At 39.7% G+C, this 72,089-nt stretch overlaps 1 protein-coding gene and 1 long non-coding RNA gene across 5 annotated transcripts in view; one reads left to right on the plus strand and one right to left on the minus strand.

The window, feature by feature from the left end:
* The first annotated feature begins 9,521 nt into the window (after window positions 1-9,521).
* LOC138173743 (uncharacterized) lies at window positions 9,522-52,341 on the plus strand. Of its 4 annotated transcripts, none has more exons than XR_011171505.1 (4): window positions 9,522-9,898; window positions 13,398-13,506; window positions 39,681-39,722; window positions 46,986-52,341. It is a non-coding gene; the product is annotated as an uncharacterized lncRNA (long non-coding RNA). The 4 variants fall into 4 exon arrangements; XR_011171507.1 differs by having other exon boundaries at window positions 47,240-52,341; XR_011171506.1 differs by lacking the exon at window positions 39,681-39,722.
* A 15,676-nt stretch (window positions 52,342-68,017) lies between these two features.
* The window catches only part of ATP5MJ (ATP synthase membrane subunit j), an 8,912-nt gene continuing 4,840 nt past the window's right edge, over window positions 68,018-72,089 (minus strand). The window contains exons 2-4 of the mRNA XM_069103812.1: window positions 69,747-69,870; window positions 69,235-69,258; window positions 68,018-68,428 (exon numbers count right to left, since the gene is read on the minus strand). Coding sequence (XP_068959913.1) covers window positions 68,391-68,428; window positions 69,235-69,258; window positions 69,747-69,870 — 186 coding nt within the window. The 3' untranslated portion in view covers window positions 68,018-68,390. The remainder of the gene's footprint in view (window positions 68,429-69,234; window positions 69,259-69,746; window positions 69,871-72,089) is intronic.

The raw sequence follows: 72,089 nt of genomic DNA on the forward strand, positions 1-72,089 counted from the left end.
CGTACACTTATATACACAGTTCCCATATTATGGTACAACATATATGTTTATGCACGCGTATGTGTGTATAATGTATATATATATATACATACATATATATACCATATTATGAACTAGTCAAAAATCAGTCCTTCCTTTGCTGTCATAGAGATAAGAGCATCCAAAGCCCATCAAATGCACATCTTATCAAAGAGTTAATTTTATCAAGGGATTAAAGACCTGTAGAAAGTATTTAAGAGGGTTTCACCAGGCTCCTTCTGGGCATATCCACTACATTCTTCCTGCAGCTAAAAAATAAAACATTACACTAAGTATATTCAGGCATACCAGCTCGCCTTCCCAATTCAAAGAGATAGATGTAAAGCACTTTAATAAACCTGAAAACACTACATAAATGTCAGTTATTATTATTGCTAATAATAATGATGAACGAAAAAGCATAGATGAAATAGCATTTAATAAACACTTCGTATATACCAAGAGCTGATAGTACAAATAGGAAAAGAAGACAGTCCTATCTCTCAAGCTCTAACTATTGATAATAACAATCACAGTCAGAAGACTAGCTTACCTCCTGAGATGGCAGAAGATGAGTTTGTATTTTAACACTTTTATTCAACTACGAAAAAGCAGTTATTTTACTGACCACTGCCAGAGTCCACAGAACGCTAAATGCAAGAGAACTCTAATACTAGGATGACAGCTTGTCTCAGGGCCATTTCTGTCTGAACCCCATTGAAGATGATGAAAAGAATGATTTTCTATAATAATTACAATAATAACTGTGTGGACCTGGGAAAGCGCCACAGTTTTAGGGATCAGACAGCTCACATAATAGAACAAATGAATTGTCCTTTTTTTCTGAACACTTTCCGCAAGCTCTTACATCCCCACAAAGAATCTGCTTCAATCTCTTAAATCCTTTCCTTGGTGCTCTCGGCACAGTGGGTTTGTAGCAGATTAGAACTTCCCATTATTGAGTGATCCTCTTATTTACACTCCAGTTGTGATGAAAAATAGTTTGAAAATGTGAAAATATTGTAGAAATGGAGACCATTAAGTACTCTACTTTAAAAAATTCATTTAACAAATATGTATTTTCTTTTCCTCCCACCTCCCCCCTGCAAAAAAAAAAAGAAAAAGAAAACTTGTAATATATATATGCATAGTCAAGCAAAACAAATTCCCACATTGACCAAGTCACAAAGAGAGCTGCTTTATGTATTTTTGTATATTTGGTTACTTTTCCTTTCTTTGAATTCTGTGGGATATAGGCCTAGTAGCAGTATTGCTGGGACAAAGGGTAGGCACAGTTTAGAAACGCTGGCGTCATAGCTCTAAATTGCTCTTCAAGCTATTTCTTTGTTGGAACCTACAACCTCGAGGCTGCAGTGTGGCCCTTTGTACAAGGGTCTTTGTGCAAACGCTTGAGGACCTAGAGGGCCACATATGGCCTCAAGGCCTCAGGTTCCCCACTCCTACAGGTAACCCATCCTGAATAGGGAGCTGGAACCAGAGCAGAAGAATGAGGTGAGACAAGATCCAAGTTGGAGGTAAGGCATCTTGTTTTAGCAATATTTGAAACACATATTATTACAACTTGGTGGAATGGAAAAAGAACCCAGGTCTTGAAGCTAAGACCTGTTTTCAAATCCTATCTCTGACATAAGCTATGTGATCCGGGGGAAGTCACATGGCCAAGGCAAAAGCAGAAACCAGGTCCTTGTGCTTCTGAGGTCAGGGCTCTCTACTTCAAGTAGTTTTCTAAACAGCAGTTGGTAAAAATTAAACTCGGGTCCCCAATAAGTTCTCTAATTTGTCCTGTCAGGAAGAATTAAGAGACAGAGAAAGCTTTGGACAGGCTGGGGCAGGGCGGGTGTGATAGGTCAGGTTTGAAACAAGCTCAAAGGGAAAGGCAGGAGAGGGGCAGGCGAATCTGTCACCATTCCTATATTTAGGGATTTATCAAATGTATCCTTTCTGTGGACAAAATGTTGTGAGCAAACAGAGCATCACTCAGGAGCCGAGCCTGGGGGGAGGACAGGAGAGGGGAAGCAGGTTTAAAAAACACTTGGAAAAAAAAATAGCTTGGCTTTCCATATGGCCTCTGTGATAAGACTGGACTATTTGCTTTGGGGAAAAAGGTTTTCCCTAGTGAATCTGATGTGGGGCAGGTCTTTCCTGCTTAGGAAAGTTCATTAAAGCTTAAGCTTCTACATGTCAATCAAAACTGCTTTCAAGCCCCTACTGTGTGCCCAGCCCTGTGTCAGCTCTTGCATTGAGGGAAATAGGATGAATAGCAAGCTAAGGCCTCAAGGGTTCACAGTCAGAGAGAAGACAGTTCCCTTTCTGAGGAAGTTCACAATTCTGGGGCAGATAAGAGGAAAAGGATGGCATTCATACACTGGCTAGGAAGTAAAGACTCATACATACATAGAACAAGAAAAAGCCATCTAAGGAGCCCCATTGCCTCTAGGATCAGATTCCTCTGTTGGGCATTTAAAAGTTCTTATGACCATCATTCATCCAATCTTTCCAGGCCTATTTACACATACTCTATTTCACACACTGGTTCAGGAAAGCAGGCCTTCAGGCTGTGCTACATAGGCACTCCATCTTCTATCTTGGTGACTGCTGTGGCTGGGCCCAGTACCTGGAAGGCACTCTTTCTTTTTTTTCTTTTTGGAGGGGGGAAGGCAGGGCAATTGGGGTTAAGTGACTTGTCCAGGGTCACACAGCTAGTAAGTGTTAAGTGTCTGAGGTTGAACGAACTCAGGTCCTCCTGACTCCAGGGCCAGTGCTCTATTCACTGTGCTACCTAGCCACCCCCAGGCACTGCTTCTTTACCTCTGGCTCTTAAAGTTCCAAGCTTCCTTCAAAGTTCACCTTGAACACCATCTCCAACATGAGGCCCTTTGTGATCCCTGCCCCAGTTGCTAGGGTCTGCCACAACCTTTTCCCCAAGTTACCTTGTGCATACTTTGCATATATTTTGTCTATACTTGTATTGTCTTGGAGGCTGAATGGACCTTTGCTATTGAAGCATATGCCCAGAACTCCACTGGAAAAATCTGCAAACTCCAAGGACAAGATGACTCATTGCTTCAGTCTTTGGGAAACGATGAACTTCCTGGCTGCTTCCAGCCAAAGGTGGCTCAGCATTGAAAGGACATGAGGGTTTAGAATGGCACACTAGATCAAGGTTCCTTGGTCCTGCCCCAACTCCCAAGAAGCAGGGGGATGAGAACTTCATGTGTTAGAGGAAGAAACAGCTTCCCTTTGGGCTGCAACTCTGCACATGGTATCCTATGACTCTAGCAAGGAGTGTAGAAGGGGGTGCCTCGTTTGTCCTGATCATGGTGACCTCACTACATGGCCAGAAACTTCATCCTCCCCCAGCTCCAAGGAATGAGTCATCATGTCCTTTAGAGTCCTTAGACATTTCCAGGGGAGCTACAGGCACAGGCTCCATAGAATGGTCCCTCTAATCACATTCAGCTTCCAGTGGTTTTTTTCATCTTTGTATCTCCATAATCTGGCACAGCGCCTGACATATACTGGTGCTTAATAAATACTTGTGGATTGATTGGCCATGATCCACTCTAAGGAACGTGTGTGTGTGTGTGTGTGTGTGTGTGTGTACACAATTTAAAAACCTTCACCTTAGCGAGCCTCTCCCTATGAAAGCTCCCCTGGCATCTATACTTTACTAACCCCTTAATTCCTCACATTTGTAGAATGCCCTACAGTTTCCAAAGCCTTTCACAACCATCATCTCATTTGATCCTCACACCCCACCCTCCAATTTATACATCTTATGCTTACAAAATGCTTGAAGTTCATTCTCTCATTTGATCCTCACAACAGCCCTGTGAGAAAGGTGAGACAGGGATTATTATCCTGGTTTTACAGATGGGGAATACTGAGGCCTAGAGAGGGGATATGACTCACCCAAAGCCACACAAAATTAATAGCAGAGCTCCGGCTGGAAAGCAGGTTTCCCATCTAGTCTAGCCTAGAGCTCTTTCTATATAATCCCTGCTCTTCATATTTTCTTGTTATTGTTTAGTTGTATCAGACTCTTCCTGACCCCATTTGGGGTTTTCTTGGCAGAGATACTGGAGTGGTTTCCTTCTCTAGCTTGTTTTGCAGATGAGGAATCTGAGGCAAACAGGGTTAAGTGACTTGCCCAGGGTCACACAGCTAGTAAGTGTCTGAGGATGAATTTGAACTCAGGTCTTCCTAATTCCAGACCCCAAACTCTATATGCTGCTACCTAGCCGCCATCCAGGAGACACTTAAATGTTTGAATTGGATTCCTTTTTAGGCACCATCACATTTTAGCAAAGACATTGACAAGTTGAACTGAGGCTAGGGAGGGATGGCCAGTATGGGGATGGTACTTACCAGATGAAGATGAATTGGAGGAAGAGGGATACTGTTAGCCTAGAAAAAGGCAGTCTTAGGGAGAGATGATAATAATATATAGTATGAAATTATCTCCAAATGTTTGAAGAGATGTCACAGGGAAAAGGGACCAGGCTTGTTATGGCTGACTCCAGAGGCATTCAATGGATGAAGTTGCCCAGGCAAATTTCAACTCAACATGAGGGTAAGTTTCCTACCAATAAGAGTTATTCAAAAGTAAAATGTGTTGCTTCACAGAGCAGTGAATGACCTATCGTTAGATGTCTTCAAGCAAAGGTTGGATGACCTACTCCTTAAGGATGATCTATAGAAGGGATTACTGCTCAGGAATTTTGTACCAGAACAGGCTGTCACAGGTTCCTTCTAATTGCCCAAATAAATTTGCCTTTCTAGTTTTCCTCTCAACTCTACGGTTGGTATTTCATAGCCCTCCTTCACTTAAATTTTGTACCAGTACAAGGTAGCCTCCCAGTTAAAAGAGAGAGGCCCAGGAAAGCACGAGTAGCCTATGAAGCCCTATTTCCAAAGGTAGCAAGAGCCAGGGTTCCCCTGAGGAAGACTCACAGTGGGAACTTTGGAAACTCTAGGGAGCAGCAGCCAGTAGTGAGCAGTGACAACAGCCCAGGCCTGGGAATTCTGATGTTTCTAATACTCTGTCCTAAGATGCGAGAGAGGAGCTTGTACTTGGAACCTCAAAGATCCAGAAGGATTGGGGTGGCTGGGTGGTGCAGTGAATAGAGCACCAACCCTGGAGTCAGGAGGACCTGAATTCAAATCCAGCCTCAGACGCTTAATACTTACTAGCCATGTGACATTGGTCAAGTCACTTAACCCCAATTGCCCTGCTCTTCCCCCTCCAAAAAGCAAAAAAAAAAAAAAAAAAGATCCAGAAGGATGGAGCCCTGTGCCATGAAGATCAGTAAAAGAACCCAAGACCCAAGGGGAGACCAAGCAGGACTGACTGCAACAGGAAAAAGCAGAATTGAACCTAGCCTTGGCAAAAAGCTCTAAGTCAGACACTAAAGTTGGAGAGATGAATCAACCAAAGAAAATGCCATTTAGTGTAAAAAATTATTGCAAATCAATATCAAACTCCATAAATGCTAGCAGATACTCAAAGGAAAAATTTCCATAAGCACTACATGAATACCTTGAAGAAATAAGGCAAGAGCTTTGGAGGAAAGAAATGAAAGGAGAATAAGTAACTTAGAATACAAAGCAGTAAACCTGACCTAAGTTATGCATAACTAGAATAGATCAAACAGAAATTAATGACCCTGGGAGAAAGCAAAGACTATTAGAATCAAATGAATATTGAAAAATAGAAGAAAATGTAAGACAAATGGTATCAAAAACAAATGACCTAAAAAACAGGTTAGTAATAATTAGGATTCTCTGAAAACCATGATCCAAAAAAAAGAAAAAACCCTAGAAACAATATTTTTGAGAAATCATAAATGAAAACTCCATATCTAATAGACTCAAAGAGGAAAGTAAATATTAAAAGAATACAACAATATCTCCTAAAAAGAACCCTATAATAAACAGTCCCTGAAATACCAAAGCCAAACCCCAGAGCTCCCATAGGTAAAAAGAAATACTACAAACATGGAGAAAGGTCAAGTCCCAAGAAACCAGAATCATAACCACACGAGACCTGACAGCTTGTACTAAAAACAAAGAGATGTGGTAATACAATATTCTAAAAGGTAAAAGATATAGGTTTTCCAATAAGAAATATATTGAATATAATATGTTGAATATATTGAACATAGTATATTGAATATAATTGTATGGGGGGGGGAAGAAATGGATTATTCATGGAATAGGTGACTCAAGCATTCCTAATGAAAAGTTGTTCTTATTGTTTGTCCTTCATTCTCGAAGAGGACCATGATAACAGGAAGGTAATGCCATGACCTGCAAGTGAATTGAATTTAAGTGAGGTGGGGCTATGAAAAATCACCAGCCTCTGGGGCGGCTAGGTGGCACAGCGAGTAAAGCGCCTGTCCCAGAGTCAGGAGGACCCGCGTTCGGTTCCGGCCTCAGACAAAAAAACTAGCCGTGTAACCTTGGGCAAGTTACTTAACCCCAATTGCCCTCCAAAAAGCCAAGAAAGAATGATCACCAGCCTCACTCTCCTCTGATGCCATTTGGGTCCAGTGGCAAGATACAGATCAGGATGATTGGAGATACCACCCCCCGCCTCCCAGTGAAAAGACCAGAGCTATGAAATAACAACATTAGAGTTGAGAGAAAACTAAAAGGGTCAATTTATTTGGGCATTTAGAAGGAACTCTATGATGATGTAATGCTAATGTAAATGAAGGGAGAAAAAAAGCAAGTAACCCTTCAAAGGGCATTAGGGGAGTCAAATAAGAAAAATAGAGGTCCTGGGAATGAATGGGTTCTGTAAGTCAGTCACGAAGTATTTATTGAGTGCTTACTATGTATCAGACACTGAGGGTTTTCAAGAAAAAGGGTAAAAGGAGGAATATTAGAGTGTAGAAAGAAGAGAGAAAGGGGCAGAACTTGCTATTTCATATAACTGGGTTCCATAAGAATAAAAACATACCAACATGGAGGAAAGGGTGGGGGCAAAGTGGCCATCAGCTAAATCTTACTCTTATCTTAAACAAAGGTGGGTGTAGAAAAACATCAAACTCTACAGGGAGACAACTGAGGATGGGGAAAGGGTGGTGTGTTACAAGGAAGATAGTACCAGGGAGAAGGGAAATAAATAGGCACCAGCAAAACAAGCTTCCTGATTGTGAAGGGGGATTAAAAAGGAGGGGAGAAGAGGAAGAGGAACTAAAATCTAAGGGGTCACTTAGATTGCCTCTAACTGGGGAGTGGCTACAGAAATTTTTGGCATATTTTAGGAAACATTACTGAGTTGTAAAAAATGATGACAGATTATTTCAGGGGGTCTCAGGTATAAGGGACTGATACAGAATGAAGTGAGTAGAATCAAGACGACAATATTATAAAGAAAAACAACTTTGAAGGGCTTAAGAAACTCTAATCATGGCAATGACCAATCATGTCTCTGAAGGAACTATGATGACACAAGGAGCAGAGACATACATTTTTAGACATGGTCAAAAGTGGATTCATTTTATTTGACTATATTTATTTGTTATAAGGGTTTGCTTTGGTCTTTTTGCTTTCCCTCAGTTAACTGGGAGGGCTGTTAGGGGAGGTAGGGTGAAGGGTAGTCAGATTGAGAAGGGTTTAATCAATAATAATAATAATAATACCCAAAAAGAGTACCATTTTCCTTTTTTTTGGAGAGGGGAAGGAAAGGCAATAGGGCTTAAGTTACTTGCCTAAGGTCACATAGCTAGTAAGTGTGTCAAGTGTCTGAGGCCAGACTTGAACTCAGATCCTCCTGACTCCAGGGCTGGTGGTCTATTCACTGCAATACCTGGTTGCCCCCATTTTCTTTTTTTAAAAAATGTATGGAACAAAGTACTAACAGGACAATTTTGAAAGATGTAGAATTATCTATATATATACATAATGTATGTACTGTACATATGTGTGTGTGATATACATATATGTGTATATAAAAGCAATCAATGAGAACTGGAGATTCACAGTTTTATATAGAATCCTCTTTTTGTGTTGGGCTGTGTGTATGGAAATGTTCTTTTTCATGTTTAAGTTCAAAATTTAAAAAGAAATATAAAATTAAAAAATGAAAAAAACTCAATTCCATATACATTTGTTAATTGCATAGTATGTGCAAGAATAGGAAGATAAAAAATTAGTGGCTGCACTCAAGGAATGTGCTCTCTATTAGGCAGATAGAGCTTCTACACAGATAAATAAATACCAAGTAATTTAAGAAAGGAAAATGCTAACCACTTTGGGGATAAGGAGCAGTTTCTGTAGGAGATGATATTTGACTTGAGCTTTGAAAAAAAGTTAAGAATTGTAAAAGCAGAGTCAAGAAACATTTATTAGGTGCATTCTAGGTTCCAGGAATTGTACTAAGTGATGAGGGAGACAAAGAAAGGCCAAAAAAAACCCCAAAACCAAATCCAGACTCCACCCAAGGAGCTCAGTCTAATGAGTGAGACATGTAAACTAGTTACAAACAAGGTAAATTAGAGATAATCAACAGAGGGAAAGCACTAAAGTTAAGAGAGATTCAGGAAGGTTTCATGTAGAAAGTGGGATTTTAGCTGGGACTTAAAGAAAACTACAGAAGCCAGGAGGTAGAGGTGAAGAGAAAGCATATTCCAGGCATGAGAGTCAACAGAGAAAGACTCCCTGCAGAAGAAGGGATTTTAGTTGGGATTTTAAAGAAAGCCAGAGAAGCCAGGAGGCAGAGAGGAAGAAGAGCATCCTGGGGATGGAGAACAACCGATGAAAATGCTCAGAGTTGGGGATAGAGTGTTTCATGCAAGGAACAGCGAGGAGGTTAGTGTCACTGGATCGAAGAAGACTAGAGAGGAAGGAAAGGACCAGGTTAGGAAGAGTTAAGTCGTTCAGTGGATGGAGGACTGGTCTTGGAGTTAGGAAGATCTGAGTTAAAACTAGCCTCTGACACTTAATAGCTATGTTATCTTGGTCATTTATCCTCTGTTTGCCTCAGTTTCCTAAACTGTGAAATGGAGATAATAATAGTACCAATCTCCCAGGGTTGTTGTGAGGATAAAATGACGTATTTGTTAAAGCACTTAGCAACACAGTACCTGGCACATAGTAGGCACTATATATATATATATATATATATACCAGCAGCTGCTGCTGTTGTTGTTGAGTGTTCTCAGTTGTGTCTAACTCTTTGTGACCCATCTGGGGTTTTCTTGGCAAAGAAATTGGAGCAGTTTACCATTTCCTTCTCCAGATCATTTTACAGATGAGGAAACTGAGGCAATCAGGCTGAAGTGACTCGTGCAGGGTCACACAGCCAGTGAGTGTCTGAGGCTGGATTTGAACTCAGGAAGATGAGTCTTCCTGACTCCAGACCTGGAACTCTATCCACTGGGTCACTTAGCTTTTATTATTATTATCATTAACATCTTTGTCCTAGGGAAGTAGAAGATGGATTGCCAAGTATGGAGAGTGGCTAATAAGGGTTGGACTGTACAGAGGTGAAGGAAAGCAAGAAAAGATAAGGCAGGAAAGGTGGAAAGGAGGCAGATTGTGGAGAGCTTTAAATGTCAAGCTGAGGAGTTTGTGTTTTATCCTAGAAGCAGGGTGGGGAACCATTGAAGATTTTTGAGTAGGAAGTGTTACTTCACTGAGAAAAGAGAAGAAGATTTTGGCAGCATGGGATGGATTGGAGAGAAGGGAGCCTGGAAACAAGACTCCAATTACAATAGCTGAGGAGAGAGGTGATGAAAGCCTAAACTGGAGAGTGGAGAAAAGGAACTAGATGCCAACTGTTATGGAGACTGAACAACTGATCAGATGGGGCTGGGGTGAGGAAGAGGGAAGAACTAAAAGTGACTGCCAGGTAAAAGCTTGGGTGACTGAGAAGATGGTGATGCTTGTGACAGAAATGGGGAAGTTTTAAGGAGAGGCACATTTTGGGGGAAAGACTGGTTATGCTCTCTAAACATTGAGGTTGAGATGCTAATAGGACGTCTAGGAGTGAATGCCTACTAGGCAGCCAGTGCTATGAGATGGGACATCAAGAGAGACACCCTCTGAAGTTCTCTTTCAGCTCTGAGACTCCATGACACAATGAATGGAATTGTATTGAATTTCACCATAGAGTCTACTCACAGTGGAATTTGATACAGAGAAACCTGGTTCAGGATCTTTTTCAAGCGTGCTCAGGCAGAAAGAAAATCCAGAGAGGGAAAGGTGGGACCAAGAATTCTACTACCAGGGATAGAGAAACTATTTGCGCCTCTTGGTCTTTTTCCTCTTCTATAAAGTAGGGGTAGGAAGATTGAACTTCTCTAAGAGCTCTTCTTACTCTGAGACTAATTAATTCTTCCCATCCTGAACTCTTTTCCTACCTCTTTACCTTCTCTTATCCACCCCTTCCATGACCTCATACTCCCCTCTAAATGCCTGAATCAAATGCAATTCAGCACCTGATCTTACCTATGACCCCCAGTAAGACCCCATGATCCAAAATTAACTTTCATCAGCACCAAGCTTATTAGAATTTTCATTTCCTCAGTGCATCTCTGATAGAATAGCTAAATCTATTAAGATATGAAACTGTGAAATTAAAAGATGTTCCTTGGGAGGAAAGCTCTGGCAAATCTGGACAGCATACTAAAATCGCCTTGCCAACAAAGGTCTGTATAATCAAAATTATGTATGAGAGTCAGACTATAAGGAAAGCTGAGCACTGCAGTAGAATCAATGCTTTTGAATTGTGGTTCTGGAGAAGACCTTTGAGAGTCCTGTGGATCTTGAGGAGATCAAATTAGTCAATACTTAAAGAAATTAATTCAGGCTATTCAATGGAAGGTCAAATATTGAAGCTGAAGCTTAAATATTTTGTCCACATAATGAGAAGACAGAACTCATTGGAAAACACCCTGATGTTGGGAAAGGTTGAAGATAAAAGGAAAAGGGGATGGCAGAGGATAAGAAGGATAGATAGTATCATGGAAACAGTGAACACAAACTTGGACAGACTTTGAGAGGTAGTGGAAGATAGAAGAACCTGGTATACTGTGGTCCATAGGGTCATGAAGAGTCAGACATGATTGAACAACAAAAAACTAATAGATTTCCCTAAGATTGGGGGGCCATAAGCTCTCCTTTTCTCTTCCCACTCCCTGGAGACTCTCATCCCCTTTCCCTACAGAAGGAGGAGTTTCATTGACTCCTATGTCTTTCTCTACTCTCCAAGGACTAGGTTACCCTAATGGAACTTCATCCTCAAAGATAGGGGGCAATGCCCATTGGCTCAAACTAAGTCAATACAATCAGGGTTTCCTCTATCATCTAGTGAGGAGAACTACTTGTTAACCAGTAGCTCCTGGAATATTTGGACCATGGCAGCCGTCTTGACTGAGAACAGAGATGCAAGGCTCTAAGGGACTTCTTCATTTTTCTATTGGATTATAAGCTCCTTGAGGTCAGGGAGTGTTTTTGTCATTCTTTTGTTTTGGGGAGGTTTTGGGGGGTTTTTTGGTGTTATGTTTTGTTTTTTGGGTTGGTTTTTTTTTTTTTTTTGGAGGGGGAATTGCAGGGCAATTGGGATTAAGTGATTTGCCCAAGGTCACACGACTAGTAAGTGTTAAGTGTCTGAGGTCGGATTTGAACTCAGGTCCTCCTGACTCCAGGGCTGGTGCTCTATTTATTGTGCCACCTAGCCACCCCTTTGCCATTCTTTCTAACCCCAGAGCTATAGCACAGTGCCTGGCACATAGGAAGTGTTTAATAAATGTTTGTTGACTTGCCCTTATAAAAATAATACTAATTATGGTCATTTGCATTAACTGCTTACTATTTACCTGTAATTATCCCTGAGCATAATAATAATTATGCATATCATTCAATGTATGTCATATTAAGTTTGATGCAAGTTTTATTTTATTTCTATAATCCTCAAGGAAGTAAGAAAGGGCATCATCGAGTAGAGGAAAGAAAACTGGATAAGAGACCCAGATTTAAGTCTTGACTTTGCAACCTAAAGTAACCTTTGGCAAGTCACTGAGGCCTCAGGCTCCTCTTCTGTAAAATGAGGAGGTTGGATGAGATGGTTTCTAAGGTCTCTTCCAACTCTGATACTTAATGATCAATGAATAAATGCATTCTACGTGAACATTTCCAAACCTTCTGCCCACTGCCAAAACAGTCTTCTGAATGTATTTGTCTAACTATCACACTCCACTTCTCAACAACCTTAAATGACTCTCCATTACATCCAATATAAAGTCTAAATTCTTTAGCCTGGTACTCAAGACCTCCCACAATCTCACTCCCATTTATCTCTCCATCCTGATGTCCCACTATTGCCCTATATATCCTATTCTCCAGACAAGGTGGGGCCTGCCCCAAACTTTCCTCTCTTTGCTCATATGGCTCCTCATGCCTAGAATAGCTCTCTCTTTGCCCCCAACCCCATCTCTGCCTGGCTAATTCCTACCTTCCCTTTAGGACCCAGCTCAGATGCCATCATGACTTGCAAAATGTCATTCCTTATCTTTCTGCTCAGAAGGGTTCTCACTCCCCTGACTCGGATAGCCCTGTCTCTGCATCTCTGTTAAGTCTCTTACTATATTCTGCCTAAAATTATAGTTCTCTTTATCCATGTTTTATCAAGATTGCTAGATCCTGGAAAGCAGGAAACATATCTCTCTCTGCATCTCCCATCACAGTAGGATAAGATTTTTTTGTTGGTCTTTTTTTTTTGGAGGGGGAAAGGCAAGGCAATTGGGGTTAGTGACTTGCCCAAGGTCACACAGCTAGTAAGTGTCTGAGGTCAGATTTGAACTCAGGTCCTCCTGACTTCAGTGTTGATGCTCTATTCACTGTGCCACCTCACTGCCCCAGCGTAAGATTTAAAGAAAGTATTCATAACATTCTGTAATCTATAAAATATTATATAAATAATTGCCAGTCACTGTTGCTATTGTTATTGGTTCTTAGTATATGTTATATTGATGAAGAGGAGACAATGGGAAAGTCACTAGACTGGGAGCTAAAAAATTGCCCTTCTGGCTGCAGGTCTTCCAGTGCATGCTGTGTGATCCTCGACAGATCTCTCCTCACTAGGACTCAGTTTCCCTAATTGTAAAATGAGGGGGTTAGGCTAAATGCTGATTCCTTTCAACTCTAGTACTCTATTTTATGGAATGAGACCTCTGAGACTCTGGTTTAATAGCTAGTACTTAGTGAAAAGTCTCAGAGGAAGGGGCAGGGGTCTGTGACCAGCATGATAAAGTGACAAGAAAGGGAAACCATTTTCCTAGTCTCTATGTTAGTTCTTTAAAAATAAAAGTACAGAAGACTGTAACTCTCTGTCTGTCTTCTCTCTTAAGATTCTCTGGTCTGTTAAGAACTCTAATCAATGCAAGGACCAATCACAATTCTGGAGGATGGATGCTGAAGCATGCTACCTTGACCTGACAGAGAGGTGATCGATGAAAGGTACAGAATGAAACATACATTTTTGGAGATGGTCAATGTGGAAATTTGTTTTGTGTGACTACGAATATTTGTTACAAAGGTTTTGTTTTTCCTTTTTTCAGTTTGTGTGGGGTGATATAGGAGGGAGAGAAAATAAATTGAAAAAAAATTAAATTTTAAAACTTAAAAACAAAACAAAAAACCCTAAATTTTTTGTCTGGACCTCGTGGTACATCCAGGGAATGCTCCAGAGTTTCCAAATGGTCCTAGGTTTCCAAGGGTTAGAAGGAACCTTGGAGAGCCCAGTCTTGTCATTTTACAGGTGAGTAAGCTGAGTCACAGAAAAGAGAAGGGTCTTGGCTAAAGTCACACAGGAATCCCCTCTGCAACATGCTCGATGGAGGAGTCTCTTGTGTGTGCTTGAAGACGTCCAGTAAGAAGAACCTTGGCTGCTTCACAAAGTAGCCTGTCCATTGCTGCTGCTTAGCTCTCATTCTTAGGAAGTTACTCTTTATCTCCAGCCTAAACCTGCCTCCCCAAAACTTGCACCCATTGCTCCTCATTCTACCCCCTAGGTCTACATAGAACAAGTCTTAATTCTTCCTCCCCATTACAGAGCCCTTTAGCTTTGTTTCTATCATCTCCAGTACATTCCTCTAATCCTCAAAATGACATAGTTTTGATTATTAGCCTTCAATTCTCCAGAAAGGGGACCTGACAAAAATGATGTGGAAGCTGCTGTGTTTTCTGTTCTGTTCTTGCTCTTGGTCCTTCCCTCAATTCTGCCCCTCTGATTTGCCAGTGGCAACACTGGGGCACATAGTGCCCTTCTGAGTTGTCTTTCTCTACAAAAAGCCAGTTTGGTCTAGTAAACACCCTCCTCTGGGGTCTAAGATGGGCAGAGGGAATGAAGATGTGAGTCTTAGTAAGGAGGAAGAACCCTGGAAAGTTGGTTTCTCACTAGTAGGTCTGGATAGCCCTGGACAACAACAAGGTGGAACAACTCCACCCCAGAGCTTCCCATCTCTTATTTCTCCTGCTCCCCCCTTTCTCTCCTCCTCCCTTATTGTCCTTGACATCTTTCCTCTCTCTTCTTCCTTCTCCTCCCTTCTTTTATCTCTCACTTTTCTGCCTTGGTCTCTTCTTCTCTCTCCACCCTGTCATTGAGGCCAGGCTTGGGTGGTGGTGATCAAGGTGGGATGGGCAGACTGGGGCATAGAAGCATAGTTAGTTGTTGCTGATGGAGGCTGAGGTCAGCCTCCCTGGGAGACTGGGACTGCTTTCCTGGTGCCTCCTTCCTCCTCCCCTCCCCCCTGCCAGGTTCAGTTGGTTATGACTTTCCTAGCACAGGAAGTACCTTTGCTGTGTTTCTGAACAAGGAATCTCCGTGGCTCCCCCAAGAAAGAACATACATTCTTTCTTCATTCTACCTGCCGTGTTCTACATTCTACATTCCACATTCAGAAAAAATCACACCTTGGAAGCTTGCCCAAGGGATAGTACTGAGGAATCAGAGAAATGGCACTAGGTAGATAAGTCTTTGATTATTTTTAGTCCCCTAGAGAAATTCCCAGCCCATATGGGAAATGTTTGGCTTTTACTCAGAACCGGAAAATGTAAATATAAAAATAGAAGCTGGGAGACTGTAAACCAAACCTGAAATTCCTATTAGGTCATCACTTGGTTTGAAAATCCATATTCTCTTGCCTAGGGCTGCTCATTAAGACACACCCACAATCCTAGGGCTGCTAGCTCCTCCAGAACTTTTCCTGTACTCATTTCCTATTCTGTCAGCAAGTAGGTCAGCTACAAGCCCAGCCCAGGGCTACACAGCAGGCTGGGCCTGAGACAAGGGAAGGTCAAGACCCAGTCCTGGTGTCCAAGGGGATCAAAGTTTAGTTGAGAGGAAAACACAAATATTGTCAAGGAGTTCAGAGAAGGAATGGTTTGCTGGAATTAGTTTGTACTGTCTGATTATTAATTTTTTTTTAGTGAGTAAACATTTACCAGCAAATCCCTGAGTTGACTAGATTGAAGTAACTAGGGAAGGCTTCACAGAGGAGGTGATGTAACTTTTGACATATATTAATGGAATCATAAAACTTTTATAGTAATGAAAAAGGGTTAGACATAAGTCCAACATGAATCCAAACCCAGGAAGGAACATTGATAGCCTGCAGAAAATACTTAAGTGTGTAGTTAGATGAATGAATGGAAAAGCATTTGTATAGCACTTATTATTTGCTGGCACTGAGATTACAATACAAAAATGAGACAGTCCCTTCCCTCTGCCCTTAAGGAGGTAGATTTTAATGGGGAAGACACCAAAGGGGAGTGGAAATCAGAGAAAGAAAGGTTTTTTTTCCTTTTAAAATTTATTTTTAGTTTTCAACATTCATTTCCAAAAGATTTTGAGTTTCAAATTTTCTCCCCATCTCTCCCCTCCCCCTACCCCAGATGGCATGCATTCTGATTACCCCTTCCCCCAACCTGCCCTCCCTTCTATCACTCTTCCTTATCGCCTTTGCTTTCTTGTAGCGCAAGATAGATTTCTATACCCCATTGTCTGTGTATCGTATTCCCCAGTTGCATGTAAAAAACACTTTTTAGCATTTGTTTTTAAAACTTTGAGTGTCAAATTCTCTCCCTTCTTCACTTCCCACATACCCTCATTGAGAAGGCAAGCAATTCAATATAGGTTATACATGTATAGTTATTCAAAACACTTCTATAATGGTTAAATTATAAAAGACTAACTATATTTCCCTCCATCCTATCCGGCCCCCCCAACATATTCTATTTTCTCCTTTGACCCTATCCCTTTTCAAAAGTGTTTGCTTCTGACTACCTCCTCCCCCAATCTGCCTTCCTTCTATCATTTCCCCCCCCTTTATCCCGTTCCTCCCTACTTTCCTGTAGGGTAAGATACCCAATTGAGTGTATGTGGTATTCCCTCCTTAAGCCAAATCTGATGAGAGTAAGGCTCACTCATTCCCTCTCACCTCCCCCTTCTTCCCCTCCATTGTGAAAACTTTTTCTTGACTCTTTTATGTGAGATAATTTACCCCATTCTATCTCTCCCTTTCTCCTTCTCCCAATATATTTCTCTCTCACCCCTTAATTTTATTTTTTAGATATCATTCCTTCATATTCAACTCACCCTGTGCCATCTATCTATCTATCTATCTACCCATCTATCTATCTTTCCTCCAACTTCCCTAATACTGAGAAAGGCCTCATGATTTACAAATATCCACAGAAAGAAGTTTTAGTCACAAGGAAGATGAGGCCACTAGCAATTACATTGATTTAATTACTGTTCCCAGAAAAAGAGGTAGAAGCAGGGGAAGACTCTGTGTGTGTGTGTGTGTGTGTGTGTGTGTGTGTGTGTGTGTGTGTAAACACAATCATAGGGCAGTTGGCAAAATGCAAGGGTAAGCCTTGGTTTCCTGGTTGTAAAGCATAGTCTGGGGCTGGCTAAATATAGCCAGATGATCAGGTGAGTTTTCACTCCCTCACCCTCCAAACTGTCAATAGTCAATCAATAAGTGCCAGCTCTGTGCCAGGCTCTGTGCTGTGAGGGAGATACAAAGAAAAGGCAAAAGATAGTCTGCTATCAAGGCACTCACAACCCAACAGGTGAGACAACATACAAACAATTACATATAAACAAGTCACATACAGAACAAAGTGGAAATAATCAGCAGTGGGAAAGGCATCGGAGAAACGTTTCCTGTAGAAGGTCAGATTTTAGCTGGGACTTGAAGGAAGCCAGGAAGTGAAAATGAGGAGGGAGAGAGTTCCGGGCAGGGGGGTCAGTCAATGACAATGCCCAGAGTCAGGAGTCTTGCTGGAGGAAAAGAAAGGAGGCCAGGGTCACTAAATGGCAAAGTATGCAGGGGTATTCGATGCGGACGGTTTCGCTCCAGGGCACTAAAACGGAATAAATTAACTCTCTCAGGAAAGGAGCATGGTCTTGAGATCTGGATAGCTGTCCCCAATGGGGGGAAATGGGGTAACAGTAGGAAGGATGGCAAGGTGTCTGAGCAGGCTTTGACTTCCTTGTGGATGACTGAATAGCACGTGATAGAAAGCCAGGAACCGGGAGCCTGAGAAATTAAGCTGAAAAATCGCCTCAACAGAGCCCACTTGGTGGAGTGACATCATGATTAGTAACAGCTACCACATCTAACAAATGTTATCTTTCCACGCCAACCCACTCAGCCTTCCCAGGCAGAAAATCTTCCACCTTCTATGAGCAGACTCACAACTTCACTAAGTAATGTCTGCAGTTGATACAGAAAAACATCGAGGGATCCAAGAATTTAGAACTAGAAGGCACCTTACAGGTCTTCCATTCCAAGTTCCTTGTTCTACAGCAGAGGAAACCCAGTCACAGAGAGATTGTGTGTGAGCTGGGGAGTACAGGTGCCCAAGGTCACAGAGCAAGCTGTTGGCATAGCTGGGACTTGAACCCAGCTCCTCTAAATCCAGACCCACACTTAGACTCTATCATGAACTCTTTCCTTCTGGTGTCCCACAGACACAGGGGTAAATTGATAGAAAATTTGAGAAGCTGGCAAAGCAAATCCTCCCTTCTCCCCATGATGGTTTCCAGGACCCTCATGATCACTTTCACCCTTAGTCACTAAATACATCAACCGCCTTTTTATCGTTTAGTCGTTTTTCATTTGTGTCTGACTCTTCATGATCCCATTTAGGGTTTTCTTGGCAAAAGAATGGTTTGCCATTTCCTTCTTAAGTTCATTTTATAAATGAGGAAATTGAGGCAAACATGATTAAGTGACCTGCCCAGAGTCACAGAGCTTCTGAGTGTCTGAGGCCAGATTAGAACTCAGGAAGACGAATCTTCCTGACTCCAGGGTGGGCACTCTCTCCACTGTGCCACCTAGCTGCCCTTTAGGCACCAACTATGTACTAGGTACTAAGACAGCTAGGTAGATAGAGCAGTGGGCCTGGAATCAAGAAGACCTGAGTTCAAATCCAGCCTTAGAGACTTACTAACTCTGTGACCCTGGGCACTTAACCTCTGTTTGCCTCAGTTTCTTCTACTGTAAAATGGAGATTTATAATAGCACCCATCTCCCAGGGTTGTTATGAGGATCAAATGAAATAATATTTGTAAAGCATATAGCATGGTAGCTGGCACATAGTAGGAACTTAATAATTGCTTATTCCTTTATTTCCCTTCCTTATGGATCCATATATAAAAATGAGGCACTCTTTGCCCTCAAGGAACTTATTTACTGATGGACTTAGGATATGTTCACAGATAAATAAATACAGTATATCTTTGAAATCAATACACAAGTCAGGGGGTGGAACTAATTAATGGGGAATGAGGAAAGAAAGGTCTTTTGGAGAAGGTGACTGACTCTGGAGCTGAACAAAACACAAAAAGATTATGTGTGAAACCTTGAATCTCATTTCATCTAATTTGCTTTTAAAATATGTATAATATGGGGAAGGCTAAGTGGCGAGGTGAATAGAGCACCAACCCTAGAGTCAGGAGAACCTGAGTTCAAATTCGGTCTCAGACACTTAACATTTACTAGCCGTGTGACCCTGGGCAAGTCACTTAACCCCAATTGCCCTGCCCTCTCCCCTCCAAAAAGACAAAAAATAAAACCACTAAAATATGTATAATAATATATTCCATATAGCTTTTTGTATAAATGTAATAAATTTCACTGGTTATTTTCAAAATAATCTGCCTGTCTATGCTTCCTTCTGAACTTCCTTCTATTCACATTATTGTTGTTGTTGTTGTTGAGAAATGTCTGTCTCTTTTAGAGTTTTCTTGGCAAAGATACTGGAGTGGTTTGCTGTTTCCTTCACCAGCTTGTTTTACAGACCAGGAAACTGAGGCAGAGTTAAGTGACTTGCCCAGGGTCACACAGCTAGTAAGTGCCAATGGCCAGATTTGAACTCTGGAAGATGACTCAATCAGTCAGTCAGTCTGTCTGTCTTTCCCTCTCCCCCTCTTTATACATATATGTGTATATGTGTATATACATATACATATTTATGCATATGTGTATATACATAAATATTATATATATATTAACCCTTGTAATAAATAAGCTTAGTCAATGGAAATGAAACTACGTAGTGGTCATGTCTAAAGACGTATGTCTCTTTCTGCAGCTTTAGTCTATTGCCTCTCTATCAGGAGATAGTAACACTTTATTAGAAGTCCTCTAGAATCGTGGCTGGTCATTCACAGCATCAGTAAGGCTTTTAAAGTATTTTCAAGTTGTTTTTCTTTACAATGTTCTCCTGGCTCTGCTCACTTCAGTCTGGATCAGTTAGTCCTACCCAAGATTTTCTGAAATCATCTCTTAATCCAGAAATCTTGTGGAGAAATAACATTGTGTTATCTCCACATTTCCCAATTTGTACAGCCGGCTTCCCCTTGATGGGCGCTACCCCCTTCCTCCCACACACACACACACACACACATTTAGATTCTAGTTCTTCTCTTTTCTTGGTGTCCTTTTTAATATCTTCCTCAGTGTCTGGAACTTTATTTTGCTTGTAGTATTTCCTCCTTAGTGTTATCCTTTCTCTTAAACACCCTCCCAGACCTTCTTTGTTTTCCTGCAGAATAAATGTATTTCTACACGAAACTGTGTGTGTTTAGCTTTTCTTTATCTGTTTCAGATGAGAGTGAGATTCATCTATTGCCTACTCCTGTCTCACCCCTTCCTCCATATTTATATAATCTTCTTCCCCCAACCTCAGTTTTGAGAAATAGCAAGTTCTATCCCCTTCCTCCTCCTTTCTGCACTAATGTATCCCTTTCTCCCTCCTGTAGATGCTCAGAAAAGAACCAATCCACACCCAGGTTCTCTGCTTTTTTGATTTCACTCCCTCAATACCCTTCGAAGATATTAAGGTTCTAAAAGGATACTTGTTTTTTCTCCCCTATTAGAACGTTAGCCAAACGTCATCATACAATCCTTTCTAGTCTTGAAGGAAGCTAAAGTTTCAGAGATAGAGTTAAAGGGAAAGAAGAACATTCCAGGCTTTGGGATGGCTTGTGCAAAGTCATTGAAGTTGGGATATGAGATGCTAGCAAGTAGTTTAACTAGGAATACTTAGTACATTAAGGAGAGTCATGTGCAATGGGTTTGAAAAGATAGGCTGAAGCCAGATTAAGTGCCTTAAAACAACAACAACATTTGCTTTCTTATCTTTCTCAGTACTCAGTGGGAATGTCCCTGGCCTCTCTCTCCCAACAGCCTCCGGACAAACAGGAAATTACGGAGTAGCAGATGGTCATAACTAAAAGGGACTTGAAAGATCATTTAGTTCATCCCACACCTTTTGCAAATAAGGAAACTGAGACAAAGAGAAGGAAGTGACTTGTCCAAGGTCACACGCTGAGTCAGAGGAATGGTTGGAGCTAGAACCCAGTTCTCCTGACTGACAGTCCAAGTTTCTTTCCGATGAAATAACATTGACTCTTATAATCTTTTTTTTATTGTACAATGAAAGTACTTAACCACTGGGAAAGAGATTTTAGGTATCCTCAGAACAAGTAAAGGACAGACCTTCCTAGCACCCCTAAAATCCTCCTGTATGGGTGACCTACTCTGTCTATATATCACTTTATAAGTATTATCTCATTTTATCCTCACAAGCCTAGGTGCTATTATTGTTCCCTTTTTACAGATGAGGAAACTGGGGTACAGAGAGATTACGTGACTTGCCCAGGATTATAGAATTAGTAAGTGTCCTGAGACTGGATTTGGGCTCAGGTCTTCCTGACTCTAAGTCCCAAGTTCCATTCACTCCCCCAACTGGATGCCTCCTTTGGAACATCTTTGGCATTTGCTCCCTTCTGACATTGCCACCATCCTGCCACAGGCCCTCTTCACCTCACACCTAGACTATTGAAATAGGCTTCTGGTTGGTCTGCCTGCCATGAATCTCTCTCATCCCAGTCCTTCCTCCATTCAGCTAAGTGACTTTCCAGAGGAGTAGATCTGGCCCTGTCATTCCCCCTTGTCAGATAAACTCCAGTGGCTCCCTGTCACCTCCAGCATCAAATATACACTCCTCTGGCCCTCAGAGCCTTTCATCACCTCCCCCACCCAATCTTTTCAGTTTTTTTTCACACTACACCGCTCCACATAATCTTCAGTCCAGCGACACCAGCCTCCCAGCTGCTCCCTGCACACAACCCTCCACCTCCTGACTCTGGACATTTTCACTGGCTTTCCCCATGCCTACTTCTTTCCCTCCTCATCTCTGCCTCCTGGCTTCCCTTAAGTCCCAGCTAACATCCCACCTTCTCAAGAAAGCCTTTCCTGAGCCCCTTTGATTGCAGCTCCTTCCCTCATTAACCATCATTAACCTGTGAGGGCAGCTAGGTGGCACAGCGAGGAGAGCACAAGTCAGGAGGACCTGAGTTCAAATCCAGCTTCAGACACTGGCCGCTTAACTAGCTGTGTGACCTTGGGCAAGTCACTTAACCCCAATTGCCTTGCCTTTCCCCCTCCAAAAAACAAGCAAAAACAAACATGAGCCACCTCCATTTTATCCTGCACATAGTTGTTTGTACGCTGTTCTCCCTCCGTATCCCCCTGCCCCCTGCCCCCATTAGACTGTGAGCTCCTTGACAGCAGCAATTGTCTTTTACCTTTCTTTTGTGTCCTCAGGATTTAACACAAAACCTAGGAGAGAGTAAGTACCTAGTAAATGTTTGCTGACTGATTGACTAAATGATAATGACACTACAAAGCAGGTAAACTCATACATTTTCATGAATATTTTTAGTCCTGCAGCACCTATAAGGAAACATATCTTCTTGTTCTCAGGAGAGAAAAAAAGTATATATAATTCTTTATTACTTTAAGAGAAAGTGTGGTGAGCTGATGGAGACCCAGGCTCAGAGTCAGGTGGACTTGAATTCATTATGATTTTGATATTAGCTATGTGACCCTGGGCCAGCCAGAAACCTCTCAAGTGCCCCTGGCCACGCTCTCAGACTATTGAACTGCAGAATAGCTGTAGATCAGCACTGATGGAGAGACTTTCCTCACCAGGAATTCCCCACACCAATGAAATCATAGGTCTGGACCAAAAATAAAATAAAATATGTTGACTTTTTTTTTTTTTAAGAAAAACTTTTGCAGGAGAAAAGGAGCTAAAAATAAAAATTCCTAGACTTGGTGCATATATTCAGATACAATTCAATGACACATAGGTACATGTGTGTACATGCACAGATATATACACACTTGCACACACATGTATTTGAAGCAAAGTACACACGTGGATGGGTATGCAGATAATGTGAATGTATGTGTATGTTGTATATATACATGCCTATGTGGATATGCATGTGGATATACATTTTATATGTACACATTGTATACCTGCATTGCATATAAGCCTGTATACATGTGTGCATATACGTACAATGTTACATATGCCTACATGTGTGTGTCTGTTTGTATGTGTATATGTGTGTACATATGTATACATGGAGAGAGAGAAGGGGAGACAGAGAGAAAGGGAAAGAGAGAGAGAGAGAGAGAGAGAGAGAGAGAGAGAGAGAGAGTGTATCATTGTACCAAGAGTCTTTCATACCTACCCCTACACTTCCTCAAAGCCTTCCTGTGGGAACTGCTGGTGTGTGTGGGTGTATGTGTATATGTGTGTTACTGTTTAAATTAAATTGGTCATCTTCCTGATTCATGCTGAAGGTGAATCAGTGAAGAGACTATGCCTTGTGGATCATGAGGGTAAGTGAATCATGTAAGAGGGGGAGAAAGAGACTGGTTATTAATAGAATTTCTCTTCATTAAAGAGGGAAGGAGAGAGAGAGGAAGAGAGGGAGAGAGAGAGAGAGACAGAAAGAGAGAGGGGGCGAGGGAGAGAGAGAGACAGAGAGAGAGAGAGAAACTGCATCATATCAAAAAATTGAGAAATATGAGAAACCCACTTCCTCCAAGGAGCTTTCCCTGACTAATAATAACTAAGATTTATATAACATTTGTAAAGCACCTGACATATATTATTGTATTTGAGTTTCACAATAGGCAGATAAATGAGGTAAGCACTAGAGATACTATAATCTCCTTTTTACAGAAGAGGAAACTAATGGAACAAAGATGAGGTCACTTGCTCACGGGCTCATAGCAGGTAAATGTCTAAGGAGGATTTGAATCCAGGTGTTCCTGGATTCTCTAAGTTCACTAGTCAGTCCACAAGGCCATGGGCCACCTAATGTTAAAAGCTGCTTTTTCTGTATCATTCTATGACTTTCAAAGTGCTTCTTTCCCCATAACTGCCTGTGAGGTAGATAGTGTAGGCAGGATTAAACCCCTTTCATAAATGAGGAAACTAAGGCAATTTGTCTGCCATACAGGCAGAAAAGCTAGGTGGCCCAGGTGTAGAACTGGAATTTGAACCCAAGACTGAAACTCAGAGTCTAATATTTTCTAAAACTCAGACATTTCAAAATAAGCTCTTTACTTCCCTTCCCACAATTCATGTGGAGTTCTTTATTCCCTGGAAGTTGCTTATGTTACATAGTCTTGTAGTTTAATATTCTTCTAGGGCCCTGAGGGCAGGGCTTGTTTCATTATTTTCTTTGCATTTCTAGGTCCAAGTACCTGGTAGGTGCTTAATAAATGTTTGTGGATGAATTGAACCAAGTTATAATCTGATGGAGGGGGGGTAGTTTTTAGAGTCATAGAGCAGAGAATGATCAGAGCTAGCAGGCACCTTAGAACACAAAACAGGGATTTTCAACTTTTTGGAGGAGGACCGCCACATGAGAATAATTATATTATTATTATTCCTTGATTGAGGAAATATATAACAAAAAAACTACTGTGAATTCAGAATCTTTTTTGTTTTAATTAGAGATAATTGGGGTTAAGCAACTTGTTCAGGGTCACATAGTTTGTAAGTATCTGAGGCTAGATTTGAACTCAGGTCTTCCCAAATCCGGGGGCAGTGATCTATCCATTGTGCCACCTTAGCCGCCCCTAATTCAGAAACATTTTAAGGTGAATTTATATTTTATTAATTACAAGGTCATATACACATAGCTTTGAAAGCTAATAATACATATATATGAGACAGACTACCACTGTTGAGATCTGTTTAGATTTCTTAGAACTCCAAAATGCAAGAGTACAGGGCAGGTCTACGTTGAAAGAATTTGATCACTCAAGTCTTCCAGTCCATGTAGCAAGTTTGTTATGCACTGGTTAGATAGGCAAAATTTCTAGTAAATCTGCTATTTTGTTACCAATAAAAGCAGACCAGATTCTTAGTAAATCTTTGCAATTTGATGGAGGTGAGAATGATACTTTTTTATACAGAAAAAGGGGAAAAGAGTCATCAAAAAGATCTGGATGGGATTAAGGGGTGGCTGGTAGTCTGAGGCCAGGTATAGACTATGAAAGGAGTTAAGTGGTCTGGGTCAAAATGAAAGGACAGTTAAAAGGATCATTGAATGTCTAGGTAGAAATATGTGGGAAAGTTCAGGGGCAAAGACATGGCCTTTTCCTTTCAGGTTCAGGCTCCATCCCCCATCATTACCAACTGTAGAGACAGCTAGGTGGCCCAGTAGATAGAGCATTGGACCTGGAGCCAGAAAGACTTGGGTTCAAAACCAGTCTCAGATACTCACAGGCTACGTGACTCAGGGCAAGTCACTTACCTCTGTCTGCCTCAGTTTCCTTAACTGTAAAATGGGGATAATAATAGCACCCACCTCCTAGGATTGTGAGGATTAAATGAGATATGTGTAAAGCACTTAGCACAGTGCCTGGCATAGAGAAGGCACTAAACAGTAGTAGTAAATATTTGTTTCCTTCCTTCTACAGAAGGGATGATTGCTTATTTCTTATACTGAATCATGCTGTCCATTTTGACCATGCTTGGTTCACAGATGGATTCTCAGAGCCCTTGCAATAATCTGTAGGACCCTTAGAGATGTGACCAAGATGTGATCAAGAAAGATGCACACAGAACAAACATCAGAACTGTCCAGGGTCTTAGAGATTATCTCAAATCCAATCTTCTTCCCACACCCCACCCAACTCACACATTTATTTTCTATGTAAGGAAACTGAGGCTCTGGGAAGCAAAGGGACCTGCACAGCCTAGGTCATGTGGAGCTGAGACTAGAAACCAGGTCTTCCAATTTCTAGTCCTTTTTTCTTTCCCCGTAACAAAATTTCATCTTTTCTCCTGCCCCCTACAAGAAGAGATGAATCCGAAGCTAGACACACTACTTCATAGATACTTGTGGAATAAAGGCCTGTCCAATGAGAATAACAGAAAAATGACCATTTAGATGGAGACTTTAATGGGATCCAAGTAACTGTTAACAATTTCCTTCAGGGGAACATGTGGTTTAGTCACATTAGTGGGGGACATTGGAGGAAAATTCATTACAGAAATTAAATAATTCACATTTCTGGAGAGAGCACTTTACATTTATTGATTCCTTTTGATGAGGTATGGGCTCTGGGAACCTCCCTTGGACTCTTGATTAAATCACCCCATTTGATGAGGCATTTGCATGAGGCACTAAGCCTTAAGTTGTATCTGAGCCCAAACCTCGGTTACTAGACTTCCCACCCTCTGTTACTAGACTTCCCACCTATCAAAATATCTATCCACCCTAGAACTGGCCCAGCCCACCACTGTCTGTAGTCTCCAGGTAGCCTCCAGCTACTTCCCACCCTTAATCATTCATTGACCTTATTAACCCCTCCTGAAGACCCTCCCCAAACTCCTCCCCTAGACCACCCCTAGATTCCTCCCACAACCTTTTGTATATAAGACCCCATCTCACACCATGTGGTGTGAGAGCACCATAGAATGCCATAGGAAAGTGAGAGAGCTGTGAGAACACCATAGAATGACCTCTCATAGACTTACTTACTCTGTGACTAATGCAAGCAAACTTTTAATAAATTTTACATTTCTTTGGCTGAGAAATCTCGAGTCGAATTCATTCGGCAGGACCTGGTGTGTTGGTATTTTGGGGTTTCCAGAGCAACCCTAGCCCTCTTAGTGGGTACCCTCTTCACTTTGATCCTTCCAGCTACTCTGAGGGGGAGGTAGAGGAAGTATCCTTCTTCCCATTACACAGACAGCAGAGGCCTGATTTGCCCCAAGTTTGTTCAGCTAATCAGAACCAGTGCTCAATTCAGGTCCTGAATCTGAGGCCCACCCATTCAGAACCAGTGCTCAATTCAGGTCCTGAGTCTGAGGCCCACCCATTCTGCCATGCAGTGCTTCTGGCCTATCACGGAGGCTTTGCACCCCAAAAGACACTGACTGAGGTTCAATAAAAAGCTACCTAGTAAACAAAGGATAAATGAGCTAATAAACCAAGGATAAGTAATGCTTTGTTATTTGTTGTCCTATTTCTCTAAGTACTCTGTGAATAAGTTTCATATCTACAGCAATGCTGGAGGCTACTGGGAGATGCTATCTTTTCTTCATCCTCCAACTAATGAAGGACCTAACAATTGATTTGGTGGAGGGATGTTTTTATATCCTTGGTGCCTATCTAACATAATGCCTTGCACTTAGGAGGCATCTCATAAATACTTGTTGTATTGGGTTATTGGATTTGTTGAGCCTTTCTAACTCTACCAAAGTTAAGAGAAGACCACAGAGAAGGTATTATAATATACCAGGCTCCCATGACCTCTGGCTTCTACAATCTCATGACTTTTGATACAGGCAGGTCAAAATAACAAGGAAGAGCTCAGAAGACATTGTCATGGATGAATCTTTTACTGGCCTGGTATCCCTAGATAGGGACCTCAGAGTGGAAGGCCCTGAGTAATTTATCATTTTACTATTCAATACCCTGACTGAATGTTGAACAGCTTGGGAACATTGAAAGTTCTGCACCATTTCCCAAATGAATTGAATCTCTGTTTCTTTCTTCTACTTACTTCTAAATCCAACTCAACTATGTTATGTCCCAGACATAACGTAGATAGATTGATATGATATATATATACATATCTATGTATTTACATGGGTAATACATATCATACATCTTTTTTTATACATATGTGTATACATACATATATTTTGCTGTTGTTGAGTCATTTCAGTTGGGTCTCACTCTTCATGACTCTATTTAGAGTTTTCTTGGCAAAGATACTGGAGTGGTTTGCCATTTCCTTCTCCATCTCATTTTACAGATGAGGAAACTGAGGTAAACAGGATTAAGTGACTTGCCCAGGGTCACACAGCTACTAATTGTCCAAGGTCAAATTTGAACTCAGGAAGATGAGTTTTCCTGACTTCAGGACCAGCACTCTATCCACTGTACCACCTAGCTACCTACATACATACATATATGTAAAGATATATGTTAATATATTGTTTGTATATACAAATCTATATATATGCACATAATGAGTACATATATAGAGAGAAAAATGAGTATACATATATAGAGAGAAGCATGATATGTATTAAATGAATATATTAATCCAACTATCTAGTTGTGTTATATATTGGACAGCTACCAGATAGAGACAATAAGATTAAAAAATATATACAATATACATATTTATATGTGCATATATAAAGATGTGAAATATATATACATATGAATACACACATATATAATTTATTCAGCTCTATAATTTTGTGTTGGGAACAAGCATTTTTCATCTATTTTCTGTTATCCAAAGATAAAAAGCTTTGGAAATCACCCAAATTCTCTGATGATCCAGGAGCTCATCTCTGAAGGACACGAGTTGAAAGGAATGGGGCCTCTAGGGTACATAATGAGGATATTCTGGGAGGCTGTGCACTGGAAAGACTTTGCCAGATTTCACTTGTCTTCAATTCAAGCTTACATTCCTAGTACAGACACTATACTGGGAGACTGATAAGAATGCTTCTTGAGTAATTTGCTTTCCTAGTGACTTGCTAGGGATGGCATTCTACTAGGTCAGACAAAAGTTATGACCAGAATCACCAAATTTTGGAGATGTAAGGGACTTTATGGAATTTAGAGCTAGAAAGAATCTTAGGAACAATTTTACGGATGAAGAGACTAAAACCCAAAAAAGTGAAGGGCCTGGCCCAAGGTCTCATAGGAATTGGCAGAACTGGGATTTAAACTCAGGACTAAATTAAACTCAGGATTAAATCCTAACTAAAGTGTCCAGATTTTGAGCACACTGGTACAGGACAAAAGGGAAGAATTTGGTAACTGTGACCAAAGATGGAGGATTGGAAAGTGACTTGAGACTCCTAGGTATTCATTTGGGAAAAATTCAAGTACATTGCTTTGGTTCAGTGGGGGAAGTGTCCCACTCAGTCAAAGTAGAACCATAGATAAAGCAGACGCACTCTTCTCAGGACTTACTTGAAGGAAGTTTTGAGTGAGAACAGCCACAGAGTTCTTATGGAAAGGGACAGTATGAGTCCTTATCAAAGTTTGGTGGGTAAATATCCCAAAATCACAGAGCTGGCAGAGATTTCAAGAGGGCTTTTGATCCAACTAGTACCTGAGCAATAGTCCCTTTCTCCAGCTTCCCCCATAAATGATCCTCTGGCCTCTATAATGGAGGAATTCCCTCCCTCTTAAGGTAGTAGCCCATTCCACTTTGGGGCTATACTAACTATTTTTCCGTCTGTTGAGTCAAAATCTGCCTCACTGGCATAACTCTTCTTTCTGCCTTATGGAGGCAAGAAGAGTTTAATCTCTCTCCTATTGTTTGTTTTTTTTAGGAAGGGGGAGAGAAGGAAAGGATAGAGAGGGAAAAGAGAAAGAAGAAAAAAGAGAAGGAAAGTAGAATTGTCTTTCTATTGAGTTGTATCTGCCTTCATGATCCCATTTGGGGTTTTTCCGGCAAAAATACTGGAGTGGTTTGCCATTTCCTTCACCAGCTCGTTTTACAGATAAGGAAACTTTGGCAAACAGGGTTAAGTGACCTCCCCTTGGTCATGCAACTAATAAGTGTTTGAGGTCAAGATCTGAACTCAAGATGAGTCTTCTTGACTCCAGGCCCAGCAGTCTATGCACTATGGCACCATCTAGCTGCCCTTAGAACTGTGTGGTGGGAGACAAATAGGACTGGGAACTAGGAGTCTTGCACTCTAGTTCTGCTTGTACCATTGATTCATTGTGACATTCAGTTAGTATCTTCTCTTTAAGAGAGTGTTCCCATTGGTGAGATCAAGACTGTAGTAGTAACCTTATCTACTAAGGCCCTGAAGTGTAGGCTGGGCTCATTTCTCCTAAGCCCTGCCCCAAAGGCTGGGCCAATTTTTCCTAAAAGACAATGAAGCTATCTTTGAGACCTAGGGGACTAAGGCTCATGCCATTGATGTGACTTCCCAATGGCCTAGGGCATAAAAAGGCAAACTAATGAGTCAGTGCCTTCAGACTTTATGGGTGTTCCACTGCCCTTTGAGTCAACATAACCTCAACTATGATGGAGAGACATCCACCTGAACCAGCATTGTACTGTTGTTGAGTATCCTTTCCATGCTAGGGTCAAGTAAACCTCCTTGTATTAAATGTCAGGTTGTGATTTTATCATTTTTGTTTCAAACCCAAACTTGAATCACCATATCAGTCTGGTGACTAGACCTGGACCATGATAAAGGAGCTGGAGTAGATGATTTCTAGAGTCCTTTCTGGCTCTGTCATTCTATGACTCTAGAGTATGGGGCCCCATGGAGGGACAGAAAATGGAAATCCAAGACCACCTAGCCTAATGCAGGAATTATGTTACATTTATATTCATCTGTATGTCAGCACGAAGAAGAAATCTGGCAAGGCTCAGAAGCCCTGTAGGCAGAGAAGATAACCAGTAGTTACAGAATGTAATGACCCACTGGGGGAGTGGGGGAACCAGTTGCAAAGGAAGTGGGCAGGGATGAGGTCAAATTTTCTAATGAGAATGGGTCATGCCAGAAATATCCACATAGAAGAAAACAAGAGAGGTCATTCTGTTGCTTTAGATCTATTCCAGTAATTTTGAAAATGATAAGCTAGCAAAATGTTTGACAAAACTTTTGGACATTTATTTTTCTACTCTCTGAAAATTTTAGTTCAGTTTAGGTGGTGCCCTTTTATTTCCTGTTGTTCTAGTTGGGCTATATTTTAAGTAGTTTGTATATTAATGGATCAGCCAAGCACTCTGCACATGCGTATAAGGACTGAATTTATTTCCCAGGGCCCTGTTACAAATGCATTGGATTGTTACTGAACCAAAATAGAACAATGAAGAACTTAGAGAAGCATGGAGAGGCCTGTATGAACTTATACAAAGTAAAACAAGCAGAACCAGGAAAACTATACACAGTAGGCACATCAAAGTAAATGGACAGAACAACAAAACAAAAAAGAATAAAACTGAAAACAGTATAATTATAACGGTCAAGCTTAGCCTGAAGAAGAAAATGATAAAATGTAGCCCACCCTCCCTACCTTAGTGCCAAGTTATAGTTAGAGAACTTTTAGAGGACCCAAAATGGATCATGGCTTGTACCTATCTGTTCTACCACAACCCCTAACTGCCTCACCAAAAAACAAACAAAAAACCTCAAACATTCTTTTCAGTGTAATCAGAAGAAAAACGTTCTCCATATCCCCCAGAACTTCTGTCCTTGTCTTTTTCAGATCTACAAGGCGATTTGCTGATTATACTACAGGAATCCTATAGTTTATGAAGACTTAGATTAATTAACCCAGCATCAAGGTTCTGGATTAGCAGGGACCCATGTTCTCTCATTCTCTTTGGGTCATGTTCCCACTAGAATCTCTTTGAGAACATGGAATTTGGTTCATTTCTTCTTTTCCCCTGGGGTAAATTCAACTTCCTTCTTATAAGAAAAATACATCTTATAATCAGTATTAAAATATTTCCTGTATCCCTAATTTCCCTAGGCCTGTTAGCAAAAAAAAAAAAAAAAAAGCTAACACAACTCACTTCTGGATGAATACAATATCTTATTCCCCTTTCTCCAGAATCATCTTAGGCCCTACAAACTCATAACACCCATTGGGAAAGTCTTAGTAAAATTCTACTATTCTAAGTATCTTGCAATCTCTAGTTCCATGGCAAACAGATTCTGCCTCTCTATCATCCCTGCCCCTACTCTATGGTTGCTGTCCTCTCTACTCTTACCTTGCTTCCACTGACATGACAAACATGCTTCTGACTCCAACACATTCAGCAACTTTCCCAAAGCTGAACATGGTGTTTTACATTTATATAAACTTTTGCCTCTCCTCTGGCTCTCCTCAGCTAGCCAGGCAGCAGCCTGGAACTTCTGGAAGGCACCTTGACTCCAGACCTCTCTAATCTTCACATGCATCACTTTTCTGCCTTTCTGCCTCCTTCTTTCTAACATCTCTGTCCCACACCTTTCTACATCGTTTGGATTTGTTTTTTTCTACCCATGACATTCTAAGAAATGCCCTTAGCACAGTACTTGGCACACAGTAGGTACTTAATAAATCTTTATTGATTGATTAATTAATAAGAAATTAGGTCTTTTCCTAGAAATGAAGCTATTCTCCAATCACTGGAGATAAAGGATGTTTCTAGTCTTTTGCTACTGCAAATAAAACAACTTAAATATTTTGTAATGATAGTTCATCCCCCACCCTCTTCATGATATTTTTAGAACAAAGTCCTAATAATAGAATCACTGGGTTAAAATATAAGATTGGTCTTTAGGGTCTTAGTAGACATTGCCATATTCTCCAAAGCTTAGGACACTGCCTGGAACAAAATAGATACTTGGTATCCTCTCAAATTTTTTTTTTCTAAACTTGACAAACATTCTCCAAAAACAAGCATTCCCATATCCATTGTGGAACATAAAAATGGATTTATCCAGAGTGCTCTCAAAATTTTAGTGCTTTTTAAGTATTAATAGTTATCAATACTATTAAGCATATTTTGAAGTATTAATAAATATTAATGTTTTTAAATGAAGAAAGATTTTTGGTGCACTCTCTACATGAAACTGTGAATCTATTATTTAAAAGTTGTATTCCTTTAGAAATATATAATAAATTCAAAAGGTGACTTTCAAACCGGTCCTGTGTACTGCAATTCTTTTTGACCTTTTGTTCTCTTCTCATTTTTTTTGAATCCTAACCCTAGATCCCCTCTGCCTGCCACCTTCCCCTCCCCCACTGAAAAGAAAACACTTGTAACAAACATACATAGTTAAGCAAAACCAATGTCCATATTAGCCAACTCCCAAAATGTATGTCTTATTCTGCATCTTAAGTCTGTCACCCACAGTACCATTGGTATTTTGGAATTGTGGTCGGTCATTTAATTCATTCTTAAGTCTTTCAAAGTTGTTTTTCTTTATTGTTTTTTATTATTATTGTATAAATTATTTTCCTGGTTCTCACTTCCTTTGTATCTGTTTATGTCTTCCCCAGTTCTCTGAAACTGTCTCTTTTGTCTTTTCTTACAGCGCAATAATATTTGATTACATTCATAAATCATACTTTATTCAGTGATTCCCTAGTTGATTGGTGCCCCCTTAGTTTCTAGTTCTTTGCTATAATAAAAAGAACTGCTACAAATATTTTTGTACACAGGGATCCTTTTCTCTCTCTCTCTCTCTCTTTTTTTTTTTTGCTTTTTGGAGGGATAAGACAGGGCAATTGGGGTTAAGTGACTTGCCCAAGGTCACTCAGCCTTTTCTCTTTTTTTGATCTCTTTGTGGCATAGGCCTTGCATAGGCCCAGTAGAGGTATTGCCCAGTCAAAGTTTAGTGACTTTTGGGATTTAATTGCAGATTGCTTTCCAGAATTACTTGACCACTTCACAGATCCACCAACAGTGCGTCATCGTGCTGTGTTTCCTGCAACCTCTCTAACATAGGTCATTTTCTATTTTTGTCTTTGACAGTCTGATGGGTATGAAGTAGAGTGTCAGAGTTGTTTTAATTTTCATTTCTCTAATTATTGATAATATGAAACATTTTTTTAAAAATATAGCCATTCATAGCTTGTATTTCTTCTTTAGAAAACTGCCTGTTCATATCCTCTGACCGTTAGTCTATTGAGGAAATGGCTCTGACTCCTAGGTTTTAATCAGTCCCTTATATATCTTGAATATGAACTTTTATCAGAGAAACTTGCTGCAAAGAATTTTTTTTCCCCAGCTAATTCTTTCCCTTCTGATTTTAGCTTGTTTTGCTTGTGTAAAAACTTTTAAATTATATATAATCAAAATTATCTGTTTTATTTTCTGTAATCCTTTCTATTCTTTGTTTGGTCACAGATTCTTCTCCTACTCATAAAAGAAAAAGTTGAATTTCTTTTTTGCTCTTCTAATTTCATTGTGGTGTTCTTAGCTCATCTTAGTATATAGTGTACATAATATTGATCTATATTCCTAATATACCATGCTGTTGTGTACATTTGCTTTTGAACACCGTGTACCTAAACTGTTCCGTTGATTGATCTATTTTTTAACTACTACCAGTTTTAATGATTACTGCATTGTAGCAAAGTTTGAGATCTGGTACAACTCAGGCCTTTCCCCCCTTTTTCATTATTTCCCTTGAATTCTTGACTCCTCAAGATGAATTTCATCATTATTTTTTGTAGCTCTATAAATCTTTGGTGGTTCAATGCACGTGGCATTGAATAAATAAATAAATTTAGATAATATTGTCATTTTATTATGTTGGCAGCTAATGTCTGTAATTATTTAAGTCTGTCTTTATATCTATAAAGAACAGTTTGTAGTTGTCTCTGAATATTCCTGTGTATCTTGGAAAATAAGCTCCCAAACATTTCACACATTCTGTAGCTGTTTTGAATGGGACTTCTTTGTCTCTTCCTGCTGGGTATTATTGGCAATGTACAGAAAGAAATGTGTTCAATACTAAACAGTCTTCATGGAGTACATCCTACCTCCCTAGACTGAAGTTCACAGGTGCTAGAAATCTAAGGTAGAATTGCTGGCCAGTTGAGGGTGTCCCCATTGCAAGCAGGGTGCAGCTATTGATATGCTTGGAATTCAGCAGGGAGAATGTTCTTTGATAACTTGCTTAAATGAATTCCGCTAACTGAGCTATCTTGGCCTGGGAGAACACAGTGCTGATAAAAGTATTTCAGAAGGCCCTGAATAAGGACTGAACTGATTAGCTCGAAACTGTGCCTGGGAATCTGGCAGCCTTCATGGAGGTCATAATTCAAATGAGTGACCACATGGAAAGTAAAAACAGGAGGTACAGTGAATAAAGCACCTGCCCTGGAGTCAGGAGGACCTGAGTTGAAATCTGACCTCAGACACTTGATACTTACGGGCTGTGTGACCTTGGGCAAGTCACTTGACCCCAATTTTCTTGATTTCCCCCCTCCAAAATGACTAAAAAAAGAAACAAAGAAAACAGAAAACAAAAACAGAATGGAGAAGACTTTCCAATACCAGTGGGATGGTAGGAAAGTCTGTAATCTATGCAGCTCAGGGTCAACTAGAGACTGAAATCCCATAAGAGGTGACAAAATGTAGTTCCTCTCATGACCTATTACCAAAATGCTAATAAATCCTGAATGGGGAGGAAAGCCCTGAACCTGAGTAAGGAGAAGCTAGATAGAAACCCAAAGACAGTTTGCATGCATAAAGGGGTCTTAGGAATCTAAATGCAACAGTTGGTAGACCTGGTAGCCTTGACTGTTCTTGACCCCTTTCTCTGCTGTATCTCTTTTTGGTGGTTAGGGAGAGCAGAGGACAGAATCAAAATATGTAGCAGGATATGGCAATATTATGTTCTATTAATGTATGGATATTTTGATGCTATAAAAAACAATAAACATGAAACACGATGATTTAATATGTACAAAGGGTGTTTTTTCCCCTTCTCAGTATGAAGGGAAAGCAGAAGAAGGGAGAGAATTTGGAACCAAAAATGAAATTGTAAAAAAAAATTTTAAAGAAAAAAATTTTTTTTGAGGGGGAATGCAGGGCAATTGGGGTTAAGTGATTTGCCCAAGGTCACATGGCTAGTAAGTGTTAAGTGTCTGAGGCCGTATTTGAACTCAGGTCCTCCTGACTCCAGTGCTGGTGCTCTATTCACTGCGCCACCTAGCCACCCCAGAAAATTTTTAAAAAATTAAAAAATAATTTTTTTTAAGCCAAACCCAAATATCAGCCCTGGAGTCAGGAGTTCAAAACTGGCCTCAGACACTTATTAGCTGTGTGACCCTGGGCAAATCACTTAACCCCAATTGCCTTGCCTTCCCCCCTTAAAAAAAAAAAAAGCTAAACTAAATATGAAACACAAATAGAAATATGGTAAGCTAATAAAAAGTAACAAAAAATTCTATATATACTGACTATAATTATATATCTAAAAAAGCAAGTGAACTTGGAAAGGGACAATAGAATTCATTTTTTTGCTTGTTGTCCACTAATTTGTTTGGCTCTATTTTGTTAATTGCTAAGAGTTTTATATAGGATAATTCTTCATTCTTGGGTTTATATGGCTGTTGGTGGTTATTAAGTTTATAATAAAAAAGTTTTTTTTAGTGAGTTGTCACTAATATTATGACTCATGCCAAAACTATAAAAAGTTTTATCATAGACCACTTGATGTCATTGCTTCTTGGTATCTTGATTAACAGGAAAGGTGACTGAGTTGTGGTGAGAGGTCCTTATGCAGTATGAGCAGTGGTCTAAAGTAGACTTTCTAGGTTCCATCCCCATGAATTTTATTTCTACCTCTTTGTGGGCCTTCCTGTGACCCAACTGGTGAAACAGGATGATCAGGTCACCCGAGCCACACCTGCCTGAGCCTTTTTGGGTGCCCAGTCTTTGGAACTTAGGGTAATGGAGATTTTAATATTAGCCTAGTGGGCCTGGATAGAGGGTGTGTCCAGGTGGGAAGCACTTCCCCATAATAAGTTCAGTTTACCAAATTACTAATTAGGGTGGGGAGAAGGAAGAAAATAGTCTTCTACCCTACACTAATCATCTGTTCCTCACTACTCACCAGCAGACTATGGGACCTAACACAGACTATATATATAGCCTCAGAATTGTTGGGTAGTGGTGGGAATGAATGCCTCTCTTCTTATTTATTACCATTGCTCACTCTGTGTGACCCCTCCTAATCCGACCCACTCCCAGAACCATAGGATCTTAGAGCTAGAATCATCCTTGGAGGTCATCATTTCTACCTCTGAGGGATAGTGGGGCAACCCTGGCTACTTCTTGCTCAGTGATCCATAAGGGGGAGGGTAATGGTATTGTTAGTACACGTGGTCAGCTGGCATCATAGTCAGTTTTGCACAAGTTTTGCCCTTTTCACCTCCTTCCCCTCCTTTAATTCTCATTACACTCCTCTGTGCACGGCTGCATGATAGATACTGTTGGGGAGATATATATATTAAAAAAAAAAACACAAAAAAACCTAGGTACAAATCCTGCTCCAGAATTAATAGCTGTGTCTCTTGACAAATCACTTAACCTTTCTGGGCTTTGGGTTCTTCAGCTGTAAAATAAAATGGTAATAATAACAACAGTACCTATCTCACAGTTAAAGGCTCCCTTAAGACAATACTGTAAACCTTGAAACACTATAAATGCTGAAAGCTTTTGCTACTCTAGTAACCTGTGATTCAAGGGAGGAATTGCCTCTCCAGAGTTCCACTGGGGCATCCAGTTTTTGTTTGAACATTAGTGGTGGCACTCAACTTCCTTGGGGCAGCAAGTTTCATTGTTGGACAGCTCTGGATATTTAAAAAATTAGTTCTTTTTTACAGTTTATTGAGATCAGTCTCCCCAAAGTAGCTTCCTCCCATTGTTTTTTCTTCTGGGGCTCTGGAGAAAAAATGTGTAATCCATCTTTCCCACGATAGTTCTTCGAAGCCCTGAAGATAACTATCATGCCCCACCCTAAACCTCTTCTCCAGACTAAACACAGCCAGGTGGAACTGGGATGAATTCCAGTCCTCTCACATTCCCGAGCCTTCTTCTCTAGATATTCCAGCTGGTCAGTGTTGAGAGTTTTTTGCGACCAAATGAACAGAAGTCAAACTCCTTTCCAATTAACCTTCATGACTTGAGACATTAAGAAAAGAGAGGACCCTCCAGAGTGCACACTGAGTGCCAGAGACAGGGCAATGGACAGGGACCTAATGAAAAACTTTGCTTTGATAACAATATTAAAATGTATGTTGATTGTCTGAAACTGCCACTTTCTTGGTCTCTTTTCACTCTTTTTTTGTTTTTTTTTTTGGCTTTTTGGAGGGGGGAAGGCAGGGCAATTGGGGTTAAGTGACTTAACCAAGGTCACACGGTTAGTAAGTGTGAACTCAGGTCCTCCTGACTCCAGGGCCAGTGCTCTATTCACTTTACTACCTAGCTGCCCTTTCTTTCACTCTTTCAATCAACCTAGTAAATACCTACTGTAATCCAGTGCTGAGCACAATACTACCACCAACCTCACTGACCCTTTGTCCTATAGGACAGTCCTTTGGCTCTTTGGAGATGACAAACTCCCTGGCTACTTCCTGCTCAGTGATCAATGTCAAATATCAACTCAAACACATCAATCATGTGCCATCCACACATGATCCACACATGATCAACTGGATTTATGGTTAGTTTTGCATATGTTTTATTTCCATCCTCTACCTCACCCCCCACCTCACATTATATTCCTCTGTGCAAGGTCTTATGATAGGCACTATTGGGGAGACAGATGTGAAAAGGAGAACCTAGTCCTATCTTCATGGAACTTATGGTTAAGTAGTGGAAAGAATACTGTACACCAGTAGAATACAAGGCAGAATGTAATAAGTATATTAACTCTGGTGCAACCTCAGTGGTATTTTCTTTTTTTATTATTATTTTTTAATATTATTATTATTAAACACAGGGTCTTTGTCCTGTGTCTGACAGGTTGATTTCTACCATCTCTGAGTACTTAATCCCTTTTAGGGACCCCCACAAGCATTCAAGGCTCACCTTTGAGGGGGGTTCTTTTCTTAAATCAAGCCTACTTATCAGATTATCAAGTGAGTTTGGCACTCCATTGGATTGCCCTCTATCATGATAAGGATCTACTGGGGATAAGTAGGGTAGCTTGTGTGTTGCTGGGACCCCTGGATAGATTTTGCCTGAACTCTCATTTAGATGGCCCTTTGTATTGGCAGGAGAACTGTTGAGGAAATGTGTAGGTAGGCAAGTGTTCTGTATGCTGTAGGGAAGAATTTTTACCCAGATCAATTTAAAGTAACCAAATGAGGGCAAAGTGGTTATTTTTCCTCAGCCTCAAGTCCCTAAACCCTATAGGGGGAGCCCCACATGTTGCAGGCGATGACTTCTCTGAGAAGGGAAACTCAATTTTTTCCTTTTTCGTCTCTCTAATTTTCATTTTTGTTAGTTATTTGGGCTTTTTCCCTTTTTTTCCCCTCTATTTGCTTGGGTTGGCACAGGTTTTATGTAGTAAGTAGGTAGTAACCTATGAGAGTTTTATAAACCATCCTCTTGTTGGTTGAACCTGTAGAACTTTGCATGGGAGTGGGACGGAGTGGGGCTTGTGATCTCCAGGTCTACTGGTTGTAGTAGGCTAGGGCCCTCCCTAAAAACTATCAAGTTTGGGATGACATAAAGGATTATGCTGAATGGACTGTTGGGAATCTTTACCTGGCATTTAGGAGACCACTTAGAACTGCACTGCTCAGACCATTTGAGTCTCTTTAGGGCAAATTTTAGGGCAAAATTGTCCTTGAAAGGACGATAGTCAGTCAATAAATCAATAAACATTTATTAAGCACCACTATCTGCCAGGCAATATGCTAAGCACTGGGGATATATACATGAAAAAGAAAGATAGTACAAGGCCTCAAGGAGCCTACACTCCAGTGGGGGGGAGGGGGAGACAATATACAAAAGAAATGGTTGAAACCCCTCCATGACCCCAGAGAACTTTCCAGTATTGGGGAGAGGGACAAATGTGCCAAGTATACCCCAACTGATTTGACAAGGACAGCAAATATTTAACTAGAGGGTAAGAAAGGCGATGGAGCATTGCCACAGAGCTGCTCTCAGGACTCTCACACTTTAGGAATGATGAAACAATCCCCTTAATGGCCATTGAATTGACTGGATCTTTAAAAGGGAGTGACCACCTTCTTGTTCTTCTCTCCCCATCCCCAGCTGCAGGTAATGTCAAGACCATTTGAGCTGCGTCTATGAGAGGTAAGAGGAAATCCTCCCTTCTCCCCCATCTCAGCCTCACTGCAACTGCTCCCATGTAGCAAAGAGAGTAAACACTCTACTAGGGGAACTGAGTCTGGGCTTTAGGGCTCCTCGCTGCCTTTTCCACTTTGTGTTCATTTTCCTGAGTATATACGGTAGGTGAATGAACAGCAATCCCCAGGATGCAGGCATTTAGCCAGTCTCAGAGACAACATTTCAAATTCAAGAGGCCCAGACATCCAGGTTCTCTTGGTTGGAGCAGGCTGAAGACATGGGGAGTTTCTGAATCAGAGATGATATCATTTGCCAGAACACACGACCTAGATGGAATAGTGTTGAATGGTACAGAGCTGAGGTAAAATGTAAAATGCCTTTTCAGCAGTCCCACAAAATGCTTCATGTTCCAATGTTTAAGTGTTGACTCCACTACAGGAGAGTATAAACAGAGGTTATTACAGCTGCTTGTTTTAAGTCTGTTAACATACCCTCGTAAGAACCTTTTGTTGTAAATATCTATTTTGTGAGTAGGAAATAAGTAGCTGTCCCATACCTGATTTGTATGGTACAATAAGTATCTTTTTATTCCCCCTTTGGAGAGACCCTAGACATAAATGAAACCTAAGCTATAGATAAATCTTCCCCAGTCCACTGGTGTGGGAGTAAAACAAACCAAAATATGAGATAAAAAGAATTTGATCCTTCTTTTTAGGTGATTAGGCTCCCCTAGGAATGAACCTGGACCTACCAGGTGGGCATGTTCAAAGCATGTATATGTATACTGGCACTTAATGAAGAAGGAGCAGTTATATAACCCCAGCCCCTTGAGCGCAGGAATGGTAGATTTGTTAGAATCCTATGAACTTCACTCCAGCAGAGGGATTGTGAGGAAGTATAATGCCACCATTAATCCTCCTTCCTGATTCCTTGCCAAATGAGCTGTCCTTGGGGTGAGTCCCAGGTCACACTGGTCCTAGGGGGTGGTGACTAATAACAATAATCCCTCACATCTGCAGGTTTTTACAAGTTGTGAACCTTGTTTATATGTTATTTCTATTTATATGTTATATTCAGCTTTGGGAGGGAGGAAAAGTATTATTATCTGCCTTTTGCAAAAGGGGAAACTAAGGCCCAGAGAGGATTTGAGAAAAGAAGAGGCTTACCCATTAGGCAGTGAGAGAACTAGGAGAAGACCCCAATTCTCCAGACTCTCAGGCCAAGGCTTGTTCCAAAACAATGCACAACCCCAGAGATTCTCTGGTACTAGGAAGAAGGCCGTGTAGAGGAGGCCAGGCCCTGGAACACATGATCGAGAGGGTCCAGTTCATTTTATGGTCATCTCTGATTATGAATTTTGGTGATTAAAAAAAAATCAGACCTAGAAGAGCCCTTATACAACCTCTAGTTCAACCTCCCCATTTAACAGTAGAGAAAAAAAAACCCAAGCCCCACTGGGGTATCTATACAATTATCTAGTGGACAATGTCAAGCTTCAAAACTTTCCCAGGTTCAATGGCCTGTTCATGTTTGCTAAATTGAGTCATCCTTTTACAGATGACATCATTAGGAACATAATTTCTCCAGAAAGAAAAAGAGATTTACCCAAGACCACCCAAAAACAACTGGCTTTTATTTTTCCCAGACAGCAAGGACCCTCCACAACTAGGCCACAGCCAATTCCCCAATGACCCATCTTTGCATCCCATTCTCTCTTGGCTGCTCACTTCACTGGAACCAGTCAGCCAATTCATTACTGCTGTATTCACAAGCTAATGGATGCTGACGCTTATTTGTGTTATCTGTTAAGTAATAGATACTTTCACAGGAGACTCCTAGAGCTTTTGCCTCCATCCAACGCAGCACCTTTATACTCACGAGTACATGTTGGTGTAAAGGAAAAAGCCCCAGGCTGGGAAATGAGGGTTTTGAACAGGGAAGTGACTTAATAGAAAAGTAGCCAAGGATGTAGGTGTGAAGGATAGATTGCCCCATACTTAGTATTTCTCTCTCTCCCCCTGAAAGGAGAAGGGTCTTGACTCCAGAGGCTTATCTGCCTCCCCTGCTTGGGAGGATCCCTTGGCCTGTCCTCTTAATCTTTGCATTCTAGCTAAAATCACCTGTTACACTGATGGTTCTTAGAAAAAGCCCTGGCCTGGGAGTCAGAATGCTTGGGATACAGTCTGTTCTATTCCATGGACTCAGTGCATGGCCTTTCCCTCTTGGGGTCTCAGTTTCCTCATCTGTAAAATTATGGGTTAGGATAAGATGGTCTCTAAAGTCTCTTCCAGTTTTGACAATTTATAATTTATTCTTCTATGGCCCCCCAGTCAACATTCTTTGCTTCCTAGGTCCTTTTGGGTGAGTGCCTCACAGTCTAACCTATTGAGGTTATGTGGGTGGCCCCTCAAATCAAGTAAATTATCTTTGACCTAGGCCATGTCCTCCCATCACCCTTCACAGACCTCTGGTGCCCCCTTCAGGAAGATCCTAGGCACAGCAAAGTGAACTCAATAGGCAAGTGTCGGCTTTCAACTAAGAAGGGATTTAAATTAAAAACCGTCTTATCCATCATTTTCATTTTACAGATTAGATCGTCGGGACATTAAAAACAGAAAGGGGAAATAACTTACCCAAGGGCACTTGCAGAGCTGGGATTTAAACCCAGGTCCTCTAATTCCCAGTCCAATATTCTCTCCACTACACCATGTGCCTGCCAGAGTCTATATTTGTGGCTTTGTCTGTATCAAAGGAAGACCAGGTCCAAAATGGAGCCATTTGGATGTTTAAGGATGAACTGAAAAACCTACCCTAACTTTGACAGAAAACTCTGGGCTAGGGATCAAGATCATAGAGTTAGACCAGAAAGATACCTTAGAGGTCATTCTAATCCAATCATTCATTTTATAGATGAGGAAACTAGAGCCCAGAGAAATGACTTATTTGTAATCACACAGATGATAAGTGGCTGAGACAGAATTCGATCCCTAGACTTCTAACTCCAAATCAAAAGCTTTTTCTATCCCGCAAACCTGAGGAATGAAAGTGCAGTGAAGGGTGCACAAGGATTATTGACTACTCTATCTAGGATCAATTAATCAACAAATATATGTTCAGCACCTATTATGTTCCAGATACAATTTAGGATCAGATGAGATAATCATTGTAAAGCACTCAGTATAGTGTTTGGTACATATTAAGCACTATATAAATGTTAGCTGTTATTACTCAGTTCCTGGAATATAAAGACAATGAATGAATGAATGAAAAGCATTTATTAAGTGCTTACTATGTACAGTTAGATGGTTCAGTGCAAAGAGTGCTGGGCCTGGAGTAAGTAAGATTCATCTTCCTGAGTTCAAATCAGGCTTCAGACACTTACTAACTGTGACCCTGGACAAGTCATTTAACCCTATTTGCCTCAGTTTCTTCATTTATAAAATGAGCCAGAGAAGGAAATGGCAAACCACTCTAGTATCTTTGCCAAGAAAACCCCAAATGGGTCACAAAGAATCAGACATAACAGAAAAACAACTCAACAACAACAAAAATGTGCCACTCATTGGACTAAACAATGGGGAAACAAATACAAAAGGGATTCAGGCCCTGCCCTCAAGAAGCTTATATTCTAATGAGGAAAACAACATATATTAGAGAGTTATGGTCTAGGAAGTCATAAAGATGATGAGTAGAGAAAAGCAGCCCATTAACAGACCTTTTCCAGAAGCAAATCATAATGGTAATTCATCTACAATTCTCAGAGAAAGAAATGGAAAGGGTGGGAAATGACCAGAATAAAGATGAGCTTACATAGTTGAGCAAAGGAAGGTCTGGGCCAGCTAATTCCTGGAGTTTAGTGGCTAGCCACATCTGGCCTGCCCTTTCCCAGAGAGGGGAATCCACCCAGGCCAAAACAAGATGGTCCCTACATTCAGGGAACCTATTATAGTCTAGTGGAGGAGATGTGTATACATACAAACTACATACAAAGCAGATTCACAGTATTTTTGGAGGCAAAGGCACTAATTGCTGGGAGACCAGAGAAAGGCTTCTGGCAGTATTGAGTTTTGTCTTGAAAGAAAGTAGGAATTCCAAGAGATAAAGGTGAGGAGGGAGAGCATGTTAAGCATGAGGGACAAACCAGTGTCAAGGTGCGTTCTGTGATAGTCACGAAGAACAGCAAGTCTACTAATGTGAGTAGACTAGAGGGGAGCAATGTGTAAGAAGACCGGAAAGGTAGAAATTTTAAGTGAAGTAGAGACAAAGTGATAGCTTGAGTGGAAGGCAAGCTCTCAAGATTGGTTGCTTTTTCTTTTGTTTTGAAAGGTACCCTTTCTCTTTTCCATTCTTTGTACTTATATCCTTATTGATTTATCTGAATTCCATATATTTCACCCCATCAATTATTCCCTCTTCACACACATCTCATCTTCAGTCTCTCCCTATCTGTTGACTCCTACTGCTGTCTACAAACACACTCATCTCTTACTTGCCCTTAAAAAACCTTTACTGACCCTGCCAGGGATCCCCATTTCTCCTGGCTCCAAAAAAATAGGAAACTTCTTTGCTTGGCAAATAAAGGTCTTCACAAACTTTTTTTTTGGTCTTTTTGGAGGGGGGAAGGCAAGGCAATTGGGGTTAAGTGACTTGCCCAAGGTCACACAGCTGGTAAGTGTTAAGTGTCTGAGATCAGATTTGAACTCAGGTCCTCCTGACTCTAGGGCCAGTGCTCTATTCACTGCGCCTCCTTGCTGCCCCAAATATTTTTTTTTTTTTTGAAACATACAAAGAACAGGAAAACTGAAGGAATCACAGACAAGTAACAAGTTGAATTATATATATGTGTGTATATATATTACATACATGTGTGTCTAATAATAAAGGGTTATCCATACTCAGATACCCATGCTACCCATCCTGAAATGTAAGCTTAACTCTTTGCTGAGCAGTATCTAACCACATGATTCCATTTAATTCAACAACTATTTGTTAACCATCTATACTGTGCAAGACAGTGTACTGAAATGAGATCACCAAAAAACAAAACAAAACAGTTTTTGTTCTCAAGGAGCTTGCATTCTACTGGGGATATATCACATATCAGTATAAGTAAATATGGCATAAATTTAAGGAAAAAGAGAATACTAACAACTAAGGACATGAGGAAAGGCTTCATAGAGAAGTTGGCATTTGAACTAAACCTTGAAGGAGTAGAGGAAGAGGAGAAGGAGGTGAGGAACTCAGGTATAACATAAAGCCCACAACTATAAAAGTAGAGTTTAATTCCCAAGTTGGTAGAATGTAGTTAACTGGTAAACTTCAAAGCTGAAAACTACTTGGAAAGAACCAGCAGAGTTTTTTCCCCAAGGACTCAGTTCCCAGGCCCACAGTTGGGACTGAACAAAAGCAGTTTTGTTCCCCCATGAAAAAAGAAACATTTCTTCACAGGACTCCAGCATAACTTGGGGTGTGAGTTATTGTTTAATTTGATTTGATCAAGGGCACAAAGCTCTCCTGAGCCAATTTCCTGGGGCAGGGTTGGGGGGAGGAACATTAGAGCAGGAAGTTTCTTCTACTCCCCCTTGTTTAAGTGTTTATCAATCAATCACCCTTCTGGTGTTGTAAGGAAAGAGGATGGACTTATCACCAGTATTACAGGAGGGGGACTTAGAACCTTGTTTAGTTTAATCTGATCCCTGGTCTAAGAGCCTCCTCCTAGTTCCTGAGCCGAACCAGGTCTCCACTGCCCTACATGACTATCCAGGACCCTAATGAAGCCATTTCTGTCTCAGCAGTCACATTGGACTCAATATTCTAATACTCATAGGATCTGAAGCTAGTAGCATTTAAAATAGCATTAAGAGCTAGAAGGGACTTTGGAAATCCTAGGATCCTAGATCTGGAGCTGGCAGAAACCTCAGAGATGACCTCAGCTAGTCCCTTCATTTTATAAGGCTTCTTGTATAGAATCAGCATGACATTGTAGAAATATTCCTGGTCTTGGAGTTACTGGATCTAATCCCCACTCAGATACTATGTTATCTGTGTGAAGCTGCCTTTCCTCTGTGATTATTTCTAATTTATCCTGTCTGTAACTTGTTTGTACATAGTTATTTTCATGTTGTCTCCTCCCATGGATTATAAACTCCTGAAGGTTAGGGATTGTCTTTTACCTTCCTTTGAATTCTCAGCACTTAGCACAGTGGTTGGCACATAGTAGGTGCTTAATATTTACTTATTTTTGTTTATTGCTTTTTGGAGGGGCAATTGGGATTAAGTGACTTGCCCAAGGTCACATGGCTAGTAAATGTTAAGTATCTGAGGCTGCATTTGAACTCAGGTCCTCCTGACTCCAGGGCCAGTGCTCTATTCACTGTACCACCTAGCCGCCCCCTAATAAATATTTATTAACAGACTGGCCCTGGACAAGTCATGGGATCTCAGAACGCATTTAGTCTAACCCTTACCTGAGTGGGAATCCTCTCTAACCTGACAAGAAGCCAAGTGGTTATTCAGTCTCAACTTGAGGACCCTCAATGATGGGCTACTCACTACCTCCTGGGACTGTTCATTCCACTTTTGAACAGCTTTATTAGGAATATGAACAGAGATCTAGAAAAGAATATTCTGGGAAATACTTCCACTAGCCCCAGAATAGCAGCAGCTGCTTTTGCCCTTTTGGCTCAGAAGTAACCTTTTAACTCCTTACTGTCCCAAGTCCTGATCTAGAGGATGAAATGAAACATTAAATCATGGAATATAATTACATTTTGGTTCTCAACCCTAGTTCTTTGGGGTGACATTTGACTATCTCATGTAATTAGATCCTCAGTATCTGATCACAGCAATTGAAATACCTAAAATGAAATGAAAGTAGGAAAAATTCTGCTTCACCTGAGCAAAGACAGTCAAAGTTAACTATATATTTTTCTTTCATGGTCTTTCTTTTCCCTAGATCTTTTTCTTTAATGTTTTTTGTTTTCCCTAGACCTTCTGTGTGGATAAGGAAATTCCCCACTGAACACGTGCGTGCACACACACACACACACACACACACACACACACACACACTCTCTCTCTCTCTCTCTCTCTCTCTTATGTCTTGTAAAAGAAATTGGAGGAGGGAAACAGCATCCACTTTCCTTCCTCAGGAATAAAAGAATGTGGAGAAATAAAAGACCTTGGTTTGCCAAGGTTGAGAATGGGATTCATTCATAATTTGCGTTTCTTACACTCTGATTTTGGTTCCGCGGTATCTGTTCCTTCTAGCAATCCCTGGTGCTGCTTGCCTCATGACCAGAATGACCAAAGGAGCTCACCAACACAGACAGCGTCCTTATTATCCTGTTGTATTGATCCTGTCTTTGACCATATTGCTGTCAAAGAGGGGGAAATGGAGAACAAGACTGATTCCACGCGTGAACAGAGCTGCATTAGAAAAGTGACCTTGTTAGCAATGTCAGCTACAGAAATTGTTTATGAAGCACAATGTTCCTGAGAACTGCTTCTCCTCTCTGTTCCAGGATAAGCCCAACACAATGTTCCAGGCATTGTAAATATTTTCCTAATTGATGGGATGACAGTCATCCAAGAATCTCCAAAATGGTGTGTATTTACGCTTTGCACAGTTGGAACAGTGACCTTGACTCCCCTCACAACTAAGTAAGATCTTGGTTTTTCATCCATCTCTGCATTTCCACCTGGCTGTACTCCTCTGGACTTCAGCATCAAGACCCTGCACTGGGGACTTTCTCCTCCCCACCCTTTGCCTCCCTTTTGTGTGGTGTCTTCCTCCATCAGAATGTAAGTTCCTTAAGGGCAAGTAACATACACATGTACATATATATGTATATATGTGTGTATACTTGCATTTGCATTCCCCATACAGTGCCTTGGACACTGTATTAATCAATGCTTGCTGACTCTTTGTTGACTGTCTGTTTGGCTTATGTGACGGCATTCAGTCTAGTTCATTGTCAGAGGGATCACTGAGATTCTTGACATTGGGGAGGGAGATCAGAGAGGGGGAAAGTACCCATGGCAGCATCTCAGACCTCATTCTGCTGTTGCTCCTCGGTGAATCACCCTAGCCAGGCCTGTGAGTAAATCACAGAGACTATAGAACAAGCAAAGTCCCACCAGACCAGAAATACTTATACACTCTCCCTCACTGACTATCATAGGAAATAATTTTGTAAACTTTAATGTGCAATAGGAACATGCACTGCTATTTCAGCAAGCAATTGTGTGTTTTCAGTGGTTTGGAATTCCTCCAATTTGCTATCATGTCAGTCACTTTCAGGCAACATTAGTTAATAAGCATGGATGCATTATCTAGGTTATTAGGACAGCTTCTTTTCAGAGACATGACCAATAATGCTTTCACCTGAGGGGAAAAACAGTTTAATAGGAGATGGGGCAACAGGAGGGAGCAGGCTGGCTCTCACCCCAAGAGCATTGAAGATAAGTCAGGCCCCACCCCAGCTTCCTTCCAGCCCCAGCAGGAGAGAATGCCTGACTGCTCCCTTTCCCAGCTGGCCTGCATGGATATGATTTCTGCAGTCTTCTGTCTCTGTCAACACCCTTTGGGAAAGTATTTCTATTGCATAATTCTCTGTTGGTGAAATGTTGCAGCCTACCTATGGCATAAGGTGCTTTAGGAAATCTGAGGAAGGAGAAACACTTTCAGCTAGGAGATCAGAGAAACGGCACAGGTATCACCTGAGTGGAAACTAGAAGGATTCCGACAGGTGAAGATCACTAGGAGTGAGGGAAAAATGCTGGGTGATGGTACAGAAATGGGAGACAGACTGCCAAGTGGGGAGAATGGTGGCTAGAACCTATGTTACATGAAGAGTAATTTGGAAAAATGTCTAGAAAAGTAGATTTTTTTGGAGCCAGACGATAAGAGGGCTTTAAATTCCAGGCTAAACAGTTTGTATTTTATCCTAGAGACAATTTTTAAAAAGCCATAAAAATATTACTTTGGGAGCAGTGTGAAGGCTGGACTGGAGACAGTAAAGAAGAAAGAGAGAGAGGGAGAGAGAAAGAGACAGAGACTCTGTTTCTGATAGGTGGCACAGTGGCTAGAACTCTGGGCTGGGAATCAGGAAGACTTGTGTTCAGTTCTGTTCTTAGATACTTACTAGCTGTGTGACCCTGGGCAAGTCACTTAATTTCTATCTGCCTCAGTTTCTTCACTATAAAATGGGGATAATTATAGCATCTACCTTACAAGATAGGTTGAGGGGGAAAAATGAGATAATATTTGTAAGGCTTTTAAGCATAATGCCTGGCACATTGTAAACATTTAACAAGTGTTTATTTATTCCCTTCCCCCATCAATGAGGCAAGTTTCTGATGGAAACAAGAGGAGAGATCATTTTTGAAGCATTTGGGAAAACAGGAGAAGTGCTACATAATTAGAGATAGGAAAATGTCTTGACTTTGAAAACAGGGAGGAGTATAGGGCCTTTAGTCTATAGATTGATAAACTTGAATTTTAATTCCTGGGAAAATTCTAAACCATATTATTGAAGAGATAGTTCATGAGTATTTAAGATGGAAAATGGTGACCCATAATATCATACAATCAAGAATAGGCCATGGCATACTCACCTCATCTCCATTTTTGACTAGGTTACTAGACTGATCGATTAGGAGAATTATAGAAATAGAATCCTTAGATCACATGTGTTTCACATCTCATATTATTTTTGTGGATAAGATGGAGAGACACAGATGATAGTATTGCAGGTGGATTTAGTGATCAATCAATAAGCATTTATTAAACACCTACTATGTGCTAGCTATTATGTTAAATACTGAGACTGGACCCAGAAAGTTAGAGATCAATAGGTGAGTAGATATCAACATGCAGAAGTCTCTTTTGGAATATCTGAGGGATTGGGATCTGGCCTTGGCTCTGGCCCTGACCTTGGTGCTGCTCAACATTTTTAATAGTAACTTGGATGAAAGAGTAGATGGCGAACTTAGTGGATCTGCAGTAGACACAAAGCTGCAAAGTATTATGAACACGAAGAGAATCTCTTTGCAGCTTTTTGTTAGAGCAAAGAACTGGAAACTAAAGGGGTGCCCATAGATTGGGGAGATGGCTGAGCAAATTATGTATGTAATAGAATGCCATTGTGCCATAAGAAATGACAAAAGTGATGGTTTGAAGCCTTGTATAAACTGATACAGTATGAAGTGAGAACTAGGAGTACAACTAATACAATAATAACAACATAAGGGGACGGCTAGGTGGCGCAGTGAATAGAGCTCCGGCCCTGGAGTCAAAAGGGCCTGAGTTCAAATCCAGCCTCAGACACTTGACACGCTTACATAACTTTGGGCCAGTCACTTAACTCCAATTGCCCTCCAAAAAGCAAAAACAAAAAAAAAAACCATAATTATAAATAAAAACAACTTTTAAAGATTCAAAAACTCTGATCAATGCAACGAATGATCCCAAAGAACCAATGGATGATGAAGCAGGCTACCCATCTCCTGACAGAGAAATAATGGACTTAGGGTGCAGCAAGAGACAAATATTTTGAAAGATGGCCAATGTTGGGATGACTACATTGTTTGTTACAAGACTTTTGCTTTTTTTTTTTCAGCTGGGGAGATATAAGGAGAGCAAGACAAACAGCTTAGTGTAGGATTGTTAAAAAAAAAAAAAAAGAGAGGATCATTGAACCATTTTTTAAAATGCAACAAAGAACAGAAGGAAAGAAAAGACCGAGATAAGTAGAAGAGCTTTGAAAGTGACATGTGGATGATCCAAGATAATTCCAAAAGACTTGTGATAGAATGCTATCCACATCCAGAAAAAGAACTATGGGGTCTAAACACGAAGCTTGTTATTTTCACTTTTTTTTGTTTCTTCTTTCTCATGTTTTTTACCTTTGGTTTTGATTCTTCTTTTACAACATACAACATATATGGAAACATGTTTAACATGATATTGATATATGTATATATATGCAGATGTGTATGTATTTATAACTATATCAGATTGCTTGCTGTCTTGGGGAGGGGGTAGAGAAGGGAGCGAGAGAGAAATTTAGAACTCAAAATCCTACAAAAATGAATGTTGAAAACTATCTTTACATGTAACTGGAGGGAAAAATAAAATACTTATATTAAGAGAAAAAAAAGAAACTGACATGCTGAATTAATTATATACTTAAAAGTAAAATTAAGCCATATGTAATAGAGATCCACAGTTTCATGAACTATTCTCTTTTCCAGTTCTACTTCATATATGAAAATGTTCATCCTAACTAGTATTTGTTAAGTTCAGAATGAAAAAAAAATAAACACAAAAGTTGGGAGGGATATCTGGCAGATTATACAATAGAGTCAAGGACCCAAAAAGAAATTGTACAGTGCTTCAAATAACCCCAAAGTTCTCCCTGAAACAAAGGCTCATTTTTATTACTTCACTAGTCTTCCAGTGATGGTGTAACGCTGTGAAATATTAAATACCACAGTCTCTGAAGCGTTACAGCTACAGGTCAACCCCAGGGCAGTAGAGAGACATGTGGTAGTCATCAGGAAGGGAGGTGAGCTGGTCATGCCCCACAAGTGAGGAGTGACTGGGGAGCAGCTCACATGCTCTTCTGATCTAATTGAAGTTCTCCTACACACTGAGCTTCTTCCCACCTCCCTCACCCTCGAGGAGGATTTTTAGAAAGACACGGACCAGAGTCATGAAGGATGAGAAGGGACGGATGGATTGTGGTCTGTACCACTGGAGGATATGTCTACAGTGGAAAGATCACAGATCCATTGAAGTATCAAAGAAACACTTTAGAATGTTATTTTCCCTGCAATCATCTTAGATCATTAATTTCACTAACTACAAAGAAGAGATTTATTTCCATAAAGATATCCTTTGTCCCTGACTAGACTACCCCAAATTTCTAATTAGTCAAAAATTCAAATTCAGATTAGGAAGCTGAATACAATAATGAGGATCTGTTATACCAGGATAGCTACTCTCTGGGTCACTGGTTTGTGACTTGTTTGAGGCTAGGGGATGAGAACAGAACTAACGAAGGGTGAGTTTCTCTCTCTTTCATAGGTTTAGTGGATAAAACAGAACAGCTTCCTATATGTTAAATGGGAAAAATAATCCCTTGCTCAAGCCACAATAATAGGAAAAGAAATTCGGTGAAACCACTTTGAGAAGCCCAAGACAAATTATGTCTTTAGATATTTTTTAAACTAAATTTACTAAAGCAAATTTCAAAGAGAATAAGGAAAAAACAGAGAAAACGGAATGAAACATATACAGAAAGAAAAAATGGGGGCCTTTAACCCAGAATTATCTGCTAAGCAAAACTCAACATACTTTTAAGAAACTCATCATTTTTACTGATTTCTTTTTTTTCTGTGGGAGGACCCAAGAGATACTTCCCAAAAACAACCCCTTCTACAAAGTATATTCCATGAAGACAATTAAGCAAAACTGCCTAAATGTTGGTTATGTATATTATAGTATGACTTTTATAATGTATTATTTTACACTTCTAAAATGATTGTTGACAAAAAGGAATGATGTATGCTTTATTCAGCAGCTTTCTGGAGATACAATGAAAACTAAAAAAATTTAAAATGTTTGTTGCTACTTATTTTACATTATTCATTTTTTAATACCACCTATCATTTGAACCCTTCTTTACAACAAAGGAAAACAGTTCAGTAAAAGCAACTGATCCGGCAACCATGTCCGACAGTACATGCAACATTCTGTACCTGTATAACCCTCTGTCCTAAGAGGAGAGAATTGTGTTTCTTATAATAAAATTTATTCCATTATTAGGTGGTACAGTGGATAGATTGCTGGATTTGGAGTCAGGAAGACTTGAGTTCAAATCCTGCTGATGGGGTGCTTGGGGTGTCTATGTTTGTAACATAAGTTTGTAAAAACAATTTGTAAAACCAGTTTGTAAAATCACATTCCTCCGACCCTAGCCTCAGAGCATTAACTCTGCCCCTTCCCCCTGCCAGCACTCTGCCTAGCAACAATTCATGACTGTTTATCTCCCTTAGTATAATGGCCAGCTGCACCTATGAATCCTTCAATGCACTAACTGTAAGTTAACTCCTCAGCCAATTATACATATACTGAATCTCCGTTAGCCTTGGTTCCCAACATCTATCTTGTCAAACATGACACCCATGGGTGGCAGACTAGGCACTTCTCAGTCAGCCCTGACCGCTAGCTGACTTAGTGACGTTTCAAGCCTAAAACCACACCTCCATGCAGCCCCCCCTTGGGTCATTTCCCAGTGAATTATGGGCAATACGCCTGTACAGTAGATAATAAAAGTGCATGTTCCTTTAAGCACTGACCACTCCTTAACTCCTCCCTAATCCCACCCTTACTCACCTAGTTAGCATAATTGGCATCTGATTTACTATTGTAACTCTTTATAAACTATATACATGACTTCAAGTTTGCAGGTTCCCTAAGACCTCCTGCTTGCTGTAAAGCATAACAATAAACTTTTACAATCCTTACTCAAAAGATTGCTTGGGCTTTGTGAATTCCTTCCAGACTGCACAGCAGGGACTCTGGTCATTTATTGGAGCCCCTGTAACACCTATCACCCCCTCCTCACTGCCTCAGATGCTTATCGTCTATGTAACACAGGGCACTTAACCTTTGTCTGCCTCAGTTTCCTTATCTGTAAAATGAGGACAATGATAACACTTAGGTCCTAAGATTGTTGTGGGGATAATATTTTTTGGAGGCAATCAGGGTTAAGTGACTTGCCCAGGGTCACACAGTTAAGTGTCTGAGGATGATCCTCCTGACTTCAGGGCTGGTGATCTATTTACTATACCACCTAGCTGCCCTGCGTTATGAAGATAAATTGACATTTTGAAAACTTTAAAATCCAAATAAATGCTATTATTATTATTTTAAAATTCTACAGTTTAGCCATTTGCTGATTTTTTCTAAGGTTTTTTTGCCTTTTTTTTTTTGCTTTTTGGAGGGGGGAAGGAAGGGCAATTGGGGTTAAGTGACTTGCCCAAAAGTGTCTGAGGCCATATTTGAACTCAGGTCCTCCTGACTCCAAGGCCGGTGCTCTATTCACTGTGCCACCTAGCTGCCCCCTAGTATTTTTGCTAATAGAAAAATTGCTTGTAAATGTTTTCGTCCTTGGGACCTTTCTTTATATTAACTGACCTCTTTGGGCTATATGCCTGATTATGAAATCATTGGTTAAAGGATATGAACTATTTCAAAACTTTTTCACAAAATTCATAATTCCAAATAGTTTTCCAAAATGATTGGACCAATTCACATTATGGAAAATAAACAATGGTTGGAAGGTACCCCTCCCCACCCCACCCTCACTTCCAATTCCCTTACTTGGAACTAAAAAGAAATAAATTTGTCTTTTCCAGATTTACCCGAATGAAGAAAACCTTATTAGTACTTAATCAACCTCTAGGAAAAACAATGTGCACTGAAATCTTTTCTTCTTGAATACCTAACCAATTTCTAACCTATTCTCAGTCCCCTCACTATTGGTTAGCCCAGTAAGGACTCTTCCCTGACATGATCTACTGAGATTCTCCCCTCTTCTCTCTCCCCTCCTTCTCTCCCTCTCTCATAAACTTTCATCTGTAATGAATATGTGGTTCTAAATCCTCAGCTACTTTGCCCTGTCCAAATCCAAATTAGGTTCCCAAACTCCATTATTTAGATATCCTCCCTCCTGGGTCGTCCTCCCTTTTTTGCAATCTCCTCACACAAATTCAAATAACTAGAACTATCACAGATACAATAGCTATTTGGTTTTAATAGTTTTAAACACCTAACAAGAACCCCAAAACACCATTTAAAGAGATCATTTTAAATGCTAGCTTCCCCGTATATCTCAGTGAGGGAATGTCAAATATCTTGCAGCAAAAGAAATGCAGTGAACCTACTTTGAGAAGCTCTTCTCTGTTGAGATGAGTAGAAAAGACAAGCTGGTCTTGTGTCCCAGAGAGCAGTGCTGGCAGTGGAAGGACCCAGCTGTCTCCCCAACAGACACCTAGTGCTTCTTGCCTATTTGGCACCAGTTTTGTTAACACTCTGCATTGTATGTCCCCAGCACCTGAGGTTCATCTCCTGGAAGTCATGGGAACAACAGCTTCTTAGCCAGCACTGGATTCCATCCTGGAAAATCTCAGAATGTGAGCACTGGCTAGGGTTCTGTCCTGGCTCCAAAAGCTAGCTTTTGTTTTGTTTTATTTGGTTGGCTTTTAATCACTATTCTTTTCTCTGGCGTCTTCAAGGTCAAAGTGTTTCCTCTTGCCCAGCTGGGAGATAGGGAGTGACTTTATCACTCTCCCCAAACCAGTGAGAAATAGATGTTTTGGAAAAAAAAAATTCATGTGCTAGTTATGCATGTGTCTAGTTATCAGACACATCCTCCTCAGCCTTGGGAAGGAGCAGGGACACTACCTTTCAATTTAATGTACGTGTGGTAAAATGGACTTGAGTATTGCAGAAAACCTCTTATGGTTTTCTGGTTAGCCTTTCTTGGGACAAGTTATCTTTGGTGAAGCCTTTTCTTGGAACAGATTATCTTTTTACAGCCTGCAACCTCTCTGAAAACTTCTGAGCTAGAAACTTATCTACCGCCTTGGCTCCTCCTCTGTAACTTTAGAGGTGGAATATCAATCAGATATTTGCTAGACTACCTTCTCCTTCTCCTCCTCCTCCAAATTTCCTTACAAATAACTTCAAATAATACCCCAAAACAAATTCTGGAATGGCAGATTTTCTAGCCCAAAGACAATGTAGAATGTGAGCAAGAAAGGTCTATCACATGAGAGTGAAGCACAGTGAAGGCTGCCCCCAACAAACCAGTGGCAGGCTTTGGGTGGTGCCTGAAACAGCGGAGGCAGGAGCTGTTGCCAGACCTTTCAGCCCACAGGGGGTTAGGCAACTGGTCAGAAGAAAATTACCGGGGTCTCTTTGCTGGCACTATGTGTAGGACTCTGTTGCATTGTCCACACTTGGATTTGGGGTGCAGTCCTGGGTCACAGCAGGAGCACTATCACACCAGAGCTTGTAGCTACAGGGAGCAAAGACCCTGGTCATGGTTCCAAGGCAGAAAAGAATGTTTGTGGTTGCTCACAGACCAGACCATGGACCAGGAATAAACACACCTCTCCTTACATCATACCACCTTAGAAGAACTGAAAATGTACAGACCTCCGGAACTAACTCTGAAAATAGCTACACAAAAAACCTGAAGCTTGAGACAGTGTCCCCTCTACCACCACAGCAGAGCCCAAATTTAACATAAAGTCAAAAGCCAAGAAATGGGCTAGAAAAATGAACAAATAATAATAATAATAAAAAGATCCTGACCATAGAATGTTATGATGGTGACAGGCAAGATCAAAATATAAACTCGGAAGAAGACAACAAAGACAAACTGCTACACCCAAAGCCTCAAAGAAAACTATGTATTAGTCTCAGGTCCAAAAATGATTCCTGGAAGAGTTCAAAAAAGTTTTAAAAATTAAATAAGTGAGGTAGAGGAAAAATGTGGAAAAGAAATTAAAATGATGCAACAAAATCATGGAAAAAGAGTCAACAGCTTGGCAAAGAAGGCACAAAAAATATTAAAGAAAATAACACCTTAAAAAAACAAACAGATTAAATGGTAAAAGAGGCATAATAATACAATGAAGAGAATACCTTAAAAAACAGAAATGGTCAAGTGAAAAAAAGATATAAAACAATTCACTGAAGAGAACTCCTTTAAAAGCAAAACTGACCACATGGAAAAAGAGATACAAAAATTCACTGAAGAAAAAAAACTCCTTAAAAATTATAATTGGCCAGATGGAAAAGGAGATCCAAAAGTTCATTGAAGAAAATAATTCCTTAAAAATTAAATTTGGGCAAGTGTAAGCTAATGATTCCATGAGATATCATGAAGCAATAAAACAACAAAAGAATGAAAAAAATAGAAGAAAATGTGACATACCTCATTGGAAAAACATCTGACCTAGAAAATAGATCCAGGAGAGATAATTTAAGAATTAATCAGATTACCTGAAAACTATGATAAAAAAAAAATCCTAGACATCATCTTTTAAGAAATTATCAAGTAAAACTGCCCTGATATTTTAGAACCAGAGGGTAAAATAGAAAGAATCTACAGATCACTTCCTGAAAGATATCCCAAAAGGAAAATTCCCAGAAATATTATAGCCAAATTCCAGAGCTCCAGGTCAAGGAGAAAATATTGAAAGCAGCCAGGAAGAAACAATTCAAGTATCATGGAGCCACAGTAGGATAACACAAAATTTAGCAGCTTCTATATTAAAGGATCTGAGGACTTGGAAAATAATCTTTCAATGGACAAAGGAGTTAAAATTACTACCCAGGAAAGCTGTGTATAATTCTTCAGTGGGAAAAATGGACATTTAATGAAACAGACTACTTTCAAGCATTTCTGATGAAAAGAACAGAGCTGAACAGAAAAATTGATCTTCAAATACAAGACTCAAGAAAAGCATAAAAAGATAGACAGGAAAGAAATAATAAGGGATTTAATAAGGTTAAACTGTTTACTTTCTTACAAATGATACTTTTAATTCCTAAAAACCTTCTCGTTATTGGAGCAGTTAGAAATAGTATACAAAGGACACAGATGTAAGTTGAATATGATGGGATGGTATCTAAAAAAATAAAATTAAGAGGTGACAAAGAGGATTATTGGGAGAAGGGGAAAGGGAAAGGAAGAATGGGGTAAATTTTCTCACATAAAAGAGATGCAAAAGAGCTTTCATAGTGGAAAGGAAGATGAGGGAGGTAGGGATTGTACTTGAACCTTACTCTCATCAGAACTAGAAATTGGAAGAGGAAATAATATACACATTCAGCTGTATGTGTATCTTACCCTACAGTCTGGAAGTCTATCTTACCCTACAGGAAAGTAGGAGGAAAGAGAGATAAGATAAGGGGAGGGGACACTGATAGAAGGGAGAGAAGATTGGGAGAGGTGGTAGTCAGAAGCAAAACATTTTTGAGCATGGATAGGGTGATGATAGGAAAGAGAGAGTAGTTTAAACAGGGGTGGGAGGAAATAGAATGGAGGGAAATATACAGTTAATAATCATAACTGTGAAAAAAAATTCATAGCAAGTTTCTCTACAGAGGCTTCATTTCTCAAATATATAGAGAATTGAGTCAAATTTACAAAAATGAAAGCCATTCCACAGTTGACAAATGATCAAAGGATACGAACAGGCAGTTTTCAGACAAAGTAATAAAAGCTATCTATAGTTGTTTGAAAAAAAATGCTCTAAATCATTATTAATTAGAGAAATGCAAATTAGAACAACTATGAGCTACCACTCCACATCTATCAGATTGTCTAATATGACAGAAAAGGAAAATGAAAAATGTTGGAAGGGATGGGGGAAAATTGAGACACTAATGAACTCTTTATAGAGTTGTGAACTTACTCAACCATTCTGGAGAGCAACTTGGAACTATGCCCAAAGGGCTATAAAACCATGCATATATCTTTTGACTCAGCAATACCAATACCACTACTAGGTCTGTATCCCAAAGAGATTAAAAAACAAAAAGGAAAAGGACCTATTTGTATAAAAATATTTATAGCAACTCTTTCTGTGGTGGTAAAGAACTGGAAATTGAGGGGATGTCCATCTATGGGGGAATGGTCAAACAAGCTGTTGTATATGATTGTGATAGAATACTATTGTGCAATGACAAGCAGGATGGTCTCGGAAAAACCTGGAAAGACTTACATGAATTGGTGCAAAGTGAAATGAGCAGAACCAAGATAACATTATACACAGTAACAGCAATATTATATATTGATCAGCAGTAAATGGTTTAGCTATTCTCAGCAATAGATGATCCAAGACAATTTTGAAGGACTTAACGATAAAAAATGCTATCCACCTCCTGAAAAAGAATGGATAGAGTTTAAATGCAGATTGAAGCACACTTTTTTTAAACTTTATTTTTCTTGTTTGCTTTTACTTAACTAATATGGCAATACGTTTTGCATGATGACACATGCATAACATCTGTATCAAACTTCTTGTCTTCTCAATGAGGGGAAATGGGTGAGAGAGAATTTTTTTAAATGTTAAAATTTTTAAAAAGTGTTAAAAATTGTCTTGCATGTAACTTGTAGGGGGGAGATAATTTTTTTTTTTTAAAGGAAGCCTACAAGTCTGAAAAAGCAGCTGCAGCGGCCTGTTACATGAACACTAAAAAAGCACTCAGTCTTTGAGGGCTTTGCACTTCATTTAAGCAAATCCATAAACAAGGATTAAGACTCCCTGCCAAAAAAAATAAGTATGTCTAGGTCTCTCAACCAATCTGAATTGAAAGTATGATGCAATATTAGCCTTTTAAAAACACACCTGGCACCAATCTGATTGGAATGCTCTCAGGCATGGCTAAACAGTACACACGAATATAGTATAAAAATGGGCTATAATTCTAGAGAGTGCTTCCTTGATAACAGACTTCTTCCAAAATATGGGGGGAAAAATAAACTGTAGTGGCAATTTGTAAGGGACATCTTTTCCTCAATGTACTATTATCATAAGAGAAATGAAAATATTCTACTTCCCCTCACTTTTCTATAAAAATGAGATGGACAATAAAAATGTTGGCAAATAATATTCTAATAGCCAATTACAAAAACTAAAGCAAAACAAAACAAAATTCAACACCTCCCACCACTACCACCATATCATATACAAAACCAGACTGGTCTTTGAGACCAGCCACTCCTCTACTAAAGTTTTACTTCCATGTTCCTTCATGGTATGGAGGTAACCCAAAACTCTCCAAAGTTATTCCCACATAGCACAAGCTCTAGCAAATCTTAACAGGCTGGAAAGGCTTCAAATATAGGCTCAATGAAGGACCGTGGGTGACCAAAAGGGAATAAATTTGACTAAGGAGGCCCTGTGAACTGTGTTGAAGGTAAGATTGACTGGTAATCCAATGAAATGTCCTTGAAGTTGAAGAGGCCAGTTATTACACGAAAACAATGTAACTTTAAGTATCATAAATATTTCCTTTGTTTCTCCTAAATTGTTTTAGCTCAGATTTGTAGAGGCAAAATGGCACAGTATACAAAGTGCTATAGTTAGGAACAACTGGGTTCAAATTCTGCCTCTGACACTAGTTATATGACCTTGGTCAAGTCATTTAACTTTTGAGACTTATACAATTCTCAAAGATCTGTCTACTAGGTCATTGACAAGTTAATGATCTCCAAGGATGGAAGGAATTTTCACACAGATGAAATCACATATAATTCAGACTTGGCCATAGCTTTTTTTTTTTGGAGGTCAGTTGGGGTTAAGTGACTTGCCCAAGTAACAAGAATTTTTTTTGCTTTTATTTTTTTGGAGGGAAATGGAAGGGCAATTGGGGTTACTTGCCCAAAGTCACACAGCTAGTAAGTGTTAAGTGTCTGAGGCCGCATTTGAACTCAGATCCTCCTGACTCCAGGGCCAGTGCTTTATTCACTGGGCCACCTAGCCACCCCTTGGCCATAGATTCTAAAAAAAAAATTTAAATTTAAATTTAAATAAAAATGTATTTTCTCTCCCTTCTGTCTCCCTCTACCCAGAATTTCAAGGGGGAAAAAACCCTTGTAACAAATATATAGTCAAACAAAACAAATGCCCATATTAGTTATGCCATTGGTCAATATCAAACAATGAGTATTTTGACCAAAAAAATGTCATTGGTGACTGTTTTCTTCAAGTCAGTTGGCATTCTTGATAGCTTTCTGATTATTGCCCATTCTGAGTAAAATCTTTCTAAATTTTCACCTGCCCTCATCACCCCACACCCAAACACTTAACATCTTTCTCACTGTCACAGGACCTAGAGAAATATAGATTAAAATCGAAAGATTCAGAAGGCAGACAATTCCTCTTCCTCTGGTCTATACCAGAGGCATCAAATAGGTTGCCTATGATCTATTGCAGCCCTGAAACGGAACCCAAATTCTCTAAAACCAGATCAAGATGAAATTGGGAGATATTTAACAAAATAAATTAAAATACAATAGGATATTGATAATGTTGGCAAGTGGTTTTCTAAATTAATGCAAGGATCCTTAAGTAGCGTTTAGTGGCCATATTTTTATTTGAGTTTGACACCAATGGTCCATAGTACAATTCTATGTAATCAGGGGATACTTGTAAGTACTGATAACTGGTTAAGCTAAAAAATAGACAAAAGGAAAAACACACACAAAAGAAACTCTCCACTGACCTCCACCCTGGTAGGCAGCTATATTGGCAGACCTGGGGAATAATGGCAATGGTATATCCTACCGTATTTACAGTAGAGCTCTGCTTCCTCTTTATGAAGCAAATAACTCACATTTCTTGGTAGTTTTAAGGTTCACAAAATACCTTCTTCATAACAACTCTATGAGTTAAGTGGTGCAAGAATTACACTCATTTTACCGATGAGGAAACAGGCTTCAAGTTTGGGATTTTCCTAACTCTCAGAGACTAAGCATTGCATCTGAGAATCAAACCAATCAAATCAAAAGGTCTCTCCTGACTCTGGTTCAGTGAGTTCTCATTCTTCCTCACCCACATTCTATTGGAGATAGTGAAGCCCTGCATTACCAGCTGCAATGAAAATAGCTCAGCTCAGACTACTGACCCATTATGCAAAGGGTTTTGTTTTAATCTATAGGACCCTAGTTTGTCTCCCTCTTGTTGTTTGTCCTTCGTTCTCGAAGAGGACCATGACATCTGGGAGGTGATGCCAGGACCAGCAAGTGAATTGGATTTAAGTGAGAGAGGGCTGTGCAAGGACACCAGTCTCAATCTCTCCTTCGGAGCCATTCGGGTCCAGTGGCCAGATACAGATCAGAACGATTGGAGATGGTCCTGGATGCAGTGGGAGACCTTGGCCTTTTTAAGCTAACATCTTTAACGAGTCTGTTAGACTGGGGCAATGCCCATTCAGTGATTAAAGCTCAATAAGAAACAAAGCAGAGAATGGGCTCTTTACCCTAGTCAAAAAAATTAAACTAAACTAAACTAAACTAAACTAAACTAAAATCATCCACCAGGGAGGGGAAGACCCTCAGGGTTTCAGACCAAAATAGAAACAATCGATATTTACATTCATTCTGAGTGAATCAGGGCTCAAACAATGACCAAGTGGGGCTTGGCCTGTGACCTACTGTTGGTCAACCAAAGAGAGCCAGAGTGAATTGGGCTTAAGGCTGGTCTTTAAGAAAGAAAGGCATTTATGTTCTTAATGGAAGTGTCTAGGACCAGTTATCCTGAAAAATTTGATACAACCTTCACTAGTATAAAAAATTTCTATAAAAAGTTAAATATTGCATTTAATAAAATTTTTCAAAACCTACCATTGGAGTAAAGGAGTCTATCAAATGTTGCTATAGTATAAATAATGGTGGTAAAATCTCCTGAGGAGGTTTTGAGTTAGTATCGTCAAAAATAAGGTGACAACCTCTCAAAACTATTCACTGAAAAAAAGAAGTTTCCCTCCTTTCTCTATGAAAACGGGATGAATGGGGGCGGCTAGGTGTCACAGTGAGTAGAGCGCTGGCCCTGGAGTCAGGAGAACCTGAGTTCGGTTCTGGCCTCAGACACTTAATACCCACACATAAAAACTAGCCCATAACCTTGGGCAAGTTACTTAACCCCAATTGCCCTCCAAAAGGCAAAAAAAAAAAAAAAAAAGGGATGAGTGATCATATTACAAAGAATGGTGGTTTGCAGCCTGGAATATAAACAAAGAAAGTCTGAGTGTTAAGTTGCTTTCCATTAAATACTTCATGAAGTAGATGAAGTCTTTCATATAAAGGAAAAGTCTCTGTGGATAATTAATGAAAAAAGCACAGAGAAATTTTGTGTTGCTAATGAAGTCATGCATTCCTCAAATGATCAAAATTTTAAGTGTCCCATAGAATGGAAAGAAGCCTACAACTGGAGCCAGAAGGCCTGAATTTGAATCATGGTTCTGCTACTTAACATTTTTTCCCTTGGGCCTCAGTTTCCTCCTCTCCATAAAAGGACAATGAACCAGATGATTTTCAAGTACTTTCTAGATTTAACAGTTTTGGGTTTTTTAAGCCCATTTTATTTCCAAATCTGCATTTGAGAGGCCTTTTTTGGATAGAAGTCACACCATATGCTCTCTCTTGAAATGGTAGATTTAGTTGGTAGCTGCCCACCTCCTACTGACCCCAGCACCCCCATTGCCATCTTACCCCATCAAGTGTTTCATATGACAAAATTACTCCACTGGTTGTGTTTTTTATTTCCTGACTCCAGGGCCTGTGCTCTATTCATTGCGCCACCTAGCTACCCCATTTATTTCAACAGAATTCTTTTGCCCTGAGCAAAGAAACTAAGCAAATTCAGCCAAAATAATTAATTCATGCCAATTTATGAATGTCAGCCCCAGAAGTACTTGCATTGGGAAAAGTGTGTGTATAATCTTTTAGAGGTGAGAAAGATCAAGATCACTAATTTCAGAGTCTTAAAGATCTGGGTTCAGGTCCCTGATGTACCCACCACTGTGTTCACCAAGTCACTTTAATTCTTTGGGCTGAGGGCATGACTAGGGAAAGATTCAGAAGATTCTTCTTAAATGTGATGTGCTGATTCTGAGCCTTCACCTAAGGAAGCTGGCTTTGTTGAGTGCCTCTGGGTCAGCTCTCTTAAATTATTCCTATTCTTCCTGTCATTTCTCTTCCTTCTGTCCTGAACCTAGAGATTCTCTACCATCTCTAAGATTCTTCTCAATGGCAGAGAGGAAGGCAGTCCAAGTGGTCAAGTTGCATATCCTGTTTGGCCCTTCTTTCTCTCGCTGCTAATCTCTATTTTTATCTCCCACACTATTAGGTACAATTCTGATCTTCAAATCAGTAGGATAGGGTGCTACTCTGCTCAAAACCACATGGTCTTGTTTCATTAACTTGCCTTTTAGTTGGTAAAGTAATGACAAGTTATTTTGGTTATTTTCTCAAAGAAAAACAAATGTACATACTTTCTTTGACGGAAATCTTGGAGTCTAAGATAACACAAAACTACTGCAATATACTAAATGGAAGAGAAAACGCAGAGTTGAGATAAAGGGTAGATTTTTTGGGGGGGGGCCTTTTGGAGGGCAATTGGGGTTAAGTAACTTGCCCAAGGTTACACAGCTAGTTTTGGTTTTTTTGGTGTATGGGTGTTAAGTGTCTGAGGCCTGAACCAAACTCGGGTCCTCCTGACTCCTGGGCCAGCGCTTTACTCACTGTGCCACCTAGCCGCCCTAAAGGGTAGATTTTTATGAGTTATAAACACACAGTTATAGCTATGCCTTCCACACTATGACTTTCCCCATGGTGGCTTTGATATATCCTAGGTTGGCATAAGAAATTAAATGGGAATTTTGGGGGAGTTTTATGGAAGCCACACAAAGGCCAACAACAAACAGAAAAAGTTTAGAAACTCAGAAATACATAAAATATAGTATTGTATAGTAGCAACATATTTTACATTTTAACACAATAATTCAGACTTCTCTGGTATAAAAGGAGGGCCAAAAAAATCTTACTCAGATTTTCCAGATTGCAAGGGCACTGAGTCTCACCCCCTGAAATATGAAAGGGATAACTATACCTGGTTAGCATCCTGTTCTCATGCCTCTTGGTGGCAGGGAAGTTCTTGAAGGTAAAAGTGAAGGCATGCAAAAAATACCAAGTTAAAAGTGCTTTGGGCAAATAACCCCTAACAAACTATTTGCTTTAGCTAAGTGTAGCAAAGCTTATGAGGGCAAAATAGTGTCCCATTGACCGGTGGATACATGAACAAACTGTGGGATCCTTAAGAAAGAATATATTATTGAACTGCAAGAAGAAACTCAAAGAAACATCAGAAAAAGTAATATAAGCTGTTAAGAATTGTCTCATTTTGGGGCAGCTAGGTGAATAGAGCACTGGTCCTGGAATCAGAAGGGCCTCAATTCAAATACGGCCTCAGACACTTAACACTTACTAGTTCTGTGACCCTGGGCAAATCCCTTAACCCCAATTGCCCTGCCTTCCCCTCCCCCCCCAAAAAAGACACACAAAAAAAGAGTTGTTTCATTTTGGTATCTGTATCTCCGGTGCCTAACACTTAATACTGTTGACCGGTAAGATGTGCATGGATTGATTTGGAACAAAAAAAGCAGAATCAGGGAAAACTACAATAATATAAATTAAAACAACTCAGATTAAATGCAATGGCCCATATTGGTTCCAGAGGATCAGGGAGTCACATTTTTATTGTCTCGAAAGAAGAGGTGGGCAGTTGTAATAGATACTAAAAACTGCTGTATGGAAAGGTGAAGCAGATTGTAGAGTGATAGGAAGCAATGCAATGAGTTCCTCTGAATTAATCTCTCACAGATCTAGAAAATGCACCAAACTAAATCCTGATGGGAAAATCCAGAAAAGGTCACAGTGAGTCCTTCATCCAGCCCAGCTTGGTACTCAGAGGTCTTAAATAGGGCACAGAGAACAGAGCATGCCAGAGCTCAGGAAGACACTATAGTCCAAGAAGAGGTCTCAAGTCCATACTTGGCCACCCCTAGATCCCAACAGAATGAGCTATTATGGTGGCAGGAATGCCCAAGGCATAAATGCAAAACAAAATGATTCTGAGACATCTATAAACATGGCTTTATAAATACCAAACCAACTTGGGGACAAACTCAACTAGAATTTAAGAAGTGAGGCAAGAGTTTTTTAAAGTTTTTATAAATGGGAATGCTTGAGGAAAAGATAAAAATTGGAAATGAGTGATGTAAGAATTGGAAGGGGAATTATAACTTGGCACAAGAGGCACAAAACCTTTCCCAAACTCCCTGAAAATTTGAATGGACCAAACAGAAGCCAAAGACTCCATGAGATAACAAGAAACAAAAGCGATGTCAAAAAATAGCAGAAAACGTAGGGTACCTCATAGCAAAAAATAAAGAAACCTGGAAAACAAGTCAAGGAAAAAAGTTAAGACTCACTGGACTTTATGAACACTATGACCAAAAAAAAAAAAGAAAATTGCCCACACCTCTTAGAACCAAAGGATAAGATGGGAAAAGAAAGAATCCAGAAATAAGCCAAAATCCAGAGCATCCGGGTAAAGATAAAAAATACTGCAAATAGAAAGAATTGAAGCACAGAGTCACATTCAGGACCACACACAATATAGCAACTACAGTATAAAGCATCTTATATACTTCCCTGCTCTCCAACATGTGTTGTAGCAAGCAGCAGAGAACCTGGAATACACATTCCAGAAAGGAAAGGATATGGGCTTACAACCAAAAAGCATTTACCAAGAAAAGCTGGGTATGCTACAGGGGGAAAATAGGAATGAAAAGAAATACAAAAAAGTAAATATGAACGAACAATAATAGAGAACTAAACAAATGATACATTTTCCCTCTGATCCTTATCATTAGGGATCATAGGAGTCTAACTGGACAAAATCTGGTAGTACTTCTGTCTTGACTGTAATAATGGAGAGGGGAAGAGGATACATAGAAAGGGAAGGGAAAGAAAGGTTAGGAAACCTCACAAAATGGGGCTATACAAAGAGACATCTATACAAATGAGAGGGTGGGAGAGCTGCAGACATTTGAACATCACTATCACCTGAACTGGTCAAAGGATGAAAAACACAAAGTGGGGTACAGAAATACTTTTCACTTAACAGTGAAACTGGGAAAAAGGCAGGAATCTACAGAAAGGTAGATATTACTTTTAAGTAAAACTTTTTTTTTTTTAAAGCAATTGGGGTTAAGTAACTTGCTCAAAGTTACACAGCCAGTTATTTTTTTGTGTGGGTGTTAAGTATCTGAGGCCAGAACTGATTCCGGGTCTCCCAACTCTGGGGCTGACGCTCTTACTCACTGTGCCACCAGGCCGCCCCAGCAAAACAAACTCTTAAATTTACAAAAATATTTATAGCTCTTTCCAAGGGGTCAAAGAATGGGAATCTGAGGGAACGTCCATAACTGGGGACAGAATGAACAGGTTATAGTACATGAATGTGATAGAATACTATGGTGCTGAACTCCTACCAGGGTTAATGGCCAAAGAGGATGCCAGAGGACTAATGATCAAACTTGCTACCCACTTCCTGATGGATAGATGACTTAGAATTCAAGATACAAACATTTTTTAGAACATGGATAATGCGGACATTTCTTTTGACTGACTATACACGTGTGTAATGGGTTTTATTTTTCTTGTTGTTTTCAATTGGTGGTGGTGGAGGATTAGGGTAGCAAGGTAGATCTTGGCTGATTAAAACACAATTATCTTTTTAGAAAGAAAGAAGGGGCAGCTAGGTGGCACAGTGAATACCAGCCCTGGAGTCAGGAGGACCTGAGTTCAAGTCCATCTTCAGATACTTAACATGTACTACCTGTGTGACCTTGGGCAAGTCACTTAACACCAATTGCCTTGCCTTCCACCCTAAAAAAACAAAACAACTTGGGAACTCTGACCAATACAAGGAACAACTACAATTCCTGAAAACAGTATGAAACATGCAGCCTACCTCCTGACAGAGGTGATGCACTCAGAGTGCAGAAGGAGATATGCTTTTTAAAGAAAGAAATGGTCAATGAGAAATTCTGTTTTGCTTGGAGTTTTTTTTTTCTTGCTTTCTCAATGGAGGATGAGTAGGAGGCAATTTTTTGAAAATAATATGTAATTTTTTAAAAAGTTGCAGCATATTGATAAATAAAGTTGTATTTGTTGGGTTTTTTTCCTGGTCACAATTTGGGTGGGGTGTGCAGGAAGGGAATATAGTGAAAAATGATCACAATGCAAATAAAAGCATCCATAAACTTTTTTCAGATAAAAAGATTAAATGTTATCTAGTGAAGAAGTCGAAGTACTGTACACATTCAGTTCACGAAAGCAAAAGAAGTAATCTTGTAATCCTGGATGACATAGTATGTTTATTTCCCCTCTAACATTTAAATTTCTCCTATATCAGCTAAACAGTAAATTAAACAAATCATAAAACATATATATGTGTATATATGGGGGGAAGGGAGAGAGAATTTATTATGGGAAATGAAATTTTGGGGTTCATGGTTTTTTGTTTTCTGTGTGGCCAGTTAAACATATTTTCAGAGAAATTTCTCTCCCTCCTTAAACCTTTAAGACCAAACCTTATTAGAAACTCAATTATTGAGTCCTGGGGTAAACCCCAACACTAAGTTTTAAGCAAGTCAAGATATTTATTGACATCACTCAGTTCCTCTAGACTTACAAAAATTTGATCTTTCGAAAAATTTTAATCATTTTATTTTAGAGGTAATTACAATTAGTCTACCAGATACATTACAAAACAAATGCTGAATCTGCAGTATACACATAAGATCAAAGTTGTGAGAACCAGATAAAAAAGGGATATCTTAATTGAACTGGAACACAATAATTTCCTTATATATATATGATTTTATTTCATTGAATGAACAAAAGCCTAAAGGTTAACATAGGAAATCTTTGCATCCTTTCTTCTATCGTCAAATGCCCAAATTTACAGCCAGCCTGATGTTTCACATTATGCATAATCCTAAAGTAAATCCCGTTAATGATGTCCATGAGCAGGAGCAGCTGAACCTGAACCTTTAGAAACAAAAATACAGTAGAAATTGTACTGTAATTCAGAAAACAATACAAAATAGATCGCAATTTGATATTAAAGGAAGCAAACATAAAAGTAACAGGAAATAGAAATGTTAACTTCCTATTACAAAGATCAAGTTTTATATTAATTTCAAAATTATGAAAAGGTTTTTAAACATTCTATTTCCATATACCTTTGCCTATGTGAGATAGCCAGGGTAATAATTTATTAACAGTCATAACCGAAACCTAGTAAAAGCACTTCAATTTATCTAGCTCCTCTGCAAAGTTTCTCTTTCTCCTTTTGCTATTAAAACAAATATTCTGTTCAGAGTTCAAATAATCATAACTTTTTTGGCTACTGGAAAATTATGATGGGAAAGCAGAAAATATGCAGGACCTGGCTCTAATCAAATAAAGGTAATTTCACCACCAAGTTTTGAATTAAATATACTCCATTATCAGTAGTTTATTTAGAAGTGATAGTATGATTTAACTACTGGCTTGAGTCCACCCTCTCCAACCTCCCAATTGCTGTTAAATTATCAAAGATTTTGGATACCACTCAAATTATTATGTAACTTTCTTTGACAATTTCAAAGAAAATGTTTAGGACATAAAACAGCAAAAACTGCCTTGAGAATTCTACTTTACTGCAACTACATGTAAAACTCAAATATGATATTCTGAATAATTCCCTTTGCATTTTACATATTTTTTGAAAACTTTTGCTTCTACAGTATTAAAAATGTTATCTTAAGAAAAGGAATCCATCCGTATTCCACTCCCTTCCCCAAAAGACTTACCTTTTAAAGCTTTGCTTTTCTTATCTAAAAATTAGAACAACATAGGATTAGTCTCTGTTATAAGCTAATTTTTTATTCATTACTTCCAATTAAGTAATAACCTGTCACATAATTTTAATGTCTTAGAAGACAGAACACTCAAGAATTTTAGTTCTTAACTACTTAATGTAATATATAAAATTACTAGGTTTTCCAAAACAGGAAAACCAGGAAAGGTATAAACAATGCTTTCCAAATTTTGTATTTTAAAAGGCTTATGTCTTCCTTACACCCAATTAGCCATATCCAATAGTTTAAAGGTCCCAAAGCAAAATGTTTTCCAACACAATATTTAAGAAAGATATAGCTGTCCAATATGCTGAATATACCCCTATTTAATCTGAAATGAATTACTAAAATCAAGGTTTGTATGAGAATTAGTTATGCCAATCCCTGACTCCCCACAAGAATTCTTTTGCTTAACACTTTTTCTCCCTTCCCATCTCCCAAGAACCAAACATAATGTAACTTACCAGCACTTCTGATTTTGTAAACAATGTACCCCATCACACCCATTCCTACCCAGATCTCCTGGTAAACCTGGGTATAGTAGGGCTTCAGCGGTGTCCAAACATTTTTCATTAAGTACTGTAACATCTGAAAATTAACAGTAGCAGTAAATTTAGGCATTTGACACTTCTAAAAGTTCAGATTATTTTTTCTTCAAAAAATATTTATTGAGTCTTCTAGACCATTTTTCCTCATTCCCCCCCCCCCAGCTTTTGGGCTTCCAGATCCTTTCCACTCTTTCATAAGATCCAGGTTGATCTCTCCCCCTCTTTCATAGAAGGTTCCCTGCTCACCCTTACGGTTCCCTCCTCTGAATTTTCAATAGCACTTCGTATCTCTGTCATCCATAGTGGTATTTAACATATGCAGTCTTACAATGTTGTTTCATAGAATCATATATAACATTCCAGAATCAGAAGGGACAGAACACTGAGGTCTAGTCTAAGCCTTAACCAGGGCATGAATCCCGCTTAAAATACTTTGGATTATGGTCTGATCAGGGAGAATAAAGGATGGACACTAATACATAAAGGAAAGAGGCCTGGATTTTGAGTAAGGGAACTTGGGTTCTCTACTCTGGTGATCCTTCTTTGATCTGGTCAACTGTCTTAACCTCTTCAGTTTCTTCCTTTATAAAATAAAGATGTAAAAAATCTCTAAGATCCCTTTCCAATTCTAAATCCTATGATTACTTTCCTTGCTACAAAAATATTTTTACTAAGGAAATCTAAAATTACAGTACTTTTTTATTTGGGGGAGGCCAGTTTATTGACTAATTTTTATTTAAGTTCTGAGTACACAATCTAGTTATTTTTGTGATTTGGTAACATTAATTAATACTTTTTAGAAGTGGGTTGACAACTTCTAGGGCTGCATCCCAAAGAGATCATACAAATAGGAAAAGAACCCACATGTACAAAAATATTTATAGCAGCTTTTTTTATGGTGGTCAAGAACTGGATATTGAAGGGATGACCATTAACTGGGGAATGGCTAAACAATTTATGGTATATGAATGTAATGGAATACTATTTTGCTATAAGAAATGTGGTGGACTTCAGAAAAACCAGGAAAGACTTATGTAAACTGATGCTGAGTTAGGGGAGCAGAACCAGGAGAACATTGTACAGTTACAGCCACACTGTGCAATGACTAACTTTGACAGACTTGGCTCTTCTCAATGTTCTAAGACAACTCCAAAAGGCTCATGATGGAAAATGCTATCCACATCCAGAGAAGGAATTATGGAGTCTGAATACAAATTGAAGCATACTATTTGCTTTCTCTTTTTTTGTTTTGTTTCTTCTTTCTCATGGTTCATGTCATGTCATAATTCTTTGCAACATGATTAATGTGAAAATATGTTTAATGTAAAAGTGTATATAGAGCCTATATCATATTGCATGCCATCTTGGGGAGAGGGAGAAAATCTGGAACTCAAAAGCTTGTGGAACTGAATGTTGTAAACTAAAAATAAAAAAATTTTAAAAAAGAAGTGGGTTGATAAGAGAATTATCACAGGCCAGAAACTCACAGTTACCTCAACTCACTGAATGACCTTGGTCAAAACCACTCCCCTCTGGGTCTCAGGTGCCTCATTGTAAAACCAGGGGATTAGACTAGGCACTTTTCTTAATATTCCTGTTAAGATTTTAGGGCTCTTAAAGTACCAAGTGCCTCCTGTTTTCAGGCCTGGGGTCAGGACAATAAACAAAGATATCATTTCCAGGTCATCTCATGCCATATAGCTTGTTCTCCATCTGCTCCAATCAAGAACCAAGAATTTGAGCTCCCATCAATATGCCCCCAGGGCTCTGAGTGGTGAATATTCTGCCATATTTTACTGGTCTTAGGCCCACCACCACTACATAGCCATCTCCATGTCATCCTGCTAGAGGTGTTAACCATCCCTTTTCCCCTTCCCACTCTACCTCTGAGGATAATAATCAAACTAACACTACCAGTGCTGGAAAAGGCTAATCCATCATTTGCCCTCTGGCCCTCACTATTCCCAGTACAAAACCCTTTTCTCTGGCCACCACTTTTCTAGTAGTATGAGTTTCCCCCCCATTACAAAGTAAGCTCTACTGGTTATCTCCCCTGTTTATACTTGTACCCCCCAATTTAGCAGAGTTCCCTCACTATTAAGCTCTTAAAATTTTTTCCATTCATATATATATTTACATTTGCTTTTTTTTTGGAAGGGGGAAACACAGGGCAATTGGGGTTAAGTGACTCGCCCAAGGTCACACAGCTAGTAAGTGTTAAGTGTCTAAGGCTGAATTTGAACTCAGGTCCTCCTAACT

Source organism: Petaurus breviceps, unplaced genomic scaffold (assembly GCF_028583685.1).
Source record: "Petaurus breviceps papuanus isolate PSGF00001 unplaced genomic scaffold, PetGlider_PUasm1.0 64, whole genome shotgun sequence".
NCBI classification, from domain to species: Eukaryota; Metazoa; Chordata; class Mammalia; order Diprotodontia; family Petauridae; genus Petaurus; species Petaurus breviceps.